The sequence below is a fragment of the Cryptomeria japonica genome, chromosome 3 (assembly GCF_030272615.1).
Source record: "Cryptomeria japonica chromosome 3, Sugi_1.0, whole genome shotgun sequence".
Lineage (NCBI taxonomy): Eukaryota > Viridiplantae > Streptophyta > Pinopsida > Cupressales > Cupressaceae > Cryptomeria > Cryptomeria japonica.
Window position 1 is genome coordinate 759989913 of NC_081407.1, and position 72089 is coordinate 760062001.

Consider the following 72089-nt stretch of genomic DNA (forward strand, 5'->3'; position numbering starts at 1 on the left):
AGTGTTTTATTGTCCCTCAATCTTTGTTGAAGATTTGTTGAGGGGTTGTTCTCTTCAGCCCAATCATGCTTTTGTTTGCAAATTCTATTGGTACACCCTCTCTGTGTAGCCTGGGTTTTTCTCTAGCTTTCCTTATTGAGGTGACCCTTCCTTATTCAGAGGTGAAGAAGGATGGTGTTGGAGAAAACTTCTCTCCTATAGAGGTTGAGTTGAGTGCCTCCATGGAGGTTGGGTGGTGCTAGCGAATGGCTGGTGTTGTCCTCTTTCTAGACTGCTGAGGTTCTAAAGGAGATCTTTCTTCTGGATCTTTCGGTTAAGGGGGCCTACCAAAACCCTTTGTTCCAGCTAAGCAAAATGGGTTTTTTCTTAAGTTTTTGGACTTTGTTCTTCAATTGGAAGTTGTTCTTCTTACTGGGTTCACGCTGGTGGTTATGAGTGCTACTGCTAAACGTATCTCTTCAGGTTGTGGGACCTTGCTTTTTCTTGAGGCAAACAATTTTCTAGTTGATGGATCCACGCTTTCAAGCTCTCTTTTGTCTTCTCCTATAGATGTGGAGTTTTCGGTGTTGCTTGTTTGATTGGATGTTGTTATTTTAAGGCCTCTATTTCGATCCAAGGTGGTTGAGGGAGCCACTTCAAAACCCTTTTTTATGTTTTTGGGAACCATTTTAAAACCCAAGTCTAAGGTTAAGGAAGCATTTGAAAATCTCCTTTTTTCTTTTCAACATGTTTTGTCTTTTATGTTTAATCTTGTTTGGCTAGAAGCTAATAGTTTTCAAGGGCCCGGTTTAGGCAGTGGTTGTTTTTGGTTATGGACTAGGCTGGTTTTTTTGTGTTTGGCGTCTTTATCTTAGGTTAAGGGAGCTGTGAATATCACTATTGTTTAGCTAAGGGTGCTTGTTAACCCTCATCACTATTTCTTAAGGTTAAGGTTGTAGCCTTTTCGGTGTGGCAATTTTTTTTTGTCTTGATCATATCTTAAGTGTCTAGCTAGCTCTTTCTGCCTATGGCAGTGCTGGTGTTGGACTGGCTTTTGTCAGCTCAACTGTGTTAGGGTTGATGGTTTTCATGGTTTGATTTCTGGGGAAGCGTTGTTTTGTGGGTTCCAGATCCTGGTAAAATCTGAGGGTTTCAGGTCCCTTCAAACCTTGTTGGAAGGGGTTTTGGTTCCCCTAAAAACCTGTTTTCGCATAATCATAAACATGGTATCAAAGCTTGGTGTCTAGTATAGTTCATTTTATTATATAACTTTTTGAGAGATTTTAGACTAATAGGTAGCTATTATTTTTACAAAATCTAGTATTCTCTTCTCCTATATCCATGAATGACTTAGAGAATCGGGACAATTTAAAGGAAAACTAAGCATCTATGTACTCTAGTTTGCATATTTATGTTCCTATGAGATTTGGTTGATTGTAGCATTTTGGTAATATTGGAGGTTTTTTCAGCATTTCCAAAGCATCCAAAAGGTCTGCGAAAGTCATAATTGACTTTTATTTCACCAAAATCAAAGATTAGGGGACAAAGTTACAAATCAAAGTTTAATATTTGAAATCTTTTATGGAACTATTTTTTAATTTTGTATTAGAAACTCATCTTCCTCTTAATGGAAAGAAAAAAAATATCTAGGTTTTATTCCTACACTAAAAAAAACCTATCTAGTATATTTGCATATATTTCACAAATTTTGTATAAATTACACCAAAAGTAGATATATTTGTCAGAAGAGTTGTTCTCGTATGACAAATTTGCCATTTTAAGAAAAATGCATAATTTTTTCCTTGAGTGTTAGAATTTGGCAAAATAATACTTGAAAGAAATTTGTAAACAATTGTCGTGCTTTGTGAAGTGTAGTTGTACCTGCAAACACAATGCACTCAATAAAACATTACAAGCATGGTTAGAAGATTTAAATCAAAGAAAGACAAAACCATAGCTAATCGACTTATTGCCTCCTAGTAAATGCGAGTATGAAAATGCTCTCAAATCTGATTATGCAAATTCCAGTGACTTGACTACACTTAGATGGAGGATTTGAATGCTGAAAATGCATGATCTAGCAAGAATAGCATGATTAAGCTACATGAATGATTGATCTAGCATGATTAAGCTAAGATTTAAGCTAAAATTGAGCATGATAACATTGCTAAAATGGATAAACTATAAGATAGATGCCTATAGTAACAATGCATAAGATGAGAATGAGATGGGATCAAATGATATGAAATTGGGACCATCTATATTGGGACCCTTTGAGCTCCAAAATGAGCTCTATTTATAGGATTTTCAAGGCTAGGGGTGATGTGGCAAGAAACAATGGTCAAGATTGATCTGAAGATATCAATGGTTAAATTGGAGGAGGATGGAAAAGGTAGTTGGATTAAAGGGAACATTTGTCATCTCTATGGTGACAAGTGCCAAGAGGCTTCTAGAAGGGTTGGATGAAAGGGAACACTTAGTGACAAGTGTCATAAAGTTCTAGAAGATCTTGGATGAAAAGGGACATGGTGGTAGGTAGAATGGGTTAGGTTTAGGAGTGGTAGAAGTTAGGAGAATTTGAATTTAAAAATTCAAATAATATGAAAAGGGATAATTAATCTCAACAGCTCATGGATTTGATTTGTTTTAATTAATTAGGATTTAGAAGAAATGAATTTGGATGGAGGGAATTAATTAATTTGAATTAATTAATTAAAGGGGTGAAATGAACCTATTTAATAAATCCTTATTTTTATTAATAAGTAGATGAAAGGGAAAATTTAATCAAATTACTTATTGAATTCAATTAAATTAGGAAGGAGGATTAATTAAATAATTGCTTATTTAATTAATTATCTTCAGACCATTTAGAGGTGTATACAACAATAAATTTCCATCCATATGATTATTGGCTCCTTGGTGATGGCTCTTTCCCTGAGCCTATGCTAGGCTCCTACTATGATGCTCCCTCCTCTAATCTTTGACTACATAGGGACTTTCTTTCTAGTCCTGTTGTGGCCAATGTCACTATGCGTGTGAGTGTCTTTGATGTCCTTCCTTCCAACTCTCCTCTAGATGTTGCGCTTGTCTTTAATGTCCCTCCAACCACCTCTCCTCTAGATGGTTTTATTCCCCCTACTTCCTCTCTCACTCTTTGTTGGTGGAGGACTTTAGGTGCCCTTCAACTATCCCCTTCTGATGCTACCATTGCTAAAGATTAAGTTTTTCTTCACGACTTTTGTCAAGTAGATCTTTAGAGGATGGCTCTCTCCACTAACTATACTCGATGTTTGAAGCCTCTTCCTCTGGTCCCACAATTCCTTTTCCCTTCTATCCGTAGTCAATGGGTGGATAAGGCTTTTTATAGGTTGTAGTTTACTCTCATTGGTAAGTTTTTGAGGCCAAGACCTAACATAGAGACTATATGTGAATGGGTTTCTATTCATTAGTCTATTGTTGTTCATGTGGTAGTGGGTCTTTCACATGGTTTTCTATTATTTTCATAAATTATTTGGAGGATACTAAGAGGGCTCTTCTAGGAGGTCATTGGTTCACTTACAAGGTGTTCCTAAATTTGAAAAAATGGGTTGTTGGGTTTGATCCTTCCATGTTCAATTCACTTCCTATTTGGATCAAGCTCCCAAAATTCCCTTTGGAGTACTGGGATCACTATATTTTTCATGGAAATACTAAAGCTTTTGGTTAGCTTAGTTTTATGGATGAGATCACTAAATCTAAATCAAGATATTGCTCTACTAGATTTTGTGTTTATGTGGAGGAGGGTTTTAGGTTGCCTAACTCCATAAAGTTGTCTTCTAGATTGAGAGTTTGAGATTAATATTTTCTTTTTAATCACTCTCATTTGTGTCATTTCCACTATATGGGATTTTTCTCTATGAATTTCATCAATTCTCATAAGATCAATCCCTATAATGCAGTTTAGAAGTTAGTGAATGTTCTTCCTCAACTAGCTAGTTTGGTGTAGGTTTCTTCATCTTTCTCGAAGGATCTTAATTATTTTTATTTCCCCTCTATGGTGCAAGGCCCTTTATTGTCTCCTACTATTGGGTTCTCTTTGATAGGCATCATTAGGAAAAAGATTGACATTTTTCCCTTTGTCTTGGGTTCATCTTGTAAGGGTAAGAGAAATCTTGTTGTGGATCATTGGAGACATTCTTTGCAAAATTCTATTCCTTCTACTCAACCTACTCCTCTCATGAGGTCGTGAAATGAGTTTGGATTCGAACGTCTAGGACTTTCCCATCTCCTTAAGGTTGCTTGTAGCCTTGTTCCCCTTATGTCCCTTCTTTGGCTTGCTAGTTTGCCTTTTATAGTTTTTAGCTTTTCTTTTTTGGGTAGCATATGTTGGATTTAGACCTTCTCAATTTGGTTGGTTTTCTCACTCATGAGATCCCTCTGTGTTGCTTGGTAGGTTGATATGTAAAGGTTCGGGCCCTCTCCTACTTTATCTAATCAAAACAATCAATGAGGAGTAGAGGATATAGTAAAATCGGAGAGAAAAAGTCTACATAATAATAGAAAAGGTGCAGGATTACAAATTAGATATGTGTAGTGTAAAATCAATCTACAATCACATAATAAACCTAAGATCAATTAAGATTTTGTATACAATTTTTGACATTGACTGTTTCCAAATTATGTATTTTTTGATATGAAAGTGAGTAGAATCTATAGTGCACCAATATTATCTTAATAATTAAGTATATTAATAAAATATCCATACCCTTATACATTTAATTTCCTAAAATAGCGTCAGTTTACACAATTTATTTTTTTCAACTACTAATTTAATTTATTTAATCTAAACTGATATATAATAAATTGTTTAAATTTATTTAATTAACCTAAATTGAAAGGCTATTCTACATTACAATGTCTCACATTCTTGTGAGTTCGTTATACTCTATTTTATATTAAATAAAAATCTTATAGGAGCAGTCAAACGTAAAAGGTTAATAATTCCCCATGCAAGTGAATATATTTAGTTGCGTCGTATGCAATTACACCGTATGTGTTCATAGTTTCAAGAAACGTTCACATAAATTAGTTTTTTGAATTACTAGTATGAACATAAATTAAACTATTTCCTATCTATATATTGCAGTTCTTGTGAGATTTACCTAAGAAATGCTTGTAAGTTACAATCGAGATAATATGAACAAACATTGGCCTGACATTCTACCACTACGCTTCAAATTTGAGAAAAATATTATTCGATATTTTCCATATATTCGTCTTTAGTGATAACTAAGAAGCCTCATTCCGTGTGCTCATGCTTGCAAAGAAACAGAATTGAAGGATTCCTAAGAATTTGTCTATAATGCACGCATTTGGTCTAATAGCTGGAACCTTTTTTGCAGGTGAGAACACCTGAACTTGCAGTGATAGAGCCCACAATAGACGAAGGTCTTGCCGCCATACTCGAAGCTTTGGCATAGCTTGAGGATGCTTTAGCCCCTGATGCTGTGAAGAATGCCCCATTTAACATAAGATCTCCCACTAATCTCCAGTTGCCTTCTATTGAATCTTGGTGCTTTGTAACCTGCACATTACCCATACTATAACTATACTACAACCGTTGAATACCAAAGATATAAGAGACATGAGTTGTATAGGTCTTCTACCTCCTTGTGGAATCGATAATCAGGAGCAAGGAATCTGTTGCCTTGGCTGTTAATGGTGGGGTTTGCACTTCCCCCGATTGCATACATTTCCCAGTGGGTGTAATCATTGTTCACCACATGAAAGTATCCATGTCGACATCTGCATCATAACGTTAATATCTTAAAGAATTGAGCAAATAAACTTCAGCAAGTTGTATATTCGTGGTCTTTGTGCAAGGAATACAGTTTGTAACAAAATTCTATTCACACCTGGGCATACGTTGAACAAGCCCTTCTCCAAAGTGGTTGAAAGCAACTGTTACTTGCATTTTGTCATTCTCGGTGTAGGCGTCGTTGTGTCCCAGGAGCATCACCTAGAAAAAGCCAATAAATATTGGACTTGAGAAATAGCGTTCTATCGACAATTTAATAAATACTCACATTTTTTTCGTTCAAGTCTAGTAATAGGCTTTTAATACCCTACGCTAAAATCCTCGGATAAAAAATACAATTGTGAAACCTAATTTCAAAGAAAAGTATATTTATGGTAGACCAAAAAAGTAGTTTTGAGCACCTTGTCATGGTGAGTGAAAAAGCTGTTTGAAATGGTTATAGCAGTGGAACCCATGATGGCGTCGATCAATCCATCTGCGCAACTTGACAATGAACAGTGGTCAACCCAAATTGTGCTTGATCCAAAGATGGAAATCCCATCTCCATCACTCTTGGTTCTAAACCCATAATGTGTCGGGGAGGTCCTAACATTTGTATTTCCCGCAGGTTTACAGTCGTGGATATGAACTCCATGAATGATAATATTGGTCACATACTGAATTGTAATGCAAGCTCCATTTGCTATATGAACATTGGCACCTCTACCATCAATAGTCTTATAACTGTTCATGATAAGCTCCTACTTGAGCTGAATAACAATATCTCTTTGGAAAATAATCCAGAGAGGTTCGGTTTGAATAACAGCGTGCCGCAGAGTGCCAGGTCGAGGATTGACCGGGTCATCGTCATTTGGATCTGTAACTATATAAAATCTGCCATTCTTACCTCCAATGGCGTTTTTGCCAAATCCGATGGCACAATCAGCCAGTCTCTTTTGGTTGTTAGCCCAGTTAGGATCACAACGCCAGCAGTCATCGATGGGGTTCCCCGTTTCGCACGAGCTCAGCTTTCTTTTCGAATTATTTAAACTCCTGCACAATAGTTCTTGAAGTAAATAATCTCAACTGTCTGTAATATATGCTAGCTATAAAAAAATGCTAGAACTTTGAAATTCTCTTAATTGAACTGACTTAAATATCTTTTCTGTAGTGAATTTTCTTTCATTGAATCTGTCTCAATGACGACAATTGTTAATTATCCAATGGTATGATGATATGGGTGATAGAAATTTGTTCTATAACTGCTGCATACCAGCTACAAGAATAGTATTATAGAAATTACAGTGAAGAAAACGTCGAGGAACAGCATAAGAATAAATAGAACATTTATAATAAACCTTATCATTTAGGATTTCATACTAATGTACTAAATTCAATAAGATATTGGATTTCATTTCTATACTACCATAAATAAATTCTCTAAAATGTCTAAATCATCTGAAAGGCGAGATGGTTACCTTTCTACCATTTGAAGTACAAGCTCCGGCTTCTCAACATGATATTTATCACTAACTTCAAGAAAAAGACAGCAAGAAGAAGAAGAAAACCTGCAATCATCATGTGCAAAATCTGTATGCACGTTATCTCAGTGCGATTATTACGGTGGTAAACAATAGTGAGTAATGATGTGATAGAGCATTCCTCCAACGTTTCTTAGAATGTTTACTCCGACGTTTGTCTGAATTGAGAGTTTTCTCCAAATCTATTTGAAAAACATAGATATAGAAACTTTCATGGATGTGGTGGACGCGGCATTTTATTCGTGTCTGCTTTCCATGGTGACTCCATTGAGTTATTCAGAAGTAACACTTCTTTGACTTTCCTTTTCCGTAATTTGCACTCACATGGTTCCCGCGTTCTTCATTTTTTTTATCGTGGAAAAAATTTCAATTCCAAAGGAATCTAACATATCGAAATTTAATAGATTATAAATATATATTTTTAGGATAAACTTCTTTATGTTAACGCAATAAAACATATATCATCATGCGACTAATGGTGGGATGATCTTATACAAACGTGATATATAGTTACGCGATGTCTAAGGAAATAGTAAGGGTTATGGTATATAAAATAAATACGAGGACAAAATTATTAAAATGAAAATTTATATGTAATGAAGAGTCATTAAAAATGAATGGATGATTACGTTAGAAAAAGATAGGTCGAAGTGAAAATAATTGGAGCTTTATTTGCTATGTGTGACGTCACGAGGATAATTAGGTATAATAGAGATATTTATATATTAATTTAAGGTTATTAAGTTTATAAAGATTGATTATTTATAATTCTACATCATATCAATTTAATAATATGAACTTTTAAATAATATGTTGAATCATTATATGTTTTTAGTTTGGATGGCTAGCTCAACCTGAAATATATATTTAATCAAACCAAATATTCAACTTTTAAAAATAATAAAGACATATGATACTATTGGAACATTTTTGTGCATTAATTAAACTTTTAATTCTATTCAATTGTATGACACACACATCTTAATAGTGAGAAGGCTTTGTAAGAAGTATGAATGGTGAACTAATTGTTATTTATTTTGATCTAATAAGATCATTCATTTCTATAACTTTTAATTGTGTAGATCTTACTTATAAAAAGGAGCTATGAATAATAGAAGGCTTTCTATTACTTATGCTTTTTTACTATAAGATGGAGTAATTAGTTATATGAGATTGATTTTTTTATCAAATAAAAATCATTTAAATAGCATCAGCAAAAGTCCAAATAGTTCTATGTAATTGGATTGGTAAACCATTTTTAGAAGTAGACATCTCACTTTCCATGCCTCTTATTATTAGAGTATTTTTACACTAGATGACTTGTTATTAAATTATAAATACAAAAATAATAAATTATAAAAATGCCTCTTATATGTACTCACATTCAAAATATATTAAATATTTGATAAATTTGTTTATGTTACATGAAACAAACCCAACTACAAGTGAAATTGCTTTAAATATATCAATGTGCATTCACATGAGTTAGTAATGTGTCAATTTTGGTATTTTTTAATGTTTTGAGACAATAATAATTTCAAACTATAAGGACCTCCATATTATTAAAATAATCATATAGCATAAAATACACATTATTCTAAAACATTTAAAATAACATGTTCAAATATATTAGAATGGAAACATGATGTCTAAGTACAAAAGCCATTGACAAGCCGTATCATAAGGAAACAATTTCCTTTACATAACATCAAAAGGTCAATTACAAAGAGTACAAAAATAAAGTTAACCCTAACAGGAACTCTCGACACACTACCTCCAATAAGAACACATTGGGTGAGAGCATCATCGAAGAACTTATCTACCCAACCACAAATCTTTACGCTCCCCTCAAACTCTTCTTGGCATGAAGAATACATGGCCCAACACAAAGATGTTGAGAATTCTTAAACAAGTAGGAGTGATGGAATCTATGTAGCATGACTCTCTCTCTCTCTCTCTCTCTCTCTCTCTCTCTCTCTCTCTCTCTCTCTCTCTCTCTCTCTCTCTCTCTCTCTCTCTCTCTCTCTCTCTATGTTTGTGTGTGTGTGTGTGCACACATGCGTGCACACTTATATAACAATATTATGATATGGCAAAGATGTTGAGTTCAGAATGATCAAAAGTAGTAGCATGGTCTAATATTAAAATTTGATAAAAGCATGTTTTTCCCAATGCATCTTTTTAAGTCCTTTGTTGATAGATATATAGAGGGTGATACTCAATCCTTCTATGGTTCTCCATGTTTAGCACCATCCATTTACACAAACAATAATTGAATGCACAAGTATACAAAGTAGTCATATGAAAATAGAAGCATCTAACAAGTATTATCTTCTTGATAATAAAATTCAGCATAAAAACTGATTTCAAACACATTAGTACATAAGAATACCAATAACATGATTTCTCTGAACATGATCTTGAGAGTATAAAACTCATACAGACAGATGTATAAGAGTACAAAAGAAAAGGTAACTATCAATCTATCGAATTAACCTGATATCATGCAAGACATATTAAATGCTAATTCATTCCTAAATCTTCTAAATGATATACTTAACAACTAATTCATGAGTTATTATATGATGCATAAATTCACTAACATTATATCATTAAGATGTTATAAATTGATAAGAAATGATTATCATAAATAACTTAGTTCCATTCATTAAATCTAATTGGATCAAATATTTTGATAATAGAAGATATTTTCTATCTTAGAATAAACTTTCTACCTTAGATTTGATTATAATATTCAATATCATATTCATGTAATCACTCCTTTGATTAAAAGGTGTTGTCATGATCAAACAATCACAATATAAGATCAAATCCATTTAATATTTATATATATAGTCATAAAATTTAGAGATGGTTAACCACTTAATGGTAAGGAACTATCATCTGGTCAAGAAACTATACAAACATGTCAACATGGCATTAATATGAAATTCCACTCTTATCCTTTACATTTTAAAAAACAAACTATGATATTATCATTAAAGTTTTCACTAAGTTAGAGTTCAATATTCAACAATCACAAAATAAAAACAAAATTTATTATTTCTATATGGTAAGGGATAAGGGCTTACATCTTACCCTTGACCCAAGAGTCCATTTCTCTTGTAGTACCCCTACTCGTTTGAACTCATTGGACTTATATTTTATTATTGGTTTTTTTCAGTGGATACATTACCATGATTGGTTTTCAGACTTATATGACATTATTTCTTGCTTTATCTAGATTTGAGATGCATAATTTATTTCCAGTATTTCAGTAGTTTTGATTTATGGCATTTTGTGGATTATTGCTATGTACTGACACTTTACTTTATCTATGCAATGTGGAATTATATGTTGTGTGTCTACGAGTGTATTGGATTCAAGGGGACAATTTTCCTTCGCTCATTTCGGTGAGACAAGGAACGTCACGATTCTCTTTCATCGGTGTGTATGTCATGTTTTCTATATTGTATATATGCATGTGTGGTTAAGTGATGCAGGATATTGCAAGTACAAGTACCAGGTAGGCATGGGGTATCATCTCCACCTGCCTTCACAGGTTTGAGCATGCTTTATATTTTCTGATGGAAGTGGAGGAGATAGTAGTTGACCCTATTTTATTCAGTTACACTCGTGTGAGTGTTGTCAGTTGGTCATCCTGTCACTTTGTTCGGCCTTTGTATTTTGTTGTTTGATTTTTTGTGAGTATTTACTTGAGGTTTGCTCAGGTTGTGTGTTTAGTGATTTTAATTATTGCATGTTACATTTTATTTCTCTTTGAAGGGTGAAAAATTGTTAATAATGTGAATTAAATAGTGACTCTATGATTTAACATTCTACGTGTAGAAGTAGGTAAATTATTGAAACTATATTTAATGTTTGGTTTTCAAAATTATACTATAGTTGTACGTATTTTAAATAATAGGAATCGATCATAAACTTATATATATTCAAAGGTGAATATAGTTTATGACTAATTATATTGATTATTTTAATGTGATTTATTATAAGTTGAAAATTTGAATTTTACGACCTAACGTACCATATATAGAAAGATTTATTGTCTTTTGAATAAGAAAATGTATCTTTATTAATGACCATTTTTATATTGATGCGAGTTAAATATATTTGGTAGTTAATAACTTTGATTTTATCAAACACACATATTTTCGCATATATATTTTAAGGTGATTTTGTAAATATTACGATTATTGTCTTATGCTATAAAAATATTCATAAAACATGTTTATGTATATGCTCATGGTTATGAATATGAGCATATACGTAAATTATGATTATATATTATAACTTTAAAATGTCTAAGTTTAAAGGTTACATTGTAAATTATAGATAGTCGCATGTTATAGAAAAGGTGGCGGGTTTTATTAGATAAGCGACATGTTACATGACCATTAGGGTGGCCAAACTAAACAAAAACTATCGATTAACTTTGAGCTAAGGACAACGAGTACTAGGAGTCGATATGTAGGCAAAACTAGTAGTTGAATGCAGAATTAGCTAGGTATCGACATTGGTGAAGCAATGGAGTTTAATGCTAAGTAAACCACGTTGCAAGACACGTAAACCACGTGCAGCCACTCAAACTTTATGGCAGTTGGAAAGTTAATGTGGAAAGTATAGAAATGGAGGGAGTCGACACCACCGATTACCCCCCCTCCCCTCAAACCACGGTAAATTGACAGAGAAGTTGATTAAACCAGTAGACTAGCAAACCACGACTGGTAGTAAATGACAGAGGAACCATAGCAAGTGGTTGTCCTGGCACCCCATGACCCACGTTAAATCTATAGATTTGGGTTGGTTGACCTAGGCACCATGACTCACGGTGAAACATGGTCGATGGTCGATGGATAGGGAGACTTGGCAGTGATACCGACAAACCTGCACTTGACAAACACTAAAGTGTTTGAAAGCAAACCAAACTCTGCGTGGCAATGACGGTAATGTAACTTCTCCATCCAAACAGATCGCGAGGTATGTGGATCTGCGTTCGATATCTAGCACTTATTGTTAAGCCAACCATAATTGAGTCATAGAAGATAGGTAGACATGGAGTAGAAGTGAGCAGTTCTATTAATTGTTTAAAATAATCGATGCATAGCTTAGTCGACATGCATGCAATCCCTTAGAGTTGTAAATCAATTCAAACTAAAAGAGAGATTTATAATTATTAGTGATGTCGTTGTTATGGCCAAGATTATAGCAACCAATTTAGAATGAGAACGGTATAAATAATAGTGAAAGCTCGCTGAAAAAGGGAGAAAATAGCCGAGGAGCATTTTAGAGCAGAGATAGAAGGATAATAGAAGATTTGTGAGAGAACTCTTGAGCCATCAAGGAAGAAGAAGGTCAAATTAGAGGAGGCACGAAGGAGTTCATTCCAAGCCAATTTCAAGCATAAAGAGGTAGGTTCTTTATTTAATTTTGGTTATTATTTAATGAAGTGTGAAATTGGGAGTTTTAAATATAGGTTACGATTATTTATGTGATTTTTCTTATATCGTTGTTTATTGAAAATGTATTATTAATCGTTTGAAATAGATGAATGGATAATCTATAATTATGGACTTAACAACTATGGTGGTTGGTGTCACGAAGTAGGTAATGCATAACTTTGTATGGTGAACACATAAGAATTCAAAATCATTTAGGACTATTATGTTGCAATAAAATCATGAGTGGTGTCATTTAGAATCAATCCACCACTAGGAGAGATAGCCTGAAAAATAAGAAAGAAGCTAGATGACAACCCTATATATATAGACCATTGAGTTGGAAGAGAAGAGGGGGTGAGATGCAACGAAGGATTAGAGAATGGAATGAAGAAGAGAAGGTAGGAAAAGATATAGAGGATGATAGCAAATAGCAAGTTGGAGCAAAGAGAAATAAAGAAAAAGATAGGAAGTTAGAGGGGAGCAAGATAGAGGATAATGGAGATTTTGATGTGTTTATGACCGAGTCGTAAAAGATTGACGATGGACATTTCTTATTTAGTGTTGAACTTAGAGGTTAGTCTCTTGGATGAGTGTTAGTTGCTTTATTATTATTAGAGAAATTCTTAGAATATAGAAAGGATAAGGACTAGGAATAGAGAGTTCGTGAGATAGGAGAGTGCCGAGAAGGAAAGCAACATAATCTAGACATATTGCAGACAATTTGAAGTTATCAAGGATCGTAATAACCATGGATCACATTTCTTGAGGTAGGCTCAAATCTAGTATGTTTTGTTGGAAGGATTTAAGAGATTAAGAATGATCTAGATTTATATTTATGAAATAGTTAGAGTCACAATATCAATCAATAAATTAGGATCATGCAAGTTTAGATGCTTTAATGATATATTTCATGAAAGTTGGTTGATTAAACTTAGCAAAACTCTTAGAAAATTAGATCACCCAATCCTCTAGAAGCAGAGTCAGAGGATAGAGAGAGAAACTTTGAAGTTGAACTACGAAAAAGATGAAACATTAGGTTTATGACTTATTAAATAGTGTATTAATATAGTTGTAATTCTTATTTTTTGGAAGTCTTAAGTTGAAATCTATTTATGCATTTTTTTGTTTTAAGAAAAGATTGCCTGTATTAGGATCTTGTGTAAATGGTGTTTCCAGTCAAGTTTATAATTTGTCACAATTCTGGTTGAGTTGTCATTGTGTCCTATGTTATTATATTTCCTTGGTCGGGTGTTGATGTATAACCTTATTGATGTGAGCCATTGTGTGTTTTGTCCAAATGGTCAATCTTTGGTTAGTGATTATGTATCCTTCACCTGTGGTTTGTCATGATTAGGTATGGCTGTCTGTTTCACCACAGAGTTCTCGTAGAGAGAACTTTCCTGTAGTGTCCTATGAGAGAGAGTGGGTTTCGAGTGGGGGCCATGCCCGAAGTGGATGACAGGATAACCCGTCGGAAGTCAATTAAGAAGTGATAACCTAATAATTGATTAGGGGGTGGGTAGAATAAATATTAATTAAGATAATATACCTCGTGCATAGGTGTAGTGCTTGTACAGGGCTCATAATGTAATGAGAAGGCCTAGAATGATAAACTTACCACCTTGTCTTCATGAAAGGATTGGTAGGGTCCACATGAGACTTAGTTGGAGCTAGAAGCCAGGAGAGGTTACCAGGACAGAGAACCAGGACTTAGGAGGTTGTACGATGGTATCCATCTTAAGCTATGCAGTGACACTCTCTCCTTAGAGTCACTAGTGTTGTGAGTTGAGTCACATGGATGTTTGTAGAGTCTTGCAGTTCTTTCGTACTTGTCTTAATTTGCTTGCTTGAGGGTTTTCTACTATCTCCTAGCACGATGGGGTGGTTCCATTTTGGGATCACATGGTCGGCTGGTAGTGCCACTCCCCATCGGATGTTCTGGAATGTATCTTCAAGCGAGGAAGGGCTTCGCTGGTGTTTCTTGGTTCGTGGTTGATGTACCAGCTCATGTTTGTGATTATTGTTTAGTTGAGACCTTGTGGTCATTGTATCAAACTTTTATGGAACCCTGATATTGTAACTTTGTAATTCATGGTATTTTTTGTAACCATCTATTTATGGATATTGTAAAAGGGAGTCATTGGAATGTATGTTAATTCAGTTGCTTTAATCTTTTGTATATATGAACTATGAGAAATGAATGCATTGGAGTACTTTGAATTCTTTCATTATGGAATTTAGATATATGTGTAGATTTTATCTTAAGCATTTAATTTTCCTAATTAGCTGAACAATAGGATTTACCGTGGTGTTAATATAATCTACGGAGTAATCTTTGTTGGTAACCCTTAGGGAATCATGTGTTAGTCTTCTGATGTGTTATTAGACGTGCAATGGTTATAATTAGTGAACTTGTTCTTTTAAAAATATATATATATTTCACCCTTTAGTTGCCTAGTTGTGTTGTTTTTCTTTAGGGTTTCTAGTGGGGCATTACATCTCTCATTACTATCCTTATTACCCTATTTTATATATTAGTCTTGTGATTTTAAAAATTCTTTCTATTTTTTAATCTAAACAAAGTATTGTAGAGGCATTCAAATAATAACTTATTCATCTTAAGATATACAGAAAGAATATATTCAAGTTTAATATTGTTGACTAATGAATTTATTTCTATACGTTTAATGTTATAAATTAATAAAGTTTAAGCTTTAATAACATCTCTACACCTCTTACTTAAATTCTCTTTATAACTACTTGCATTTTTATATTGATATATGCTACTCTATGCATTTATTGATATATAAATAAATATCTATTGTATTGATCTACTACTAATCTAATTATAAATAAATGGTAATACTCAATGGATGGATTTAGTCAAGCTAAGGATTACTGGCTATATTCTTGGGTTGACCTAAGCAAATCCATGAGTAATAATATGCTAATGATTATAATTAAAGTGTGAGTTAATGTATTCAATTACAATTCACTAATAGCTAACTTTTAGTACAAAAATATCATTCTAATTTACTTACAAAGAATTATTACAAAGGAAAAGTATTTATGAAATTCAAACCTTATAAATCCAAATTTTTAAACTATCCAAAATAACCAATAAACTTTTACATTGTTAGACAATATAGGATAATTTGTTACTGCTACAAGGACTTGATTTTTGTCTTGAACAAAGATACATTATGAATAAAGGAATATTGCACAAAGTGACATAAATAGAAGGTTGTATCCAAGGAAATCTAGATAGTTCGTTTGAATGAAAATAAAATAAATAGTGGTTATTGTTATTAATAGAATGCATATATTATGTGTGTTAATCACACATAGACACTAAGAGAATCATAATCAGTAGACACCAAATCCAAATTAATTACCCTTGATAAATTCTCCAAACATCATAGAAACTGATACAATAAGACAAGATAAGAGGACATCAACACAAAATAATACTAGATTTATGTAGAAACTTAAGGCAAAAACCATGGCGAGAAAAGTTGCTTGGATCTGATATCTAAATCTAGCCTCATAAACTAAATAATAAACTTACAATATTTTGTATGCATCAACCCATAGGAGACACCAATCCCCGAGTCTAAGAAGAGAACACCAACTATGATGATGAGGTGCCAACCTTAAATACAATAATAGTACATGAAATATATGCTATGCAGACCTTCAAGGATGAACCTTTAGTGTCACCTTGATCTAATCAACTTTTGACAACCCTCTCAAAGTGCATGAGACCTTCAATTTATTTTGCCCACTTAACCTAAAATTTAGTAGACAACTTACATAGCTTTTGCCATGGTTATTAGTACTACTAGCAAGAATTACTCTTGAAATGAATCCAATTACACTTATGCATCCCTACATTATATATAATCACAACTCATCTTATAACTTATTTACAGCATTCACACATTTGCCACATGCATACTTTAGACCAAATATTTAATAGGCTTAAACAAAGATCCAACATGCTATTCCAAGAGTTGGATGATGCTATGCTTTACTTTACAAAACAAAAGGCAATAGAAATCTTAAACAAGTAGGAGTGATGGAATCAATGTAGCATGATAATCTCTCTCTCTCTCTCTCTCTCTCTCTCTCTCTATGTTTGTGTGTGTGTGTGTGTGTGCACACATGTGCACGCTAATATAACAATATTATGACATGGCCAAGAGTATGAGTTCTGAATAATCAAAAGTAGTAGCATGGTCTAATATTAAAATTTGATAAAACATGTTTTTCCCAATGCATCTTTTTAATTCATTTATTGATAGATAAATAGAGGGTGATACTCAATCCTTCTATGGTTCTCCATGTTTAGCACCATCCATTTACACAAACAAGAATTGAATGCATAAGTATACAAAGTAGCCATAGGAAAATAGAAGCATCTCACAAGTATTATCTTCTTGATAATAAAATTCAGCATAAAAACTAATTTCAAACACATTAGTATATAAGAATACCAATAACAAGATTTCTCTAAACATGATCTTGAGAGTATAAAACTCATACAGACAGATGTATAAGAGTACAAAAGAAAAGGTAACTATCAATCTATCTAGTTAACCTGATATCATGCAAGACATATTAAATGCTAATTCATTCTTAAATCTTCTAAATGATATACTTAGAAACTTATTCATGAGTTATTATATGATGCATAAATTCGCTAACATTATATCAATAACATGTTATAAATTGATAGGAAATGATTATCATAAATAACTTAGTTCCATTCATTAAATCTAATTGGTTCAAATATTTTGATAATAGAAGATATTTTCTATCTTAGAATAAACTTTCTACCTTCAATTTGATTATAATATTCAATATCATATTCATCTAATCACTCCTTTGATTAAAAGGTGTTACCATGATCAAACAATCACAATATAAGATCAAATCCATTTAATATTTATATATATAGTCATAAACTTCAGAGATGGTTAACCATTTAATGGTAAGGAACTATCATCTAGTCAAGAAACTATATGAACATGTCAACATGAGATTAATATGAAATTCCACCCTTATCCTTTACATTCAAAAAAAAACTATGATATTATCATTAGAGTTTTCACTAACTCAAAGTTCAATATTCAACAATCATAAAATAAAAACATAATTTATTATTTCTATATGGTAAGGGATAAGGGCTTACATCTTACCCTTGATACAAGAGTCCATTTCTCTCATTACTATCCTTATTATCATATTTTATATATTAGTCTTGTGATTTTTAAAAATCTTTCTATTTCTTTAATTTAAACAAAGTATTGTAGAGGCATTCAAATAATAACTTATTCATCTTAACATATACAGAAATAATATATTTAAGTTTAATAGTGTTGACTAATGAATTTATTTCTTTATGTTTAATATTATAACTTAATAAAGTTTAAGCTTTAATAACATCTCTACACCTCTTACTTAAATTCTCTTAATAACTACTTGCATTCTTATATTGATATATGCTACTCTATGTATTTATTAATATATAAATAAATATCTATTTTATTGATCTACTACTAATCTAATTATAAATAAATGGTAATAATCAATGGATGGATTTAGTCAAGCTAAGGATTATTCAGTATACTCTTGGGTTGACCTAAGCAAATCCATGAGTAATAATATGCTAATGATTATTACTAAATTGTGAGTTAATATATTCAATTACAATTCATTAATAGCTGAATTTTAATACAAAAATATCATTATAAATTACTGACAAAGAATTATTACAAAGGAAAAGTATTTATGAAATTCAAACCTTATAAATCCAAATTTTTAATCTCTCCAAAATAACCAATAAACTTTTCCATTGTTAGATAATATAGGATAACTTGTTACTACTACAAGGACTTGACTTTTGTCTTGAACAAAGATACATTATGAATAAAGGAATATTGCACAAAGTGACATAAATAGAAGGTCGTATCCAAGGAAATCTAGATAGTTCGTTTGAATGAAAATAAAAGAAATAGTGGTTATTGTTCTTAATAGAATGCATATATTATGTGTGTTAATCACACATAGACACTAAGAGAATGGTAATCAGTAGACACCAAATCCAAATTAATTACCCTTGATAACTTCTCCAAACATCATAGAAACTGATACAATAAGACAAGATAAGAGGACATCAACACAAAATAATACTAGATTTATGTAGAAACATAAGAGGAAAACCATGGTGAGAAAAGATGCTTGGATCTAATATCCAAATCTACCCTCATAAACTAAATAATAAACTTACAATATTTTGTATGCATCAACCCATAGGAGACACCATTCCCCGAGTCTAAGAAGTGAACACCAACTATGATGATGAGGAGCCAACCTTAAATACAATAATAGTACATGAGAGATATGCTATGCAGACATTCAAGGATGAACCTTTAGCATCACCTTGATCTAATCAATTTTTGACAACCCTCTCAAAGTCCATGAGACCTTCAAGTTATTTTGCCCACTTAACCTAGACTTTAGTAGACAACTTACATAAATTTTTCCATGGTTATTACTTCTACTAACAATAATTACTCTTGAAATGAATCCAATCACACTTATGCATCCCTACGTTATATATGACCACAACTCATCTTATAACTTATTTACAACATCCACATGTTTGCCACATGTATACTTTAGACCAAACATGTAATATGCTTAAACCAAGATCCAGAATGCTACTCCAAGAGTTGGATGATTCTATGCTTTACTAAAAAACATTAGTTGGTCCTAGTTCACTTTCACATGCTTCCTATAGTTGGTTCATAGTGCAATAATTTGACCCATTCATAAAAAAAGTAATAATATATTGTGAAGTGATCTCTATGAGCATAATGTTGACCCTAACTTTTCATGTTATTGAAGTCCACCTTTGAAACTTGAATAGATTTTTCTTTGTGTGTAGCCTTATTTACCTTCCAAACTACAAGCCTCAAAATACAACTATGGTAGAATGTGGTATAAAATATTGTGCTAGTGGATATAGTTTTTGAGGAATGGACTTCATATACACATCACAAATACTTCCAAATCCTTCAATAATAAAAAAATTGATTAAGATGATACTAGTGACATACTATATTTAATGATGTATTTAACATAACTTGACTCTATTTATCTAGATCAATAATTATTTGATATGACATAATATTAATTAAAATTATTATAATTTTTGGAAACTAGATATTGAGGGTAACATAATGATAATTTATATACATCCTTAACTACCTCCTTTGACATTAATGACAATATAAATTTCAACAATCTCCCCCTTTGCCATTGGTTCCAAACACAAAAAATGTTACAAATAAAATGCTCCTCGTAATGGAAATCAGGGGCTCCCCTTGTGTAGAAAATTTGCTTCCATTGTAATTGGACTTTCATTCTGCTCAAGTTTGGCTTTGTGCTCTTGATAATTTTGACTTCCTTTCTTTGGAAACTCTCTCTCTCTCTCTCTCTCTCTCTCTCTCTCTAGGCTCCTACTATGATGCTCCCTCCTCTAATCTTTGACTACTTAGGGACTTTGTTTCTAGTCCGGTTGTGGCTAATGTCACTACGCGTGTGAGTGTCTTTGATGTCGTTCCTTCCCACTCTCCTCTAGATATTCTACGTGTCTTTAATGTCCCTCCAACCACCTCTCCTCTAGATGGTGTTATTCCCCCTACTTCCTCTCTCTCTCTATTTTGGTGGAGGACTTTAGGTGCCCTTCAACTATCCCCTTACTGATGCTATCATTCCTAATGATTAAGTTTTTATGCATGACTTTTGTCAGGTATATCTTTAGAGGATGGCTCTCTCCACTAACTATACTCGATGTTTGAAGCCTCTTCCTCTAGTCTCACAATACCTTGTTCCTTCTATCCCTAGTCAATGGGTGGATAAGGATTCTTATAGGTTGCAAGTTACTATCATTAGTAAGTTCTTGAGGCCAAGACCTAACATAGAGACTATATGTGAATGGGTTTCTATTCATTGGGATATTGTTGCTCATGTGGTAATGGGTATTTCACATGGTTGTCTATTATTTCTATAAATTATTTGGAGGATAGTAAGAAGGTTCTTCTAGGAGGTCCTTGGTTCTCTAACAATGTGGTCCTAAATTTTTAAAGATGGGTTGTTGGGTTTGATCCTTCTATGTTCAATTCACTTCCTATTTGGATCAACTTCCCAGAATTCCCTTTGGAGTACGAGGATGACTATAATTTTTGTGGATGAGATCACCTAATCTATATCAAGATATTGCTCTTCTAGATTTTGTGTTTGTGTGGAGGAGGGTTTTAGGTAGCCTAACTCCATAAAGCTATCTTCTAGATTGATAGTTTGAGATTAATATTTTCTTTTTTATCACTCTCATTTGTGTCATTTCCACTATATGGGAATTTTCTCTATGAATTTCATAAATTCTCATAAGATCAATCCCTATAATGCAGTTTAGAAGTTAGTGAATGTTCTTCCTCAACTAGCTAGTTTGGTGTAGGTTTCTTCTTCTTCCTCCGAGGATCTTAAATATTTTTATTTCCCCTCTATAGTGCAAGGCCCTTTGTTGTCTCCTACTATTGGGTTCTCTTTGATAGGAATTATTCGAAAAAAGATTGACATTTTTCCCTTTGGCTTGGGTTAATCTTGTAAGGGCAAGAGAAATCTTATTGTGGATCATGGGAGACATTCTTTGCAAAATTATATTCCTTCTTCTCAACCTACTCCTCTCATGAGGTCATGAATTGAGTTTGGATTCAAACATCTAGGACTTTCCCATCTCCTTAAGGCTCCTTGTAGCCTTGTTCCCCTTATGTCCCTTCTTTGCCTTGCTAGTTTGCCTTTTTATAGTTTTTAGCTTTTCTTTTTTGGGTAGCATGTGTTGGATTTAGACCTTCTCAATTTTGTTGGTTTTCTTACTCCTTACAAGATCCCTCTATGTTGCTTGGTAGGTTGATATGTAAAGGTTTGGGCCCTCTCCTAACTTATCTAATCAAAACAATCAATGAGTAGAGAATATAGTAAAATCGGAGAGAAAAAGTCTAGATAATAGTAGTAAAGGTGCAAGATTACAAATTAGATATGTGTAGTCTAAAATCAATCTATAGACACCTAAAAATGTCACATTGATAATGTACTAATTATTCCTCTAATTGATTAAATAATTCTTTAATTATTTAATTAAGTTAATTAATCTTATTCTTCTAATTTCATATTTCCTTGTCATCTTACTAATTATTATATTTTCCTATTCTTTCATCATTTAATCATTTTAATCATTTCCTAAATATTAATTAAATTATTATTATTTAATTAATTTTGATTAATTCTCCAATTTAAATAATCTTTATTATTTAAATAAATTACTAATTATTCAATTTCTATCTCTAGTCATCATTCAATCATTAACCCTCTTCTAAATATTAATTAAATATTTATTATTTAATTAATTATTATTTAATCCTTCAAAAAAAAAATCTCTATTATTTAATTAAATTCTATTTCTAAAATAATTGAATGGTTTTTTAAATTATTTAATTAATTAACTAATTAATTCTTCCATTTCCAAATCTTCAAATTCTAATTTCATTTAATTTCATATTCTTCTAAATTCTTCCAAATTCAAATACATGTGCATGATTTCAAAAACCAAATTGAAAATCAAAGTTAAGTTCTAAATATATTCAAATGCTAAATTGAATTAATAAATTCAATTATTTGAATAAATATCATGCAAAGATTAAATTGATAATCTAAATCTAAATGCAAGCACATGCTAAATTAATTAATTAAATCAATTAATTAATTAAATCATGTATCTCTCCAATCTCTATTTCCATCTTTCAATTAGCTTTTACTAATTTTTTTTTTTTTTGATTGGTAATTGGCCGAAGCCTGAATAGCTTTTGACTAGAGCTATGAACCAGTGGGGACACAGTAGGGGGCCCCATCCCCATTACATATCTTTGAATTATTATTATTATTATGCTTGATTAGATTGACCTCAAGACCTTCCCATCCTATGGAAGGCCAAGAGTCACAGCTTAGAGTTCCATTAGATTGACCCCAAGACCTTCCCCATCCTATGGAAAGCCAAGAGTCACAACTTAGATTTCCACTTCAGATGTCCCTATTGGGAGTTGAACTTGGGTCTCCACTGTGAGAACCCAGTGTTTTAGCTAGTTAAGCTCAACCCCTTGGACAATTAGCTTTTACTAAATTAAGCTTTCTTTGTCATCCTCTTTATTTCCTCCAATCATTCTTTTTCTTCCCTCAGTCAGCTTTTTCTCAATCAATTGACTCAATTAATCTATTCAATCTATTGAGTTTCACTCCTATAGTCGGCAGTTCAACTATCAATCAACATTCGAGCTCACCTAAGTTCCACCTCTTGATCAATTTGTTCCACCTTTCAATCAATCTTCTCCAAAAATCTATAAATTGAGCATTCAATCTCCATTTTCAACAATCACGAACTTTGAATCTTTGTGTCACTTGCAGGTTACCAGCACAATATCTGAGAGCCATTATACCACAGAGAGGAGAACAACAATGGAAGCAATACGCGATCTTAGGATAGGGAGTTTTGATTTGATTTGATTATTTTAATTCCTATTTGCTTGATTGTGTTATTCCATTGTTTTAATTGTTAAATTCTTTGGTTAGATAGGGATTCATGATTTCCCTTTTGCTTCTAATTGATTCCTTGTTTTTAAGATGAATTTTACACACACACATTTTGGTGAACCCGAAGTGAAATCCCTTGGTGATAAGATCCTCGGATCTTTGGGGTAAGAGAGACTCGCATGCCCGAGAAGTGTGTGCCATGGAGTGGAGCCAGTGCTGCCAGACTCTCTATTTGTCCATCTTGTTTTGGTATTTTGCTACGGGGGCCTCATTGAATGGTGTCCACTATCCAGCCTAAGATTGTATTCCATTCTTTTTTATGTATCATTGTGCTAGACCAGTATTGAGTCAGTCCCTTGGGCTATTTCAGGCCCTATCCCATGTTTCTCTAAATTTTCTGAGATTGCATGAAAATTGAGTTAGTTAGCTATACATACCTACCGGCAATTGTTCTTAGATTTGGAAAACTACAAAACATTGTCCTACACATGAAGTTACAGAAAACAAAGTCCATTTTGAAACCAAAACTCAAAAGTCCTTACGTACTTGTGACCCTAGGTAGTCTTTTACATAGTCTTTTGCATAGTCCTAATCATGTCCTCATTATCATCCTATGTCCTTTGCATAGTCCCACTTACATCCTCATTATTGTCCTACGTCTTTTGCATAGTCCCACTTACGTCCTCATTATCGTCCTACATCTTTTGCATAGTCCCACTTACGTCCTCATTATCGTCCTACATCTTTTGCATAGTCCCAATCACTTCCTCATTATCATCCTAAGTCTTTTGCATTATCATCCATATTAGTTACATAGTCCTACATTATCATATACATCTTCATCTAGACCTCATATACATTTGATTCCAATGTCAATTATAGGTTCATAGCATGTGCCTTCATGGGTCTCCTAGGTGATGGTTTTCTCCCCTTCGAGCATCCTAATTTAGTTCCAAATGATAGTTAACGCGAAATCATTGATGGTCTAGTAACTTAGCTTAGGATTTAAGAAGAAGCACACCTCAATATATAGGAGTCATACACGAGATAAACATTGATTCTATGATTTCCCGTATAATTGATAGAGAGATTGAGGCTGAACAACTTCGTCAACAAATGGAAAGACTTGCATTAGAGAAATCTAGGAATGCTCAAAAGGTCTCACGTCAAAATCCTCAATAGAGAGTCTAGTATAGCCTTGCATTTATGTCTACAGTCTAGGGTTAAGTCATCATCTTTCATAGAACCACCCTCATATAAGTAATTTTAGATGCCCGTCAGAAGGTTGCAGAAAGCGAAAGGAATAATGGACCCGAATAGCACACAGTCTGTAAACCCTACTTGGAATTTAGACATGACAATAGGTCAACACTCAGGTACACAGAAAATGTCCACCCTAAATGAATTACAATAGCATTTGACAAAGGAAAAAATTGAATCTACACAATAAGACCCACATGTCCCCATGATCCTAGATGCACTTATACATAGCGATAGGGACAAGTATCTTTCACTATTAATACAAAATGGGGCAAAACTACCTGAGGATTTTGATGTCACAAAGATTTTACCACCAGTAAAAACTTTAGGTCAAGATAATAGTCAAACTCCACCCTTGACACATACAAGCAACGAACTCCAGTTTTCTTCAAAACGTACCTATCCAAACAAATGTCAAGACAAATGCAAACTTTCAAACAAGTGTGTCATCTTTGGCGATCAATGCTAGTATACCATCACAAAGCATACTGATAATATCAAGTGTCTTAGCACCTATTCAAACACAAGAAACAAGTGCAACCCAACCTCCAGTTTCCTATTCCATGGGATCGACATATAGTTATCAAAATGCAAATCTAGGTCTTGCCAATACAACAAGTACAACTCAACCAAACATGGGTTCACATATTAGCTATTTTAGAGTACCTAGTGGTTAGCACAACACACAAGGTTATAATCTTGGTACCTTCCAACAACCTCCTAGTTATGCAACCACGACTCCTTTTGTGGGACATACACAAACACAAGGTATACCTTTGACATAAACAAATATTCTGACATAACAAATACATAATTTACAACAACAAATGATGACCATGCAAATTGGTAATGACAAAAAGATCTACACAATGCAGGACTTACGTCCTTATCCATTCAATCACACATTATACATTCCGCCTTTCCCACAACATTTTGAAACACTCGAATTTGATAGATATCGAGACAAGGGTGATCCTAGAGATCATATCAGAGAATTTTTTACGGCATCTATAGAGGTTGCCTCAGAATATACTTATCTAATGAGATTTTTTCCTAAAAGTCTGGGAGGTCTGGCTTTAGAGTGGTTTTCACATTTACCACCAACCATCACATCATGGGGAGAATTAGCTAACAATTTATTGCAAACTTCTCGCACAACATTGACACCCTATTACTTTGATGGACTTGTGTGCTGCTAAACAATATGAGAATGAAACATTTGCATCCTTCATATAATGATGGATGGCTCTCTATAGGAGGTGCAAGACAATTATCCTAGAAACAGAGCAAGTGGATATGTTCATAAAAAATTTGATTCCTAAGATTAAGTATCTGATACAAATGCAATGTTTAACCACATTCAAACAAATCACAGAAAATGATCTCAAATGTGAGAAGGGACTAGTAGAACAAGGTCTTATTAAGTATGGCAATAACAACAACAATGAGAAATCTAAGTTTTGGTCAAAAACAAAAATGTGACCAATGATGGTATTGTAGATGCCAAAACAATAAACAGAACTCATCCTATTTTATCTTTGGGAAGAAGTCATTCATCTAATCCACATAGAGGGAATAACGCAACCTCATCAAATGTAAACGCTACACAAGATACCCTAGGGTAAATGCTCCAAGAAGAAATTACACACCTCTAGGAGAACCTATTGAGTCAGTGCTCAAAAAGTTAATACAGACAAACATGATTACTTTACCTGAAGTAAGAGTGTATGAAACATGTCCTTTCAAACCCACATGGTGGAATGATAATTATTTATGCGATTATCATCGGACTAAAGGTTACAAAATAGCAAGTTGCTACAAATTGAAAAACTTGGTCCAAGATATGATAGACCAAGGGGACAACACAATTGATACCGATAAAACTGCAGAAAACACAAATCACATGATTTTTAAGGATCCTTTTTTTAAGCATGACAATGGGAAAGCAACCACATCAGGTACCCAAGACAATATAGCTAACTACACAAAGGTCTCATATGACTACACTATTCATGCCATTAGCTCAGGAGATATAGAAAATAATGATTCACAAGAAACACTTGACCAAGATGAGGAATATCAAAACACTCACACAGATGATAACCAAATTTGCATGATATTAGAGGCATTGAAGTATGATGATGATAGAAATCTTTGTCTCAGAGACTAGGGGCATGATCAACCATCTCACTCAGGTTGGTTTGAAGATGAACTCATAGAACATATAATGGATGTCAAACATACCCATAAAGACTATGAAGAAGGATTTAACATAAATCTTGATAAAACAACCTATGATACAAATGATACAATCACTACAATCACCATAATTCCCAAAGATAGAGACTATGCAGTAGTTACTTGCAGATCATATATAACTTTACAAGGAATAACACAAAATCAACCACCGACAGTAGGAACTTACAATGTTGTTGAGAAACTTAAGAAAACTCCTGCACAGATATCATTATTCAAACTATTGCGAATTTCTCCCACTCATAGAGCTATATTGGACAAAGCACTTCAAGATTCGATAGTGAACAGAGATATAGATGAAAATGCCTTCCAGTCCATGGTGGGAAATCTGACACAAGGCACACGTATTGCATTCATAGAACAAGATATTCCTAGTGATAGACTGCTTCATAACGACCCTCTACATCTAGAAGCTTACATTCATAAGAGAAGAATTAGAAGAGTACTCATAGATGGGGAAGTTGATCTCAACATTTGTACTTTAAATTTGGTCAAAGCACTAGGATATTCTGAACTTCATATTGATTCTTCCAAGAGGATAAATATCAAGGCTTATGATGATGAAGAACCTCCATCTAAAGGCATTGTAACATTACCTGTACAAGTAGGACCAATAACAACAGAGTTCGCTTTTCAAGTATTGGACAGAGAGCTGGGATATAACATGTTATTGGGTGGCCCATGGATCCACACCATACAAGTAGTACCATCCACGTTCCATCAATGTGTCAAATTCCCATACAATGGTATTGAAATCACCATAAAGGGTGATCCAAATCCATTCCAACATTGCAATTATCTGAAAGACAGTGTGGATAATCAGGTACCTATCAATTAGGCTGCACCTCTCACTACACAATTGGAAACATTAAAGATCACAGAAACAAAAAAGGATATGCCTTCCACATCCTCCTTACAAATAAAAGATATGGGTTGTGGAGAGTACTCTATTGCAAATACTTTAAGTGGGAAACAGTTGTCTCTTTCTCCTAAGTCCTTTGGGAAAGCTCAAAACATAGTAAAAAAATAGGAAAAAGGAAAAGAAATTGTTAGATATATAGACTCGTGCTCTTTCATTAGATGGGATGACTTACAAGAAGAATCCTTGAATGAAGATGTTAACCATTGGATATATAGAGAAGAAGATCATATGATAATACCCAGAATACACATGGATCAGTATGGCAATGGATTCAAAATACTCCAAAGACATGGATATGATGGTACCACAGGCCTTGGGTTATAGAAACAAGGAAGGCTACAACCTATTTGTTGGTGTAAATAATTATTCATCATGGATATTATTACACTTACTTAAGTTTACTTAGGATAATGCATTTCATAGTAGTTTGGATATGAGACACTTGGGTGTTTGTGTCACATTGGGATAGTGTGTGTAGGAGAAATTCCACCTCTTATGGTGTTGATCTTGTTATTACACTATCATATCCACTTATTGTGGAGTGATAATTCCACCTTCGGTGGGTGATCCACCTCATGTGGAATATTATATTATTTCTCCTACCTACCCACACCTATTTCCTACCTACCCTTGTTTCTTATTGAGCCACATGTCATATTTGTGTGCTCATACATATCCCTAGCCTTGCCTATATAAGCAAGCTCATCTACATTGTATGTAACAACAATTATTGATCATTTTCTATTGATGAGAATACAGTTTATTCTTGTCCCATATTATGTCTCTATCTTGTACATTTCATTGACCTCTTGATCTTGGCAAAATCCAACATGGTATCAAAGCTATTGGAGTCTCATTGATTCGTCTTGAAGAGGCATTATTGTGACGTCAAGAGGCAGATCTAAGGAGCATCATCATTTGGAGGCGTCCTAGACCAGATCCGACCTCTCCATTGCGTCCGGAAGGCCATTTCCATGAATTTTGGTTATAAAGTTGGCTTATTTTGGTGAGAAAATTTTTTTTCTCCATTTTACCCTATTCGTACGGATTTTCGAATTTTTCATATATTTTTCAAAAAAAAAAAAAAATTCTTTCTAAAAATTTGTTTTCAAAAAATTCAAAAATAAAAAAAAAATCAAAAAATTGCAAAGTTGAAAAAAAATTCGATCAAAAAAAAATTTTGAAAAGAAATAAAAAAAAAAAAGATTTTTTTGGGGGGTCCGCAGACCCCCCCCTGTGCTCGCCGTACCATCGCGGTACCTATTTGCAGGTCTGCAGGCTTCTCCAACTTGCGCAGCCCGTACCCTGTCCTCCGTGCCGAGTTCGTCCGTCCGTGCACGCAGTCCAACCTGCACCACCTTCGGCGCCCGCCATCCGTTGGCCGCTCGTCCGCCACCGACGGTTCCTCGCGCACAGCATCCCCTGCTCCTCCTGGCCAGCGCCGCTTCCCGGCGCCACCTCCACCGCCGCGCCCAAGCTCCCGGCCGCCTCTTCCCGTGAGCGGCCCCTGCAGCGCCGTGTTGCCGCCGGCGCCCTCCGCCTTCAGCACCGCCCGTCCGAGCAGTGCCAGCTCGTCCGCCATGCGGACAGTCCAGTCAACAAACGCAGCTAATCCGTATGCCACATCAGCCTGCCACGTTAGTGATTCCGTACAGTACGACTTGCACAGTCAGCACGCCACGCAGATCCTCCGTACAGTGACACGCAGCATTCCGTACGCACAATCACTCGGACACGTCATCTGTCCGTACGGTACGGACGCTCAGTCATCCAGAGAGGCGAAGTTTTTGCGACGGTCATACGGCCGTCAAATTTAATCATGTGACTTTCTAACGTCAGCGCCACATCAGCAGGGTTTGAAAATTTTTGGACCCCCTCTCATTTGCATTTTTGATTTTTCAGTTCAACTTCAAATGGCCATAACTTGCTCATTTTTGCTCCTTTTTGGGTGTAATTTTTTTTGAAATGGGCTAGAATTTTGTGCTCTCCGTAGTGGTGAAAGAATTTTTTGATTTTGATACACGGAGTTTTCAGAAAATGCAGTTTTTGGTGACTGTCCCTGAGTAATCCCAGTTTTTGCAACTTCAGAGGCTTCGTTTGGGGTCATCCGACCTCCTTTTGAGGTGCCATTTTTTTTGAAAGTGCGTATTTTTTTGTCTACTTTCACATGATGCTATCAGATTGATGTCATTGTAAAAAGAAATCATACTTTGAGATCTTGGCCATTTTTGGCTCTCTTGGTACTTGTATATTTGGTTGAATCTCAGTTAGATTCATTGCACTATTGATTGAAGTCTCTTGTATCTCATTTGAGAAGTTGTAAAATTTGCATCATAAGTCCACTTTGCCTTGTTTTGCAAGTGGCTCATTGTAATCGCACTAAGTATAAAGTGCCAAAATCATCACTTTTGGGGGGGTACTTTGATTGATTGAATTTGGGGGGTGTCTCTTGTGATTTTGTGCTCTTGTGTTCTTTCCTTTTTTCTGCTATGGGTTCTTCTAAGTTTCCTCTCTTAACTCCACATAATTATGCTACTTGGAAAATTGATGCATGGAGTAAACTTATGGAAAAAGGACTCACTCATTACATTGATGGAACTATTGTTGCTCCAGCTGATCCTAAGGCTGATCCAGTTGGTCACTTAGATTGGCTTACTAAAAATATCATGGCAATTGGTACCTTAAGAAAGTATGTATCAAAGGATCTCATTTTTCATATTGAGAAATGCACTCTAATCAAGGATGCTTGGCAAAAGTTTCAAGACTTGTATGGTCAAGTTGATGAGATTAGGGGATATCAAATTGATAGTGATCTCACCATGTTAGATCCCAAGAACTTTGATACTATACAAGATTATGTCACTAAGGCAAATGAGTTGAGGGCACAACTCAAAGATTGTGGCATTGATAAAAAGGATACTTAATTGATATTCAACTTGATAGGAAAGCTTCCACAAGAATATGCAGCATTTGTTTCTAGTTTCCAAACTCATAGGATGACAATGGGTTCAAGCTACAAAATGCCTACATTTGATGCTTTCAATGAAATGTTGATGATGGAACAAACTAAGTTGATAAGAATGGGCATTCTTAAGGCTTCTTCTAAGTCTCAAGCATTAGTGGCAAATCAAGGAAACAAAGGAAATCAAGGAAAGGACAACTCAAACAAGAAGAAATGGCAATCAAAGCCTAAAGACAAAGCATCATCTTCTCCACAACAAGGAGATTCATCCTCTTCCAAGAGAGATAATTCACCAAAGAGAGAGAGACCTACTTGTGCTTATTGTAAAAAGATTGGTCATGAGGAACATCGTTGCCATACTAAGAAGATTGATGAACTCACACATATCATCAAAAAGCATAACATTGATTTGCCTAAAGTCTACAAGAAGGATGATTCATCAACTTCCACTTCCTCACATTCAAAAGGAAAAGGGCAAGCATTCATGGCTTCTACAAGTGGAAAAACTCACTCTTTTGGAACAAGAAAAGGAAAAGCTCTATGTGCTACAACAAATCCTACTTCAGAGAGATGGCTTCTAGATTCAGGGGCTTCTCATCATATGGCATCTTCACAATCTATGTTCTCTACATTTGAGCCTTGCACCATGCCACAGATTTTGATGGGCAATCATACATACATGGATGTGATTGGGAAAGGATCTATTGACATTGGGGATAACTCCTTCAATGATGTGTTGTGTGTACCCCACTTGACAAACAATCTCCTTTCTATCTATCAAATCACACATGGCACAACTAAGAGAGTTGTGGAGTTCACACCTGACTCAGTTTTCATTAGAGACATGGAGACTAGAGCTATCATTGCAACTGGGGTGGTTGATCATGCATCTCGGTTATACTCCTTTTCAGATTTTGTTGATGATGATGATTTCACATTTGATGATTCTACACATGATGATCACACTTATTGTGATAATTCAGATTTTGAGGAGAACTTTGGACACTTGAACATGGGGATTCTCACATGTAACCCCATTCTTGAGTCTTGTATTTGATCTTCTCATATTGATATCACATCACCTCTTGTACCTGATGATGCAGATAGTGCGATAGTTTTGCCTTCATGTGATTCAGTGCAGCAGGATATACATTGTCTTCCAGCTTCAGATTCATGGGATGATTACATGACAGATATTCCAGGTTTGTTTATGGAATCCTACATTGCAGATTTGGGAGACATCATTGATGACATACATCTTCTCTTTGATGAAGATGATCCTTCTTCGATTGTTGCGAGGGCACACTCTAACCCTCTTGTTCATTCTCTACATGATCATTCTTTCGAGGTTGACATGATTGTGGATACTTATGTACAGCAGTTGGAGGAGGTCTCTTTATGCTTTGAGGAGACACATGAGTCTTTGGATATTGTTCTACATTCATCTTCACTAGATGTTGGAGTTCCTTTTTCAGCAGTGTGGCATAGTTTACCACCTTTGGAAGGGGTATCTTTTAGCATCGACATGGGGACACTTGAGCAGTTTTCAGAGATTCCTTTCATCATGAGTTTTCTTCATACATCTTCCCTTCATGATTGGGGAGACTTCATGGATACACCTTTGGTTTTGTTTCTTCCTAAGGGGAGGAATGTTGTTCGACGTTCGTGGAGCAGTTTCTTCATACATCGAGCTTCTATCATTGGTGCAGATTCTTCATTAAGGGAGGATCACAGTTTGACTTCTCTTCTTCTCTCATATGGGGGGGACTTTTTCCTCACATGGGGTTTTTTTCCTCACATACTTCTTTGAGAGTTCTCTTGTATAGCTTTCATCTCTTTTTTGGGGGAGGGTTTTTTCCCATTGGGTTTTTCTCTCTTTCCCCACTTTGTAAGAGATTTCATTGCATTGGTTTGCATGCATTTGCATTTGTTCATGGGTACCTAACATGGCCTCGTAGCCGGGACCCATCTTGCATTGCTTAGTTGCATTGTAGACTTAGGTGCATTCCCCTAAGTTGCACTTAAGGGGGGGTGTTGGTGTAAATAATTATTCATCATGGATATTATTACACTTACTTAAGTTTACTTAGGATAATGCATTTCATAGTAGTTTGGATATGAGACACTTGGGTGTTTGTGTCACATTGGGATAGTGTGTGTAGGAGAAATTCCACCTCTTATGGTGTTGATCTTGTTATTACACTATCATATCCACTTATTGTGGAGTGATAATTCCACCTTCGGTGGGTGATCCACCTCATGTGGAATATTATATTATTTCTCCTACCTACCCACACCTATTTCCTACCTACCCTTGTTTCTTATTGAGCCACATGTCATATTTGTGTGCTCATACATATCCCTAGCCTTGCCTATATAAGCAGGCTCATCTACATTGTATGTAACAACAATTATTGATCATTTTCTATTGATGAGAATACAGTTTATTCTTGTCCCATATTATGTCTCTATCTTGTACATTTCATTGACGTCTTGATCTTGGCAAAATCCAACACTATTGTTGCTAATGATAATCCAGGGAATCAAGGATTGGGATATAAGCATATACAACTTATCACAGAAGAAAGACAACGTACTCTTGATATACTAAATGAACCAAGAGAACTGTTAGACTACATATCACAAAGGAATTTGTCCACAAAGGCACTCCCATCTTCATCTCAAACAAGTAATCAGGTACCTACATCACCTAGTGCAGAATTAGATGGAGAAGACATGAGACAACTCTTGCAAGAACCTACCACTAAGTTACAAAATGATGCAGTTATTGACACAATAATATAGGGTAATGTGGCAATAGATGTAGGTTTACCACCACCACCCGAATCCCAGCTATGGTTATCATCACTAATTCTACCATGAGAAGCCACTCAGGCTCAACCTAATGAAACAGATGAAGAAAGATTGCAAAGGCTTATACCACGCTTAAGAAGGGTAACTAATGTCTAAAGAAGACTAGTCAATCTAGAACAAAATCAGGGATAGGAACAAGAAGAAATAAGTGATGATATCTCATATGATGAAACATATCTTTAAAGTGAGATAGACTCTCATGACTACGAATTCTTATCACTCCATGATTATAGCCCACTAGAAGTGTAATTTTAAGGAATCAAATAAAGCTTATACAGGATGAAGATACAAAAAGTTAGTCAAACAATCAAGTTTTCATGTTATCAGAGTCTACTAAAGAAGGGAGTAATGATTTACCCCTAGTGAAATCACAATTGATTGATTGGGGGCAAGAAGGAAAACCAATGCTGGATTGGTTTGAAAATGACGAAGCAATTTTAGAATTTCTTGGAGTCAGAGAGGGATTTCCACAAGGTGATCATAAAGAAGGGTTTGTTACAAACCTGAATAGAATGACATACTTTGGAGAAGAAAGTGCTTCCACAAAAAAAGATAAGGATCAAACTACCCATAATGGCAAGAGTGACTTGGGTAATCTTCCTATGGAAAGAGAAATTTCAGCATTACTTATAGAAGAAACAAAAGAAGTAAACATAGCAGAAGGGGAGGTTGTACATAAAATCCATCTGGCAAAGTCACTAAGCAAAGAAGAAAAAGATAGATTCATCCATTTTTTCAAACAAAGACCTATCAACTTTGCTTGGTCCTATTGAGACATGCTAGGCTTAGACTCTAAATTAGTGTTGCATCACTTACCTTTGATACCAGGAGTTAAACCTTACAAGAAAAAATTGAGAAAAATGCATCCAAGTATCACATTACTAGTTAAAATAGAACTACAAAAGTTGCTGGATGTAGGTTTTATTAGACCTACTGACTATGCAGAATGGATATCCAACCTGGTACCTATGACTAATCCCATAGGAGGCATAAGAATCTGTATTGATTTTCAGGATCCAAATAAAGCTTGTCCTAAGGATGACTTTCCACTACCCAATATCGACATGATAGTTGACCTAACAACTAGAAATGAGATGCTATCCTTAATGGATAGTTTTTTAGGATACAACCAGATTAAAATTGCACCAGAAGATCAACATAAAACGACCTTTACATACCCATGGGGAACATACTGCTGGAGTGTGATGCGATTTGGTCTCAAAAACACTGGAGCAACATACCAAAGAGCCACGACAACATTATTTCATGACATCATCCTGAACATAATGGAAGATTACGTGGATGACATACTGGCTAAATCACAAACAAGAGAAAGTCACCTTGCAGTTCTTACGCAAATATATGATCGGTTGGAACAATATAATGTCAAATTAAACTTGAAGAAGTGTGAGGTTGGCATAACAATAGGTAAACTGTTAGGGTTTATAGTGTCAAACAAAGGAATTGAAATAGACCCTACCAAGGTCAAGGCAATCATTGATATGTAACCTCCATCAATACTTAAACAACTCAAAGGGTTACAAGGAAGACTACAATCCATAAGGAGATTCATAGCACAGTTGGCAGAAAAGTGTCACCCATTCCAACATTTACTCAAGAAAGGAGTTACTTTTAAATGGACAAAACAATCCTTGGAATCTTTCCAAGCTCTGAAAGACTATATTTTGAACACACCAGTATTAATATCTCCTACTCGAGGACAACCTCTATTGTTACACATATCAGCAACAAACTCAGCTCTAGGAGCTTTATTGGCACAACATGACAAAAATGGAAAAGAAAGAGCCATTTATTATATAAGTAGGAATCTGATTGGCTATGAGCTTAATTATACCCCTATAGAGCGAGCATGGTTAGCAGCAATCTTTGCATCCCAAAAGCTTAGACATTACATGTTGAGTCATAAGGTACAACTCATTGCACTCTTTGACCCACTCAAGTACCTATTGAGCAGAGCAACATTGACCGAGCGATTGGCTAAGTGGGTTATGATCCTTAGCGAGTTTGATATAGAATACGTAGATAGAAAATCCATCAAAGGACAAATTATAGCAGATCAATTAGGAGAGGCTCCTATACAAGATGGTCATCCATTCTCGATAGAATTTCCAGATGAATATGTGTTTATATTAACTGCCTTAGTAATGTGGAAGTTATACTTTGATGGGTCATATACAAATCATGAATCTGGAGCAAGGAATCTCTTCATTACTCCTGAAGTGGACATTATACCTAAGTCATTTAGGATCAATTTCCAATGTACCAACAATATGGCTAAATATGAAGCTCTCCTCATAGGGCTTCGTACAACTACACAATGGAAAATACAAGAGTTACAAGTCCATGGTGATTCACAGTTGATTGTGAACTAGGTCAATGATGATTACGACATGAAGGATGACAAACTCATGCCTTATAAGAAATTGGTTGAAGATTACAAGGAGCACTTCAGCAAAATTACCTTCAAACAAATCCCAATAATAAAAAACAAGGCAACAGATGCAATGGCAACCATAGGATCTCTTCCGAATATGTCTGCTAATAAAACTCAATTTGAGTTCATCATAGAACAGTTGATGCTACTTGCATATGAGACTCCCCTATCAGAATATGTATGTGCAATCATGGGTCTGGAATCACCTTGGTACAATAAAATATATACATATTTACATACTCCATACATGTCACTGGATTTGTCTAGGAATCAAAAGAAGACATTTATTCGTTAGGCATCTAGGTACACCATTATAGCTGATACTTTGTATAGAAAGGGTTTTGATGGAACTCTGCTCCGATGTCTACATGAGAATGAGACACACCTTGCTTTAAAAGAATTCCATGATGGAATCTATGGGGCTCACCAAAGCGGTCCACCATTGTCAAAGAAATTATTGAGAACAGGTTATTACGGGCCAACTATGGAAAAGGACGCTTACAAGTATGTACAAAAGTGTAAACAATGCCAAATGCATGGAGACCTTATTCATGCACCAACATAAGATCTTCAACCCATCACATCACCATGGCCATTTTCACAATGGGGATTAGATCTAGTGGGTAAAATCAACTCTACTTCTTCCAATGGGCACAAGTTCATCTTGACAACCACTGAATACTTTACCAAATGGGTTGAGGCAATTACTATAACATACACCACTGGAAAGCAGATATCAAACTTCATGCTCAACTACATTATATGTAGATACGGAGTTCCAATGTGCTTTGTTATAGATAACGGGCGTCAATTTGAAAACCAGGAAGTGAAAGAGTTGTGTGACAAATTTCATATACAATAGAGATTTACCACACCTTATTATCCACAAAGTAATGGGCAAGCAGAGGCTACAAATAAAACAATATTTAAATTCTTAAGAAAGTAGTCACTAACACAGGACACGACTAGAATCTCTAGTTAAATCCCAGTCTATGGGCTTATAGAAAAGGAGTATGCATGCCTATAGGAGCAACACCATATTCATTGGTCTATGGGACAAAAGTGATACTCCCCATTGAAATAGAAATACCATCTCTAAGAGTCTCCTTATAGAAAATCATATTAGAGGAAGACTACAGGGTAGCAAGGTTACAAGAAGTCGAAACCCTTGATGAAAAAAGACAAACATCGTTTAACCATCTACAAGGATATCAAAACAGACTGAGATAGTGTTATAATCAATGGGTCCACCCATGAAATTTTCAAGTGGGAGATCTAGTACTTAAAGAGAATCAAAGGAGCCTAGTGGAATGAGAAAGGCCAAGGAAATTAGAACCTAACTAGCTAGGTCCTTTCATTATAACAAGGATCATAGGAAATGGAGCATATAATTTGGCTACCATGGAGGGAGATCCACTCTCTGACCCTATGAAGAACATGCACCTTAAGCGATATTATACCTAAGGGTTGTATAGTTTAGGTTTTATTTTCTGCATTGCATATCATATCATTTAAAATACTACATTACATATAGTTTCTTTTATAAATGCATCACATTCTCAAAAGTTTATGTATTTACATATAGCAGCATCAATAAAACAAGGCAACTGTTTAAGTTATCATTTGTTTGCATCTAAGGAAAACAAGGGTCATTTCCTTTCTTAGATATTCGGACATGAAGTCTTTGAGGTCCTAAGGTCATTCATTTTCAACATTACTCTGTGGCGATGCTTTACTTATGGTTGGGTAGTAATTTCACTATTTGAGACTTGTTAATCCACAATCTATCAATTGCTATATCTCACACATTAAGAAGATCTCTAATTCATTCTAAACACCTAATTGATCATATGACTAGTGAAAAATCTAAAATTTTGCTTCAGCGTCGCTGTAATTATCACACCCAAGTAGGTTTCATTACTTACAAGTCAAGGCAAGAAATGAAAGAATAAAAAAAGAAAAAAAAATCTATGCCAAATATCCATCTCAAGGAAAAAGAGCAATGATATATAACTAAAATATCATGAATACAAATGCGATAAAAAATCTTGACTATGGAAACATGCAAGTAACTCCATCAAGGCTATGAATGCCTACTGGTAATGGAGCAATATTTGAGAAATTACAGTTTATAACCTCGTCGGAGCTCTCAAGGCCTACTAGCAGCGAGGCTCTATTCAGGATGCTTTTGAAGTTAGAATAAACCATGTAGCTAGTCATATAGGATGCTAAGGATCTTTAGTGAACACAAGAGCAGGAATTAACTCATCTGCACACATGGGAAAACAAAGATCTAAGTTTCAAGAACCAATGGGGAATTTTTTCGCCTCTCCATTTCTAAATTCTAGTCACTAAGTGTGTTGAGATGAATGTTCCTAGGGACTTAGAGATCGATTGACTGCTTATCTATGAAATGTTTTGCACCTCCATTTCAATTGGTGTATTACAAATGCAAAAACAAACACAGTCAACCTTGTTCGAATAGGAAATACATCTTCATTCTGCATATTGTATTCACATAGGCCATGTCAAAAATTCAGTTGTCTCCACATACATTCTGCAGATCATCATGTCATACAAGTCTGCACACTAGGGGCATAATTGAAAAGATACAAAAAAATCATATAAAGTCCTGAAAAAATCCAAAAAATCATATAAAGTCCTGAAAAAATCCAAAAAATCATATAAAGTCATGAAACAATCAAAAAAATCATATAAAGTCCTGAAAAAATAAAAAAATAAAAATCATATAAAGTCCTAAAAAAATCCAAAAAATCATATAAATTCATGAAACAATCCGAAAAATCAGATAACGTCCTTCTAAAAATAAAAAAAACAATGAAAAACACAAAAATTCAAAAACAGTGAAAAACTCAAAGATCCAAAAACATTGAAAAACTCAAAATCCAAAAAACATTGAAATATTCAAAAACATTAAAAATCATAAAATACCAAAAACATCCATATAAAGTCCTAAAAAAATCATCCAAAAACATTCAAATATGGAAAACATAACAACCAAAAATATCTACAAAACAATCCTACATAACAACCAAAAAACATTCAAATACGAGCCTGAAAAAATCAACCAAAAACATTCAAATATCGATCTACAAAATCCAAAAACATCGAAAAAGCTCTTGGAAAAGAACTAAAAAATAAAAAATCAATCAATCAGAAAAACTTACAATAAAATGTCTTGTGAGAAATAAATACCCTAGCAGAATTCCAGCAAACACTTCGAACGAAGTTAACAAAGGATACGACTATCCAGTCAATCCTCTGCAATCAACTGATCAAACTGTCTTATCAATTGTATCTGTAGACACCCAAAATTGTCATGTCTAATTAAATAAATATTTTATTTATTTAATTATCTAAGCCTAATTCTTCTATTAATTAAATAAATCCTTATTTATTTAATTAATTCATTTATCCTCTTCTAGCCTTATTTCTCATTTAAATAAATACATTTATTTATTTAAATTATCGTTTTCCTAAATTAAATAAATATCTTATTTATTTAATTGATCCCACTTCTTCTATTAATTAAATAAATCTTTATTTATTTAATTAATTCATTATCCTTTTCTACGCATGACACATGTCATTCATCTCTTAATTCATACACTACCTACCCCTTTCATTATTTTATTATTTCTTCTACCTACCCTCTAATCATAGCCGACCTCCTTTTACACCTCTCAATCTTATCCCTCCATTTCATATTGTGTCTTCTATTTAAGGAGATGCTTCCTTCATTATCAAACCCTAATCGACAATTTGGAGGACTTGACTACACTACGATCCTACTTGCAACCACATTCCGTTCTTTGTTGAGCTCTTGTGCACATAAAATCTGAGAGCAAATATATCAAGCAAGATCAATGGAGATAGGAAGAATGGAGATCCAAACCCTATTGGACATGTGATGGTATAATCTTTGTGATTTCATGTGATTTGCATTGTCTTAGGTCATCTTCATATGTTATGGTGGATCTTTGTTGATTGTTAGGCTAGGGTTTTGTGGTTGAATCTATTTGGCCTTTCAATATTGTTCTTATTGTTATCCATTTTCACCATACACAGTATCATATCCATATCAACATGATCATTATCTTGTCTTAAACAGAAGAGGATACACTCAAAATCAGACACGTCAATCTTAAATGGGGTCCGCAACTTTCTGAGATCAGACATTATCAACCATCACATCAAACAATTGAGAACGAAGGTACAAGGTCAGTATAGCTGCTGAATTTTTTCTAGGTCAGTCTTTATCTTTTTATCATTTGGTGACAAATATTGTCCCCATGCTAATCAAGGACGTCTACAAGTGACTAGAGGAGCTATGATGGGCATTATATTTTTCTTTTTTTGCTATTTATGGTATGAACCAATGAAATTTTAGGGAAATTGCTCTAGTGGGTGTCTGTGATAAGAGCCTTCACATCAAGGTGTAATTTTCATACATACCTCGACCCCTAGCGTAATTCCCAGAATGGAGGGTTCACTCCTTGTTTGCTATGTGTTTGTTTCTACAATGAGATATCTTTGCATCTTGGTTCCTTATACCCTGATGTGCTAAGCTTCATTGTTCAATAATAAGGCTCAGTGATGAATATATATTGACGCAATAAAATATGTGACACAGGTTTCTGATTCCTTCAATTTCATTCTCATCTCATCTATTTCTTGATAGTTTTCTAATTTCTCATCTTTTGTCTAAATCACATTCTTTCTAAACATTCCTTCTACCATCAATTTTTCTTTCTATTATCTAATTAACATTTCTTCAAGGTGTATTTGAGTTAAAATTGGTTCAACCATTATCATACAAAAAACCATTCATTATAGATTCATTTGCATTCATTGTAGATTCATTTGCATTCATTGTAGATTCATTGTATATTCATTTGCATTCATTGTAGATTCATTTGCATTCATCATAGCATTTTATATAGATCCATTGCATTCATTTTAAAATCCATTACCATCATTATACATACATGTATTACCATTGCATTTAGAATCATATAGAATCAAATAGATAAGCATCATAAAACTCATAGCATCATATAAGCATACATGAGAAGCAAAACATACATAGATCACTATCAAAACCGACATGTCATATATAGATAACTCAAAAATGATAATGTGTGTGAATACAATAAATAAGCCCCAAGGCTTAGATAACATGATCAACCAACACTGCCTCTATCAGCAGGTGGATCCTGTCTACTAGATCATGCCCCAGGATGTTGAGGTGGTCCCATAATGCCACCACTGCTAGTCCATCGTGAAGTAGATCTACTCGATATCCTCCCCATAAACGCACTGAAGCTAGGCTCTCTCTGACCCTCCGGGATGGCTCTCTCATATGCCTGTCGATAATAAATAGACTCCTGTGCAACAATGAAATACCTATCTGCCTAGTCACGCGCATTTGTACCTGCTCTAAAAATCTGATCAAAGGCATCCATGGTAATCTAACATCTCCACACTGCCTCATCTCTCTCCCTTTGGAGATGATCTCTCTCAGCATCAAGGGCACCATAATCTACACGATAAGTCTCTCGCTCAATATCTTATCTAGCGACCTCATCCTCCAAACTCTGGACCCACGCTCTAAGAGTCTGTAGCTCATCCTCCTCACCAACATGTCCTATCCCACCCTCTACACAAGGCACATCCTCTATCTCTGACATATCCTCATCATCACCTCCACCCTCTCTACTCGATGACTCAGAAGAATCATCGCTATCCTCACTGCTAATAGACTCAGTGTCTCCACCAATATCTACATCCTCATCTTCCTTATATCCCTCACCTCCTCCCTCATCATCCTAACCTCCTCTCTCAGCTCCACCATCTCCTCTGGCCCTCTCCCCTACTTGTATCCTCAACTGTTGTCTAGGATGGTGAATCTATTGTGTTGTAATCAGAACAGCAGGATCAGTCAAAGGCACTGGCCTATGCCTAGCAAACCAAGCATCATACTCCGTCATCGTCCCTAGATCTGCTGCACCTCTACCCCAACACCAGAGTAATGGCTGTAGAGAATCAAACTCAGTAGAAGCAACATGTGGTTGTATGCAAACACCCAAATTAGATACCTCTCACGATACACAAGCAAAATACGCAGTAACCATAGGTGTCACCTGTACCTCTCCGAACTGTCTCAGAACCCACCTTGGAAGATACATCTTGATAATCCACTGGGTCTCAAAGGTCCTACCAATAAGATATCTATATTGTCAGTAGAAAGGGAAGTGCACTACATCATCCTCCCAACCTGGGCAATCTAAATATGGTCTCCAAATAAAATGCTGCAATATGTCAAACTAGTCTCTAGTACAAGGTGTTCCCCGAACCCTTGTGTCTAATACCTGTTGTATATCTAAAAGCATAACGCTCACCAGGCTACAATTCTTTATGAATGATAGGCCTAGAAATAGAAATGTGCTCCCATGCCCATGTTTGTAGAAGAGTAACACCACAACTGATAGAACGGTATCCAAGATACACAATACCATGCAACTAATAATACAACATGGCTAGTAGGCAAGGACACCAAGCATATAGTCGATGATGAACAATCATATCATGGAGCACTCTACCCCATCCAACTGGAAACCCATGACCTCATCTGTCAGGTATCAGTAAACCACTGACAACACCGCATAATACAATAGTCAGCTCATCATAGTCTAAATGGGCCCAAGGGATGCCATAACAACCACTATTCTGCAAGTCTTGAATCTCACACTCGAAAAGTGCACATTGTCTAGCAATGCCATCATCATGGTCATATACAACTCTCTCACCATGAATGGGAATTCGCAGTATATGCCATACATCCTCTAAAGTAATTGACACCTCTTCAGTTGGAAAATGAAAAGAACAGGTCTCAGAATGCCACCGCTCTATCAAAGCTGTAATCATGGCCCTATTGGCCATAGCCTCTGGCAAATGTAAAACATGATATAGACCAAGCTGTCGGATATGCTCGATCTCCTCATCTGATAAGTTAGCTAGAAGATCAAGTCCACTAGGTCTGCTCTGTCGGCAGTATAACACTCCAATGTTCTCCTACAATGAGAAAATGTTCAAAATATCAAATATCGGATCCCAAGAAACAAAAAAATATTTTCAAACGCACGACAAAAATTACACATACAATGAATTCATGATAGTTATGACTAATGCGGTATAATTATGACTCTTGCATGATGTTTAAAGCTAATGTGTAATGAAATGAGCTCTTGTGTGAGAATAAATACTTATGCATATATAAATGAGCGAATGCAACATGTTTAATACTAATGCATAACACTTACGACAAATGTGTAGCATTTAGAACATTTGTAGTATAGTTAACACTAATGCGTAATAATTGATAAGCGATTGCATGACACAATGCAAAAATTGATCAAGAATTTTTTTTTTGGAAATAAGCATAATATAGGCATAAATCAGGATAAAAATTGGAAAAATACCATGCTGCCAATCCCAAGAGATCTCTGATATGAACGTACTCAGTTAGACAGGCAAAATCGAGCTCTATAACTAGCCATGATGATCAAATACTTAGAAAAAAGCACACAAATTGCAGAGAAAACCAAGGAATTACCAAATTACAAATGAGCAAATGAAAACCTAAAAATCTCTATTTATAGCTCAAAATTAGGGTTTTTTGACACCTCGATGCCCGTGGTCCTCGCCAGCTTCAAACACCTTGTAGCCTACTCAAATGATCTTGAAATCGCATGAAATTTCACACACTTGCTCGTTAAACTGATATTGAATACATGGTCTCAATTTTGGAATTTTCTGACCACCTTTTCCGACGAGGCATATTTACACTATACAGTAGTACCAAGGCATACTGGGGCAGAATTTTTCATTTTCTTTTAAACAATGTCGTTCCGACTTTGTCTCAAAGAGGGGAAAATGTAGACACCTAAAAATGTCTCATTGATCATGTACTAATTATTCCTCTAATTGATTAAATAATTCTTTAATTATTTAATTAAGTTAATTAATCTTATTCTTCTACTTTCATATTTCCTCATCATCTTACTAATTATTCTATTTTCCTATTTTTTCATCATTTAATCATTTTAATATCCTAACCAATTTCCTAGCAATGAAACTAATAGTAGCATGAAATCTAAAGGAGATAGGCTACAGTTTTTTTCTCAAAGGGTTTAGATTACAATTGTAATCTAATAACCCCAAACTTAGTTCTATAGAAGTAATTTTGAAATTTATTTTGGATCTATTTTAGGTACTTAAATAGAAAGAAAACATAATACACAATATTGGGCTTGATAACCACGTATCCGATATTTATATGTCAATGCATTAATTGCAGTCCATTATAACTCCTTATACTTTGTATCTTCCATTTATCCTTCCCATAACTCTTCTCTCCTTATAGCATGTATTAGGTTATGAATATTTATCTTGTAGCTAATTTAGTTCTTCAAAATTATATAATAATTATTATAATCATATATATCTATTTAGATTGTCGTATGGGTTATAAGTACAAATCAAAACTTAGCTCAGATGTCATCCAAGACATAAGTAAGGTGCATATAGGAGGTCTAGGTTAGTTATTATCATCATGTGAAGTAGTATGTTCTTGTTAAAGCCTGTTGGAGCTATCCAACTCAAAGTGTGTTAGGTGGTTGTCCCCTTATAAAGGAATATTGTTATAAAATATTTTCACCATAATCAATATTTTATTTTTTTATATTTTAATTTCTTTACTCTCTTTATACTAGCATCCTCATAAATTACATCCAAATCTTTTATTTCATCTTCAAGATTAATTATCTTGGCCTTTGGTTATCATTGCATTGTAGAATTAATACTCCCATCTAGTTTCTCAACTATAGAAGAATACCCAATATTTCTCAAGATCATATTCTAGCTATATAATAAATTTCACATTATCTCAATCATAACTTGTATTATTTTATCTTTATCATAACTAAAATATATACACTTTACTACTTTATATTACAATTTTGACCTCTTCTTTATGAGCACACAAGTACATATGCATCACAACCAAATACTAAAGGATATTTAATTGTGCTCTTTCTTCTTATCCAAACCACAATCTTGGATTCATCGATATTTGCTAATGAAAGGGACCGGCCGATTAAGTAACATGTAGTACTAATCACCTCTCCCTATTCCAAACTAGCCCCCACTAAACATACTGGTCATCCTTTCCCTTAGCAAATTACCTATGTCCTCTATAGCTCTATTTTTTTAGAAGTCTATGGAGTTGTAATATTACATTTCATATCATTCCTTTTTATTAAATCTATCAAATTTTACTTATAAATAAATTATTTACCGTTGTTTATTTTCAACAGTTTCATCATTTTACTTGCCTAATTTTCTAAAAGATCCTCACACTCTTCAAATTTAAGGAAGACCTTGGATTGATTCTTCATAAAATAGACCCACATCTTGATTGAGATATCATCAATTAAAGTAAAATAATACATGGTCTTTTCCAATCAAGCATGTTTACAAGACTTGACATATCACTATGAATAACATCAAAAATCACACTAGACTTATGTAACTTGAATAAAGTTGAACATTATTTTTTTTCAATAAATTTGATATTCACAATAGTTTGAATCAAGAAAATAATTAGTTAACTCTTATACAAGATTTGTGTTTTAATTACTAAGACCCTTTACACCAATGTGGCCCATGTGGCCATGCCACAACATATTCCTCTTAGCTAGTAGCTTGGTTTCTAAAGTGAGAACATGTGAACCCCTACAACATTCAACCTTACCATGGGTCTTTGACATGTGTGCCTTTACTGCAATTCCTAAATTCCCTTTTCTACAATTATTGATCTTGTAAGCATATATTAAGAGTTATCACTAAACTAATATGGGTGCTAACATAAAGGTGGAAAATAGTTCTAAACCAAAGTCCCTTTGCCAACATCACTCAATGAACACTATTTACACACTCACATCATTTATATTACTACTAGCTAATAGGTCTTGTGCCAAACTTGGAATATGCAAAGCTCCCAAAATAAATTTTATCCTCCCATCAAAAGATCTAATATTAACTCAACTATCCACAACAATACTTAGAAACGATTTGACACTGAGAAAGATCTTTCTACCATCAAATTTCTCATAGTTAGAAAATCACTCGTTGGGAGAAGTCATGTAGAAGGAAGCACAGAAAAAAAATCTTCCATTCATCCTAACATGCATGTGTAAGAAAATCTATAACACATTTTTAATTCAGCCTAAAAGTATTTTAAATATAATTCCCCATTTAATTCATTCTTTCATTTCTAGTTCTACTTGCATTCCTTCTTGATGCCACCTTTCTTACAACATCTCCAACATATTTCCTTTGATTTTCTAGGAGACTCGGATCTCCCTTGAGACTTAGATCTAGTCTTGTTTTCTTATCCTTCTTTTATTTTCCTTAGACCATCTGATTTAGAATCTTTCCAACTTACATCATTTGGGACAAGAGAGTCCACTACCTTGTCATGCAACCAAAAGAAAAAAGATTGAATTAGTGCATCAAATGGCCATTGCTAGATTGTCTCATAAGTCTACCAATAAAAACCATAACAAGACCATGCATATATCTTCTTCCTCCATCTTTACATGAAAAATTATAGTTAGTATACAATAGTATTAAATGCATTGTTCAATAATTGAATCCCTATCACCTACCCTCAAAAAATACTACTTCCATAGAAGATGCTTGTTCACCAATGATTTGGTCTGGTACAACTTTCCAATCATTTCTCAAAAGGCTAGTAGAAGATTCATCTACAACATTCAAGAGAACTAAATTTCCCAAGCAAAACCAAACAAGGCTACTAAATCTCTAACCAACTGTGCCAAACTGCACAGAGGTTCCATTCCCATAACTAGTCCAGAAATAACTGAAAAGCCGGTAACATTTGCAAAGCCAAATGAAAGAGAATCTCCCTCTCTTAAGTACCCCAAGAACTGCATGGATATCATGCCTCTCAAATAGATAAGCAGTCTCATTACTACCACTAGGCTCGAGATTTTGCCAAGCATCACTAGCTCAACTACATCTTGCATGAACTATAACGCGTCAACTAAATTAAATCCAAGTCTAATCTATATTCTATTGATTTGTATAAACTACAAGGAAATTCAATACCGAACTCCCTACGTGGTGGCCAACAATCCAAGTCGTCGTAATGCAAATTGGCTTTTTCAAAGATGTCTCCTTGTGGTCATTTTTCCTATATTTTCCGACGATACAAGATCAAAATGAAATCCATATAGCACATGGGGTAGCTAGTAGATTTTGACAAGAACACACCCGCGAGCTTCGATGTCTATGTAGTGTAGCTTTTGACTTCTTTCAGAAGTCATGCCTCATTGTTAGACGTTGGATCCACTTTTCCTTATAGCTGGTAGTCTCCTGATCCATTCCCAATAAACTAAAATTATTTTTTATATCTCAAATCTAAATATAGGCTTTAATAAAAACCAGCAAAAGGTTTTGCAGCCAAACGAATATACACAGGGCCATTACATCATTTGTAAGATGAAAGGCTACTATGACATCATTTTCAAAATAAGATAAAATCCTGACCAAAGTATGCAAGAAGAAAGGAGTAAAAATAATAGTCAAATGCATAACGAGTATCAAAAAATATAGCCCGTGATATCTCATGAGTAAATTCATGCACGTCCTCCAATTTGCGTATAGTTGTTAGTTCTTTTGTGGGGATGGAAGGTGACCATGTATAATAAAATAATCAAGATGCCAAAGTTTGTCAAATTTTGATTGTTAGTACTCCCTTATTTGGTAAAAGTCCAAAATTAGGGACCAGTCTGAAATCGACTGTGCAAAGTGACTGGCATGATTTGCGTTCCTGATTTGACAACTAGAATAGAAATTCAATAATGCAAATGGATATAAATTCCTCGCGAACATTTGAAAAAGCAACTCTTAGTTTTGAAGATATACATCTGGTTTTAAATATGATACGCCCATCGATAGTCAAAGAGAAAAAAGTAATGTTCCTCTGGCACTTGCTATAGAATCGTTGGGATCCTCCATATACATTCTTTCTATTCATCTAGTTAGGCTTACCTTCGGAAGGAATGAAATTTAGATGCAAATGTTACAATAGCTAACAATATTTTCAAGTGTTTAAAAGTTTAGCATACAGAGTTAGTTTAGAGAAGTAGTCTATATTTAGTAATCATTTTTTATATTTATTTATTTACTAAGATTAATTATGTCAAATTATTTCATTTATTTATTAAGATTAAGAGGGAATGGATTAAAAAGGTATCTAAAGATAACACATACCAAAGGGTTGTAGTTGAATTAAATGAGAAAAAATTGGTGAGCATGATGACACATTCTTAAAGTTAAAACTTAACTAATGGTACTACTTCATTAAGATTATTTACCAATGAATCAAGGTTACCTAGTTGTCTACAATTTAGAATTTTCATTGGGATGATTTAATTTAGCTGATTTTCTCATAGATATAGAACTTTAAGGTGAGATCATGTCCAATTCTAGGCGGATAGCACCTGTCTAAAAGGAAGAAGATAGTATAAACATGCCCTACACTAACCAGTGATGAGAGAAATAGATGTGAAGATTAATCATTGAATAATTACACATGAACATTACAAAAAAAATTTAAGAGAATAGTTTTCCAATGTTCTCGCACTTTTTCAAACACCTTCCAAAATGATCAATCTAACTATTAAGGACTATGAGCCCATTATATTTACTACACCATCTAAAGTTATTTATGCTCACATGCTTCATCAAATCATCTAAAAAATTCACCAAAGAGTTAGTGTTTTCAATCATCATCCAATATCCTCCACCATGTCATGAGAATAATGATATTGTGCATCTATATGCACCACCTACATATGAAAAGTTGTGTTTTTTGAAAATAATTACACTTTGAATCTCACATCCAACCTAAACTACTCCTCGAGTTAGCCTAATAATTGAAAAAAAAAATCTAAACAAAATTGTCTCCTTGTAATTTTTAATAATTGTCACGTGTTTTGCCTCTATAATAGATAAATGACTACAACCTATCACTTGCTCATTCAACTAATAACAACATTAAATAGTTTAAAGAAATAGCCACCAGTAGATATTTTTCGATTGAGATCTCCTATCCAATCTAAGTTGACAAAACCTTGGATCTCAAAGGTTTGTGAGTAATCCCAAAAGTAGAAAATATAATAGTTTGTAGTGTTTCACATTCACATAAAGTCTTTATTTAGTGTTGCGCATTTCTTTATGCCAATGTTAGTCATATAATAAATTTGGGCTCCTACTATATTAGCAATGTCTAGCTTTATGTAAAACATAGCATACATTAGACTGCGAACTAAACTTGTGTAAGCAACATGAATTCTATACTCCATCATTATAGCTGAAGACAAATACATTGTTTAACTAATAACATAGTCCCCACCAAAATAGGAATATTTACTAGTATATATTTTTTCATACTTAACTATTCTAACATGAATTCACATTCTTAGCCTATCTAAACCAAAGCTTTCTATTTGCTCTCCTTTTTCAATACCTAAGATGCACTTAGCAACCCCAAAGTTTTTGTGTGGAATTTTAGTGAACATTGATATATTATATTTCTAGTCATCCATTTATTGTCACCAAATATCATTATATAATTTATACATCCAACCTAAACTACTCCTTGAGTTAGCCTAATAATTGAATGATGTGATAGAGCATTCCTCCAACGTTTCTTAGAATGTTTACTCTGACGTTTTTGTAAATTGAGAGTTTTCTCCAAATCTATTTGAAAAACATAGATATAGAAACTTTCATGGATGTGGTGGACGCGGCATTTTATTCGTATCTTCTTTCCATGGTGACTCCATTGAGTTATTCAGAAGTAACACTTCTTTGGGTTTCACATTAACACATGAGAAACATTGGAAAAGGTGATATGGCCCACAAGTATATTTGTCTTTGGTTATAAATGACTTTCCTCTTCTGCAGTTTGCACTCACATGGTTATAAATTGATAAAAAGAGATTGATTACCATCATAAAGTTTTATTTTTAATAATTAAATAGTTGCTAAGGGGCCCAACACCCAATACAATAGAAAGTGAAGTCTATAAACAACATAACACAAAATATAGGGGAAAGAAGAGACAATTATCGGCACCCCGATGACTACCTTCTAGTACATAAAACCAACCCCACAAAAACCAAAGTCCAATATCTGACCAACTATATAGGCAACCAACACAATTAGGAAATACACTAGTTTATAATACAAAGCATATGAATTAAACTTTTGAAACCATAATTTTGGAGATCATTGGACACCATATAAGTATTGCTTCAATTTATATGCTAATAAAACCTTGCCTTTTACCACATAGTAGTTGTTAGGGGTTATTCTTTTCCCTACAAATATTATTTAAGATTTCTTAGGTTTATTAGGAGTGGTTAATGTGATGAAACATGGAAAAATACATAATCTACATGTACCACTTTCTAACACATGAGTAATTGAGTCACACACCCTCTTTAGGCTTTTTGTGCCTCCTTCCATAACCACTAGTTTGTTCTTACCTTTAGTAGGTTATAGGGTAATTGATTTTCTCACCCTGTTTTGGCTTTTATGCCACTAATTATAACTTCTTTTCTATCTTCACTTAAGGAGGCTATGCTACATATTTTGACATTTATCAAGTGGGTAAAACTTTCCATATTTTATGGGTCGTAAGAGTTAATGCACCTATTGGTAGCTTGGTGAGCATATCAAGAGTATTCTCAAGTTCTCTTGCATTGTCTATATTGTTCTTTCATTTCAGATTTTGCCTCTACTATTTGATATTCGATTATCTATTAATTGTAGTTGCACATGATCTAGGTCAGACATGATATTCTAGCCTGATTATCACTTCCCAAAGAATCTAACATGGTATTGGAACTTGTTGTCTAGTACATTTAATTTTAATATCTGGTTTTTATAGATTTGAGACTAACTGATAACTATAATATTAAAAAACCAAGTATTCTCTTCTCCTACATCCTTGCATATCCCTAATAATAAGTACAACTTAACAAAAGAATAAGCATCCCTATAATCTACGTTGCATAGTTATATTCTTGGGAGGTTTGCATGATTGTAGAATTTAGGTAATTTTGGTAGAATTTTCAACATTTCCAAAGCATCCAAAAGGTTTGATAAAGTCACAATTGACTTTTTTTTCAAAAACATCAAAGCTACAAATCAAATGTTAAAATTTAAAAACTTTTACAAGAGTCAGTTTAAATTTTGCATTAGAAACTCATTTTTCATTCACTAGAAAGAAAAAAAAATTTGGCATGCAAAAACCATTTTTAATAAGTTTGGCACCTTCCCTAATTTCAATGTATGTTCTCCTACTCCTATTTCCATACATCAATATATATATCCATTCTTATCTATATCCTATCTATATTTATATTCATGCATTCCTATTATTTTTTGTCCTATATTTGCATACATTTACCCATGATCATTGTATTATATATCATTTTACAATGGACCATTTTTGTAGCATTGAGTGTAGGATTTGAGAAATACAAATCCACAGAACCCAAAAGAAACCTGCATGCAAGAAACCTATCACAGAGAAAGAGAGAGAAGGAATACAAGGGTTTTGGCTCTGACAAAGAGAAAAGATGTATTATCAGAGAAAAATGAATCAAGAATATGAATAATACAAGAGATCAATCCTTATAAAGGAGATCAACACCAAAAGGAAAACCTAACCCTAAGGTGTGTGCATTTAATAATTAAATATTAATTATTAAATGACTAATATGTGCATAAAGGGAAATCTTAAGAGGAGAGAAAAGTTAATTAATTACTTTACTCTAACACCCCCCCTTAAGATGAGCTACAATGCAGCTACAAACAATGCAGAAAAAAGCAAAGGAACTACAATGCAAAAGAGGGTCCCGGCAACAAGGCCTGATGAGGTACCCGAATACAAGAAAATCTCTATAAAGCGGAGTAAAGGAGAAAACCCAGTGGGAAAAAACTCCTCTCCAAAAAGAGATAAAGAATCATGCTGAAAAGAAAACATGAAGGAAGGAAGGCCTCACTGAGACCCCCCAAGGACAACTTCCTTCACCCCAAGCATTGAGCGCAACTGAAGATAGCGTGAAGATGCCAAAGGTTTAGTGAAGATGTCTGCAACCTGCTCCTCTGTAGGAATATACTCCAAGATGAGAGAACCATCCTGAATCAACTGCCTGATGAAGTGCATGTGGATTTCAATATGCTTTGTCCGCTGATGCTCCACTGGATTGCGAGAAATGTGAATGGCACTCTGGTTATCACACCAAAGAATAGTGGGACAATCTGGAGGAAACCCAAACTCTGTCATCGACTGCCGAAGCCATAAAACCTCCTGACTGGCTAACACTGCTGCTCGGTACTCAGCCTCTGTAGATGATAATGCAATAGCGGACTGCTTCTTGCAAGACCATGTAATAGGACCAGAACCAAGGCAAAAAATGAAGCCAGAAGTAGACTTCCGATCATTGACATCACCAGCCCAATTGGAGTCAGTGAAGCCAATGATATGAGGGGATCCTGAAGAGTAGTGAATGCCATAATGTGTGGTGCCCCGAATATATCTCAAAATATGTTTGGCTACTTGCCAGTGGCTCTCATGAGGATCATGGCAGAACCGAGAGACAAGGCCAACCGCAAAGGAAAGATCAGGATGAGAATGGGTCAGGTACAACAGACTGCCAACCAACTGCCTGTATAAAGTGGGGTCTACTGAAGGAGTAGAGCAAGTGGAAGACAAAACAACACCTGACTGAAATGGAGTGGGGGCAGACTTGCAATCAAGCATGCCAAATCGCTGAAGCATATCAAGAGCATACCTCTCCTGAAAAATGGAAATCCCAACCAAAGACTGAATAACCTGTAGACCCAGAAAGAAGTGCAAGAGACCAAGATCTGTCATCTCAAACTGCTCCATCAAAGCTCTCTGAACACTCTGAATCATGGAGGATGAGCTACCTGTAATGATGAGATCATCTACATATAGCACTAGAATCAAAAGATCACCCTCCTGACGCTGAATATAGACTGTGTGATCGGAATGACAGCGTGTGAAGTGCGAGGAAAGCAAGAAGGAGTCCATCTTCTCATACCAAGCCCTGGGGGCTTGTTTGAGACCATACAATGAACGTCGAAGTCTGCAAACCAAAGAAGTGTCCTGCACAAAACCCTGAGGCTGCTCCATATAGATCTCCTCATGTAGGTCTCCATGCAAGAAGGCACTCTTCACATCCATCTGAAACACTGTCCATCCCTGTGAAGCTGCAAGTGAAAGTACCAGGTGTATAGAATTCATCTTGGCGATAGGAGGAAAGGTCTCAGAGTAGTCAATACCCTCTACCTGAGAAAACCCCTTCGCAACAAGATGGGCCTTATACTTATCAATAGAACTATCTGCAGCATACTTGGTACGATACACCCACTTGCACCGAACCAACTTTCTTCCCTTAGGAAGAGGACAAAGATCCCAAGTATGATTCTTCATCAAAGAAGAATACTCCTCATCCATGGCCCTATCCCACTCTGGGTGTCCTGTCGCCTCTGAAAACTTTTGAGGATCATCTGAAAGGGTATGACTCAAAAGACTAGAACCAGATGTCTGAGCACGAGTGCGACGAGTATCTGAAGGATCACCTGCCAAAGAACCAGCTGCATCAACAGTATCACGGGCCCACTTCGGCAAAGACGGAGCAACTGGTGGTGGTGGAGATGGTGGATCATGATCTACATCATCCTCAAGAGATAAGTAATCCTCAAGAGATGAAGAGAAAGGAGTAGGCAATGAGGGAGAAGCTGGTGATGGAGAATCCATCTGAGGATAGCACTCATCAAACTGGACATCCCGCCGAAACAAGACCTCTCTGGAATCAGGATCAAACAACCTGTATGCCTTAACATCCTCACAGTAGCCAACAAATATAAGTGGTCGGCTCTTCCTCTCCATGGCTATCCGCTGAGCATCAGGAATAAATGCCCAAGCCTCACTACCAAAAACTCGGAATGTAGAAACATCAGGCTTGACATGGGTCCAAGCCTCCTCAGGAGTTATATGTCGTAATGCCTTATGGGGCATCTGGTTTTGAATATAATTGGCACAATTGACTGCCTCAGCCCAAAATGAAGAACTCATAGCTCGAGACTGTATCATACAATTTGCCATCTCCCGTAAGGTTCTATTCTTTCTCTCCGCAACACCATTCTGTTGAGGGGTATAAGGAACTGTAAACTGATGCTGTAAACCATGCTCAGTGCAAAAATCTCTAAAAGCCTGATTTACATACTCCCCCCCATTATCTGTGCGTATCCTCCTGATAGAAAGTCCAGATTGCTTCTCCACAAATGTCTTAAACTTCCTGAAAGAGTCAAAGACATCAGACTTGTACTTAAGAAAGTATACCCATGTACGTCTGGAGAAGTCATCAATAAAAGTGAGTACATAACGGGCCCCTGAAAAAGAAGGAGTCGGAAAGGACATAAGATCATTGTGTACCAACTCTAGGGCTGCCCTAGCACGAGAGGCTCGAACCTTAGGAAAAGGATCTCGATGATGTTTGCCAAGGACACAACCACGACATACACCATCTGTACAAGAAATCTGTGGAAGCCCAATCACAAGTGCCTGTGTACTCATCTGCTGTAGATATCTGTAATTGACATGACCAAAACGCTCATGCCAAAGCCTGCTCACTGAATCTGCATGTGCCATAAGGCTCTGATACCATGTAGGATTTGAGAAATACAAATCCACAGAACCCAAAAGAAACCTGCATGTAAGAAACCTGTCACAGAGAAAGAGAGAGAACGAATACAAGGGTTTTGGCTCTGACAAAGAGAAAAGATGTATTATCAGAGAAAAATGAATCAAGAATATGAATAATACAAGAGATCAATCCTTATAAAGGAGATCAACACCAAAAGGAAAACCTAACCCTAAGGTGTGTGCATTTACTAATTAAATATTAATTATTAAATGACTAATATGTGCATAAAGGGAAATCTTAAGAGGAGAGAAAAGTTAATTAATTACTTTACTCTAACATTGAGGATTGATCTTTCTTAGCTTGAATGTTAAGGAAAAATAAATTTGTTTCAAATTTTAAAATTCTCCTCTTTCCTCATAGCCATTGGGAGTTGAGTCTGCAAAACATGGAATTATCTAGTATGGCTTCAATTTAAAGACATTAATTGACCATTAAGCAATCATTGACTATTCGTTTGTATCTAGAATGAACTTATGAACATTTTCATTTGGAACTTTAAATGGAATAAAAATATTGTATCAAAATCAACATCTAAGTATCTATATCATAATCAAAAAACTATTCTAATTAAGGGAGTAGGAGAACATAACCATTGTTTATTTCACTATCTTTATGATGTAGCTATAAACATACCAAGTCCTTAACAATCAATGAGGAGTATAGCATCTAGCAATCAAAGAGAAAAAGTATATATTGTGATAGATAAGGTCTAGAGTTACAAATTAGACATGTATAATATAAAATTAATCTACAATCGCATAATTAACTTAAGTTCAATTAAAATTTTGTATACAATCTTTGACAATGAAAATTTTCAAATCATCTATTTTTGATATAGAAGTGAGTGTACTATACACTACATCAATATTATCTTCAACATTAGTGTAATAAGTAAATATTCAAACCCTTAGGTTACTTTAAAAAAATCAATTTACACCATTTATTTTTGTCAACTTTCAATATGTTTAATCTAAATTAATATATTAAAAATTAATTATATTTACTTTTTAATTAACCTAAATGGAAAGGCAACTCTACTCTAAAATATCTCTTTCTATGACTTAATTATACTCTATTTTATATTAAATAAAATAGTAATATAGAAATGAAACTAGAAAGGTCAATACAAGTCCCGTTAGAGAAAATTTATTTAGCTGTGTTGTGTGCAATTATACAAGGTGTGTCAATAGTTAAAAAATAAACTCACAAAAATTAGTTTTCTGAAATACTGGTATGGACATAAATTCAACTATTCATGTCTATATACCACAGTCGTTGTGAAGCATAGCTTAAAAATTCTCTTTAGTGGCAATCAAAATAATAAAAACCATATTGACTTAATGTTTGACCACTATGCTTCAAATTTCAAAATAAGATTACCGATATATTCCCCTTTACTAATTAGTGACCAGAGTGCAGCTGAAAACACCCGAATTTGCAGTTATAGAGCCCACAATAGAGGAAGGTTTTTTTGCCATACTTGAAGCTTTGGCATAGTTTGAGGATGCTCCAACCCTTGATGTTGTGAATAATGCCCCATTTAACATCAGATCTCCCACTGATCTCCAATTACCTTCTATTGAATCTTCGGGCTTTGTCACCTGCACATTACCCATACCATAACTATTCTACATCCCTTGAATACCAAATATATAAGAGACATGAATTGTAAGGATCTTTTACCTCCTTCTGGAATCGATTATCAGGAGCAAGGAATCTATTGCCTTCGCTGTGAATGGTGGGGTTTGCACTTCCCCCAATTGAATACGTTTCCCTGTGGGTGTAATCATTATTCACCACATGGAAGTATCCATATTGGCATCTGCATCTGCATCATAACATTCATTTCTTAAACTTAAACAAATAAACTTCAGCAAGTTGTATCGTAGTCTTCGTAAAAGGAATACACAGTAGTTATAAAATTTTATTCAAACCTGGGCATTCGTTGAACAAGAAGCATCACCTGCAAAAAGAATATATATATCTGACTTGAGAAATAATGCTCTATCAACAAGTTTATTAATCCTAACATTTGTTTATGTTTCTGTCTAATAATTGCCTTTTAGTACCCCACTCTAAGATCCATGTGATAAAAGTATAATAGTGAAACCTTTTATAAATAAAGTAAATTTATGGCAAACCAAACAAGTACTTTAAAGCACCTTGTCAAGGTGAGTGAAAAAGTTGTTTGAAATGGTTATAGCAGTGGATCCCATTATGGTGTCGATCAGCCCATCTGCGCAACTTGACAATGATGGCTTGTCTTATCTTTTAACTATTCATGATAAGCTCCCCCTTGAGCTAAATAACCATATCTCTTTGGAAAATAATCCAGCGAGGCTCGGGTTGAATAACAGTGTGCTGCAGAGTGCCAGGTTGAGGATTGACCGAGTCATCGTCATTTGAATCCGTAACTATATAAAATCCCCCATTCTTACCTTTGATGGAGTTTTTGTCAAATCCAATAGCACAGTTAGCTAGTCTCTTTCTGTTATTAACCTAGTAGGGATAACAATGCCAACAATTTGTAAATAATCTCAAGTGTCTGGAACATATGCCAGCTATAAAAAAATTGCTAGAACTTTGAAGTTTTATTAATTGAATTGACTTAAATATCTTTTCTCCGGTGAATTTATCTTATATTGAATCTATCTCAACAACATCAATTATTAACTATATTGAATCTTCTTTATTGGTAATGGTTATAATTTTAAAAATTTATTCCTAGAAGAAATCCGAACACAACCTAACCAATTTCCTAGCAATGAAACTAATAGTAGTAAGAAATATAAAGGAGATAGGATAGAGTTTTTTTCTCAAATGGTTTATACTACAATTGTAGTCTAATAACCCCAAACATAGTTCTATAGAAGTAATTTTGAAATTTATTTTGGATCTATTTTAAGTACTTAAATAGAAAGAAAACATAATACACAATATTGGGCTTGATAACCAAGTATCCTGTATTTATATCTCAAGGCATTAATTGCAGTCCATTATAACTCATTATACTTTGTATCTTCTATTTATCCTTCCCATAACTCTTCTCTCCTTATAGCATGTATTAGGTTATGAATATTTACCTTGTAGCTACTTTAGCTCTTCAAAATTATATAATCATTATTATAATCATATATAGCTATTTAGATTATCCTATGGGTTATAAGTACATATCAAAGTTAGCTCAGATGTCATCCAAGACATAAGTAAGGAGCATATAGGAGGTCTAGAATAGTTATTATCATCATGTGAAGTAGTATGTTCTTGTTAAAGCATATTGGAGCTATCCAACTCAAAGTGTGTTAGGTGGTTGTCCCCTTATAAAGAAATATTGTTATAAAATATTTTCACCATATTTAATATTTTATTTTTTATATTTAAATTTCTTTAATCTCTTTATACTAGCATCCTCATAAATTACATCCAAACCTTTTGTTTCACCTTCAATCATAATTATCTTGGCCTTTGGTTATCATTGCATTGTAGAATTAACACTCCCATCTAGTTGCTCAAAAATAGAAGAATACCCAATCTCTCTCAAGATCATATTCTAGCTATATAATAAATTTCACATTATGTCAATCATAACTTGTATTATTTTATCTTTACCATAACTTAAAAATACACACTTTACTACTTTATATTACAATTTTGACCTCTTCTTTATGAGAACACAAGTACATATGCATCGCAACCAAATACTAAAGCATATTTAATTGTGCGCTTTCTTCTTATCCAAACCACAATGTTGGTTTCATCAATAATTGCTAATGAATGGGACCCACTGATTAACTAACATGTAGTACTAATCACCTCTCCCTATTCCAAACGAGCCAACACTAAACATATTTATCATCCTTTCCCTTAGCAAATTACTCATGTCCTCTAGAACTCTATTTTTTTAGAAGTCTATGGATTCTTAACATTACATTTTATATCATTGCTTTATATTGAATTTATCAAATTTTACTTATAAGTAAATTAGTTACCATTATTTATTTTCAACGGTTTGATCATTTTACTTGCCTAATTTTCTAAAAGATCCTTACACTCTTCAAATTTAATGAAGACCTTGGGTTTATTCTTTATAAAATAGACCCACATCTTGATTGAGATATCATCAATTAAAGTAAAATAATACATTGTCTTTTCCAATCAATCATGTCTACAAGACTTGACACATCACTGTGAATAACATCAAAAATCACACTAGGCTTATGTAACTTGAATAAAGTTGAACATTAGTTTTTTCAATAAATTTGATATTCAAAATAGTTTGAATCAAGAAAATAATTAGTTAACTCTTATACAAGATTTGTGTTTTAATTCCTAAGACCCTTTACACCAATGTGGCCCATGTGGCCATGCCACAACATATTCCTCTTAGCTAGTAGCTTGGTTTCTAAAGTGAGAACATGTGAAACCATGCAACATTCAACCTTACCATAGGTCTTTGACATGTGTGCCTTTACTACAATTCCTAAATTCCCTTTTCTACAATTATTGATCTTGTAAGAATATAATAAGAGGTATCACTAAACTAATATGGGTGCTAACATAAAGGTGGAAAAGAGTTCTAAACCAAAGTCCCTTTGCCAACAACATCACTCAATGAACACTATTTACACACTCACATCATTTATATTACTACTAGCTAATAGGTCTTGTGCCAAACTTGGAATGTGTAAAGCTCCCAAAATAAATTGTATCCTCCCATCAAAAGATCTAATATTGTCTCAACTATGCACAACAATACTTAGAAACAATTTGACATTGAGAAAGATCATTCTACCATCAAATTTCTCATAGTTAGAAAATCACTCGTTGGGAGAAGTCATGTAGAAAGAAGCACACAAAAAAATCTTCCATTCATCCTCACATGAATGTGTAAGAAAATCTATAACACATTTTTAATTCAACCTAAAAGGATTAAAATTATAACTCCCTGTTTAATTCATTCTTTCATTTCTAGTTCTACTTGCATTACTTCTTGATGCCACCTTTCTTACAATATCTCCAACATATTTCCTTTGATTTTCTAGGAGACTCGCATCTCCCTTGAGACTTAGATCTAGTCTTGTTTTCTTATGCTTCTTTTATTTTCCTTAGACCATCCGATTTAGAATCTTTCCAACTTACATCATTTGGGACAAGAGAATCCACTACCTTATCATGCAACCAAAAGAAAAAAAATGAATTAGTGCATCAAATGGCCATTGCTAGATTGTCTCATAAGTCTACAAATAAAAACCGTAACAGGACCATGCATATATCTTCTTCCTCCATCTTTACATGAAAAATTATAGTTAGTATACAATAGTGTTAAATGCATTGTTCAATAACCGAATCCCTGTAAACCTACCCTCAAAAGGTACTACTTCCATAGAAGATGCTTGTTCACCAATGATTTGGTCTGGTACAACTTTGCAATCATTTCTCAAAAGGCTGGCAGAAGATTCATCTACAACATTCAGGAGTACTAAATTTCCCAAGCAAAACCAAAAAGACTACTAAATTTCCTATCTAACACAACCCAATATTTGTCCTACATACGTAATGTTTTACTTTTAAGGAATGCTTTCCATAAATCTCTAACCAACTGTGCGAAACTGCACAGAGGTTCCATTCCCATAACCAGTCTGGAAATAACTGAAAAGCCAGTTACGTTTGAAAAGCCAATTGAAAGAGAATCTCCCTCTCCTAGGTACCCCAAGAACTACATGGATATCATGCCTCTCAAATAGATAAGCAGTCCCATTACTACCACTGGGCTCGAGATTCTGCCAAGCATCACTAGCTCAACTACAACCTGTGTGAACTATAACACGTCAACTAAATTAAATCCAAGTCTAATATATATTCTATTGAATTGGATAAACTACAAGGAAATTTAATATCGAACTCCCTATGTGGTGGCCAACAATCCAAGTCATCGTAATTAGGATGGGTATGAGACACCATTCATCTATGTCAATCTTAAACTGAAGTTGATTCTTGACTATGTGTGAGCACCTGAAGATTACATGCATGATTTTCATAAATACGCAACAAATTTTTCTCTCGTGTATAAAAAATGCAAATTGGCTTTTCCAACGATCTCTCCTCGTGGTCGTTTTTCCTATATTTTCCAACGATATAAGATCAGAATGAAATCCATATAGCACATGGGGTAGCCAGTAGATTTTGACAAGAACCCACCCGCCAGCTTCGATGTCTATGTAGCATTTCTTTTGACTTCTTTCAGAAGTCATGGCTCATTGTGGGATGTTGGATCCACTTTTCCTTATAGCTGGTGGTCTCCTAATCCATTCCTAATAAACTAAAATTATTGTTTATATCTCAAATCAAAATATAGGTTTTAAATAAAAACTAGCAAAAGGTTTTGTAGCCAAACGAATATACATAGGGCCATTAAATCATTTGTAAGATAAATCGCTACTACGACATTGTTTTCAAAATAAGATAAAATCCTGACCAAAGTATGCGAGAATAAAGGAGTAAAAATAATAGTCAAATGCACGTCGAGTATCGAAAAATGTAGCTCGTGATATCTCATGAGTAAATTCATGGACGCCCTCCAATCTGCGTATAGTTGTTAGTTCTTTTCTGGGGATGGAAGGTGGTCGTGCACAATGAAATAATCAAGATGCCCAAGTTTGTCAAATTTTGATTGTTGGTACTCCCTTATTTGGTAAAAGTTTGAAATTAGGGACTAGTCTGAAGGCCATTGAAGTTAATATACCCTCTATGGAAAGTGACTGGCATAATTTGCATTCATGATTTGACAACTAGAATAGAAATTCAATAATGCAAATGGATATAAATTCCTCGCGAACATGTGCAAAAGCAACTCTTAGTTTTGAAGATATACATCTGGTTTTAGATATGATACATGTAATGCCCCGCCAAAAACCCTAAAGGGTGAAATAAATTTTTTTCCTAAAGATTAAGTGCATAATCATATAACTTACACGTTTAATAACACAACGGAAGTCTAACACTTTATTCCCTAAAGGTTACCAATGAAGATTACTTTGTAGATTATAATAACACCATGGAAAATCCTTTTGTTCAGCTATTTAGGAAAATTAAATGTTTAAGATAAAATCTACACATACATCTAAATTCCATAATGAAAGAATCAAAGTATTCCAATGCATTCATTTCTCATAGATCATATATACAAAAGATTAAGGCAACTGAAATTAAAAAAATTCCAATGATTCCCTTTTACAATATCCATAAATACATGGTTACCACAAATACCATGGATTACAAAGTTACAATATCAAGGTTACACAAAAGTTTGATACAATGACGACAAAGTCTCAATTGAACAATGATCACGAACATGAGCAGGTATATGAACCACAAATCAAGAACACCAGCAAAGCCCTTCCTTGCCTGAAGATACATTCCAGAACATCTAATAGGAAGTGGCACTACGACCTGACCATGTGATCCCGAAATGCAACCACCCCACCGTGCTAGGAGATAGTAGAAAACCCTCAAGCAAGTAAAGTAAGACAAGTATGAAAGGACTACAAGACTCTACAAACATCCATGTGACTCAACTCACAAACACTAGTGACTCTAAGGAGAGAGTGTCATCGCATAGCTTAAGATGGATACCATGGTACAGCCTCCTAGGTCCCGTCTCTCTGTCCTGGTAACCTCTCCTGGCTTCTAGTTCCAACTAAGTCTCATGCAGACCCTACCAATCCTTTCATGAAGACAAGGTGGTAAGTTTGCCATTCTAGGCCTTCTTGTAACATTATGAGCCCTGTACAAGCACTACACCTATGCATGAGGCACATTATCTTAATTAATGTTTATTCTAACCACCCCCTAATCAATTATTAGGTCATAACTTTTTATCTGACTTCCGACAGGTTATCTTGTCATCCACTTCGAGCACAGCCCCCGCTCGAAAGCCACTCTCTCTCAGAGGACACTACAGGAAAGGTCTCTCTACGAGAACTCTATGGTGAAACAGATAGCCATACCTAATCCTGACAAACTACATGTGAAGGATACACAATCACTAAACCAAGCTTGACCATTTGGACAAAACACACAATGGCTCACATCAATAAGGTTATACATCAACACCTGACCAAGGAAATATAATAACATAGGACACAATGACAACTCAACCAGAATTGCAACAAAATTTAAACTTGACTCTAAACACCATTAAAACAAGATCCTAATACAGGCAATCTTTTCTTAACACAACAAAATGCATAAATAACTTGCAATTTAAGATTTCCAGAAAATAAGAATTACAACTATATTAATACAGATAATAAATGTTGTCATTTTATTGAGAAAAGAGATAAATGAATAAGGACACATGGGAATATAGAGAGCTTAGGTGATATAAACATAGAATTTTAATCCATAAGAAATGTCGATATTTCTTAGCGAAAAAGAAACATATTTGCAACATTACGTCTTTTGTAATCCTATCATGCTCCCTAACAGATAACCTTATAATGTAACTAAAAGATTAAATATCCCTATTCACCACTGTAGCAATTAAATTAGTTAACATTTATTTCACTATGACTTCCATTCCTCTATTTCAAAATGATTAATAATTACATTTTCAATTAACAATGATATAAGCAAAATCATATAAATAATCATAACCTATATCTAAAACTACAAATTTCACACTTCCTTAAATAATAACCAAAATCAAAAGAAACTCCGACCTCGTTGCAAGCTAAAACTGGTCTGTGAGACTTCTGACGCTCTTCTGCCAAATAGCACTATGCCTTGCTTGCCAATCTCAAACCAATCTATCCTCTAGCTTGCTATCTTCTAACTTGCTATCCTCTAACTTGCTATCATCCAACTTTCTATTCTCCAACTTGTTATCCTCCAACTTGCTATCCTCCTATTTCATTCTCTATTCCTTAGTTACATCTCACCTCCCTTCTCTTCCAACTCAATGGTTTATATATAGTGTAGTCGTCTACCCTGTTTCCTACTTTCAGGCTATTTCTACTAGAGGTGGATTGATTCTAAGTGACACCACTCATAATCTAATTGCATCATAATAGTCCTAATCATATTTGAATTCTTATGTGTTCACATGCAAAGTTATCCATTAACTTCTTATGTGACACAACACTGCACATGTCGTTATAGACACTAATAATGACTCCCTTGCAAACGGTTTTATAAGTTCTCATGATGCCAAGTTGACTTTCCTCCTTTTTCAAATACGACTTGAATTAAATACACCCAATCGTAGCAGTAGCAAACTCTTCTCATTCCAATTTAACAAGTTTGACATCTCTTCAAACACATCGTGGTTGCAAGGTCTGATCATCTTAAACTCTACGTGTTTGTTTGCATGTGAAGTTGATACCAATCCAAAGACTTCCTTCTCTTAACTCGCTGTTCACTGCAGTCGTGGGATGCCAATCTACTAATTTAATCACTTCTCTGCCATTTCACCGTGGTTTGGGGGGGTAATTGGTGGTGTCGACTCCCCCCATTACTATACTTTCCACATTAAGTTTAAGTGGCTGCACGTAGTTTATGTGTCTTGAAATGTGGCATACTTAGCATTAAACTCCATGATTTCTAAGTTGCAACGTGGTTGGTGTTTACGCTTTCCTAAATTCAAACAACTTACCTTTAAACTTGCCCACTACCGTATTGGATCTGCTACATGGTGATTGGGATAGCATTATCCACCAAAGTTTCTGCTTGCAACGTGGAGTATGTTTCAAAAAAAGGGAGGAGGGTAGGTCGGTGTTTAACTACCACCGCATTCGGCCTGCAACGTGGTGTATGAAATATTAAAAGAGAGGAGGGTAGTCGGTGGTAATACCGACCTCTCCCTTTTATTAAGGGGGGTGGTCGATATTGCTATCGACCACCCTCTTTATCTTTAAATTCTCTCAAAACTTAACTTCACCTGCCGGCTTTTGTTAAGTTATATTTTAACATGCGACTCTAACATCTTTTGCAAAGTAATATTAAACTTAGACATTTAAAGTTTATAATATATATTCATTAGTTACCATATGCTAATATTTATAAATATGTTTTATGAATAATTGTTTTTTATATCATATGACAATATTCATATTAATTAAATTTACGACTTCACCTATATATATATATACAAATAAGTGTAATCGACAAATTCAAGTTATCTATCATATGACTTACATCTATATAACAACGATTGATTATTTTATACTAGGTCGTAGAATTCAATTATTTGTTTTTTAATTAGTCATATAAAAATAATCAAAGAAATTTACATGAACTATATTCACTTTTGAATATACAAATTTTTAATCGATTCCTAATATTCAAAATACGTACAACTAAATTGTAATTCCAAAAACCAATTATAATCGATAATTTCCATACAAGGAATGTAAAAACATAGAATCACTATATAATTCAAATCATTAATCGATTTCTCATCCTATATAGACAAATAAAGCATATCATGCAATAATTAAAATCATTAAACACACAAACTGAGAAAAACTCAAGCAAATACTCATAAAAGATCAAAAAACAAAATACAAAGGCCGAACAAACTGACCGGACGACCAATTGATGACACTCACACGAGTTTAACTAAATAAAATAGGGTCATCTACTATCTCCTCCACTTCCATGGGAAAATATAAGGCACGCTTAGACCTGTGAAACCAGGTGGAGATGATACCTCGTACCTACCCGGTACTTGTACCTGCAATATCCTGCATCACCGAACCACACATACATATATACAATATAGAAAACATGAAAAACACACCAATGAAGGAGACTCACGACGTTCCCTGTCTCACCAAAATGAGTGAAGGAAAATCATCCCCTTGCATCAAATACACTCGCAGACACACAACATATAATTCCACATTGCATAGATAAAGTAAAGTGTCTCCACATAGCAATAATCCATAAAATGCCATAAATCACAAGTACTAGAATACTGCAAATAAATTATGCATCTCATATCCATATAAAGCAAGAAATAATGTCATATAAGTCTAAATAACAAAACATGGTAATGTAACCACTAAAAACAACAAGAATAAAATATGAGTCCAAACGAGTAGGGGTACTACAATACAACCATCGATAGTCAGAGAAAAAAGTAATGCTCCTCTGGCACTTGCTATAGAATAATTGGGCTCCTCCATATATATTCTTTCCATTCGTCCACTTAGGCTTACCTTCAGAAGGAACGAAATTTAGATGCAAATGTTACAATAGCTAACAATATTTTCAAGTGCTTAAAAGTTTAGCATACAGAGTCAGTTTAGAGAAGTAGTTTGTATTTAGTAATTATTTTTTATATTTATTTATTTATTAAGATTAATTATGTCAAATTATTTCATTTATTTATTAAGATTAAGAGGGAATGGATTAAAAAGGTAGCTAAAGAGAACACATAACAAAGGGTTGTAGTTGAATTAAATGAGAAAACATTGGTGAGCATGATTTCACATTCTTAAAGTTAAAACTTAACTAATGGTACTACTTCATTAAGATTATTTACCAATGAATCAAGGTTACCTACTTGTCTATAATTTAGAATTTTCATTGGGATGATTTAATTTAGCTGATTTTCTCATAGATATAGAACTTTAAGGTGAGATCATGTCCAATTCTAGGCGGATAGCACCTGTCTAAAAGGAAGAAGATAGTAGAAACATGCCCTACACTAACTAGTGATGAGAGAAATAGATATGAAGATTAACCATTGAATAATTACACATGAACATTACAAAAAAAAGTTTAAGAGAATAGTTTTCCAATGTTCTCGCACTTATTTCAAACGCCTTTGAAAATGATCAATCTAACTATTAAGGACTATGAGGCCACTATATTTACTACACCATCTAAATTTATTTATGCTCACATGTTTCATCAAATCATCTAAAAAACTCACCAAAGAGTTAGTGTTTTCAATCATTATCCACTCTCCTCCACCATGTGATGAGAATAATGATATTGTGCATCTATATACACCACCTACATATAAAAAGTTGTGTTTTTCGAAGATAATGACACTTTGACTCTCACATCCAATCTAAACTACTCCTTGAGTTAGCCTAATAATTGAAAAAACAATCTAAACAAAATTGTCTGGTTCTAATTTTTAGTAATTGTCATGTGCTTTGCCTCTAGAATGGATAAATGACTACAACCTATCACTTGCTCATTCAACTAATAACAACATTAAATAGTTTAAAGAAATAGCCACTAGAAGATATTTTTCGATTGAGATCTCTTATCCAATCTAAGTTGACAAAACCTTGGATCTCAAAGGTTTGTGAGTAATCCCAAAAGTAGAAAATATAATAGTTTGTAGTGTTTCACATTCACATAAACTCTTTATTCAGTGTTGCGCATTTATTTATGCCAATATTAGCCATATAACAAATTTGGGCTCCTACTATATTGGCAATGTCTAGCTTTATGTAAAACATAGCATACATTAGACTGTGAACTAAACTTGTGTAAGCAACATGAATTCTATACTCCATCATTATAGCTGAAGACAAATATATTATTTAACCAATAACATAGTCCCCACCAAAATAGGAATATTAACTAGTATATATTTTTTCATACTTAAATATTCTAACATAAATTCTCATTCTTAGCCTATCTGAACCAAAGCTTTCTATTTTCTCTCCTTTTTCAATACCTAAGATGCACTTAGCAAACCCAAAGTTTTTATGTGGAATTTTAGTGAACATTGATATATTATATTTGTAGTCATCCATTTATTGTCACCAAATATCAGCATATAATTTATACATAAATTAGTATCAAGAAAATGATTATCATAGAGTTAAAATATATAAAATGATATGGTTTGTAGCAAGTATAGATTTGGACTTCAAAAGGAATCAAACTTTTGACAGCACATTTTTTGAGATTGTTTGAGATCGTATAGAAATTTCTTTAATTTATACACCAATGAATCCTTACCTTTTACCACATAGCGCTTGTTATTGTGAGTTTTTCATTTCCTTATTTTAGGGGGTATTTATTTTTCTTACACATATTATTTAAGTTTGTTTAGGTTTATTAGGAGTGGTTAATATGAAGGCATATGGCAAAATATATAAGCTAGATGTGTCACTCTCTCCCACAAATGGGTAACTGAGTCACACCCTCTTTTTCCTTGATGTGCCGCCTCTTATAACCACTACTTTGTCCTTACTTGATTAGCTTATGGGGTAGTCGGGTTTCTCACCCTCTTTTAGCTTAATGTGCCACCTCTCATAACTTCTTCTCTATCCACACTTAAGGAATATATGCCACATATTTAAATGGCATTTATCAAGTAGCTAAAACTTTCCATCTTTTATGGTTCTTAGAAGTTAATGCAACTATTGGATATATATGCCATTATTTTTCTATGTATACAACACTCTTTTCTGACCTTCACTAATTGGTGATAGCTCAATGAGAGTATTAAGAGTATTGTAAAATTATATTGCATTATCTTATTGTTCTTTCATTTTATATTTTATATTTTATCTCTACTCTGAAATTTTGATCTATGACCATCTGTTGGATGGCTGGTGTTGTCCTCTTTCTAGACTGCTGAGGTTCTAAAGGAGATCTTTCTCCTTGATCTTTCAGTTATGGGGGCCTACCAAAACCCTTTGTTCCAGCTAAGAGAAATGGGTTTTTTCTTGAGTTTTTGGACTTTCTTCTTCAATTGCAAGTTGTTATTCTTGTGGAAATTTTGTTTTGTCTTAATCATATCTTAAGTGTCTGGTTAGCTCTTTCTGCCTATGGCAGTGCTAGTGTTCGGTTGGCTTTTGTCAGCTCAGTTGTGGTAGGGCTGTTGGTTTTCATGGTTTGATTTCTAGAGTAGCGTTGTTATGTGGGTTATAGATCATGGTAAAATCTGAGGGTTTTGGGTCCCTTCAAACCTTTTTGTAAGGGGTTTCGGGTCCCCTAAACACCTATTTTCCCATTATCAAAAACATGGTATCAAAGCTTGGTGTCTAGTATAGTTCATTTTATTATATGATTTTTTGAGAGATTTTAGACTAAAAGGTAGCTATATTTTTTACAAAATCTAGTATTCTCTTCTCCTACATCCATGGATGACTTAGAGAATGTGGATAATTTAAAGGAAAACTAAGAATCTATATACTCAAGTTTGCATATTTATGTTCCTATGAGATTTGGTTGATTGTAGAATTTTGGTAATATTGGAAGTTTTTTTAGCATTTCCAAAGCATCCAAAAGGTCTAAGAAAGTCATAATTGACTTTTATTTCACGAAAATCAAAGATTAGGGGACAAAGTTACAAATCAGAGTTTAAAATTTGAAATATTTTATGGAACTATTTTTTAATTTTGTATTAGAAACTCATCTTCCTCTCAATGGAAATAAACAAAAATATCTAGGTTTAATTCCCACACTAAAAAAAATCTATCTAGTATATTTGCATATATTTCACAAATTTTGTATAAATTACATAAAAAGTAGATATATTTCTCAGGAGAGTTCTTCTTGTGTGACAAATTTACCATTTTAAGAAAAATGCATAATTTTTTCCTTGAGTGTTAGAATTTGGCAAAATAATACTTGAAAAAAAGTTGTAAACAATAACTTTCCATCCATATGAATATTCGCTCCTTGGTGTTGGCTCTTTCCTTGAGCCTATGCTAGGCTCCTACTGTGATGCTCCCTCCTCTAATCTTTGAAGATGTAGGGACTTTCCTTCTAGTCCTGTTGTGGCTAATGTCACTATGCGTGTGAATGTCTTTGATGTCCTTCCTTCCAACTCTCCTCTAGATGTTGTGCGTGTCTTTAATGTCCCTCCAACCACCTCTCCTTTAGATGGTGTTATTCCCCCTACTTCCTCTCTCTCTTTGTTGGTGGAGGACTTTAGGTGCCCTTCAACTATCCCCTTCTGATGCTATCATTGCTAAAGATTAAGTTTTTCTCCATGAATTTTGTCAGGAATATCTTTAGAGGATGGCTCTCTCCACTAACTATACTCGGTGTTTGAAGTCTCTTCCTCTATTCCTGCAATGCCTTGTTCCTTCTATCCCTAGTCAATGGGTGGATAAGGCTTCTTATAGGTTGCAAGTTACTCTCATTGGTAAGTTCTTGACGCCAAGACCTAACATAGAGACTATATGTGAATGGATTTATATTCATTGGTCTATTGTTGTTCATGTTGTAATGGGTCTTTCACATGGTTTACTATTATTTCTATAAATTATTTGGAGGATAGTAAAAGGGTTCTTCTAGGAGGTCCTTGGTTCTCTCACAAGGTGTTCCTAAATTTGAAAATATGGGTTGTTGGGTTTGATCCTTCTATGTTCAATTCACTTCCTATTTGGATCAAGCTCCTAGAATTCCCTTTGGAGTACTGGGATGACTATATTCTTCATGGCAATACTAAATCTTTTGGTTAGCTCAGTTTTGTGGATGAGATCACTAAATCTATATCAAGATATTGCTCTACTAGATTTTGTGTTTGTGTGGAGGAGGGTTTTAGGTTGCCTAACTCCATCAAGCTATCTTCTAGATTGAGAGTTTGAGATTAATATTTTCTTTTTGATCACTCTGATTTGTGTCATTTCCACTATATGGGAATTTTCTCTATGAATTTCATCAATTCTCATAAGATCAATCCGTATAATGCAGTTTAGAAGTTAGTGAATGTTCTTCCTCAACTAGCTAGTTTAGTGTAGGTTTCTTCTTCTTCTTCCAAGGATCTTAAATATTTTTATTGCCCCTCTATGGTGCAAGGCCCTTTGTTGTATCCTACTATTGGGTTCTCTTTGATAGGCATCATTAGGAAAAAGATTGACATTTTTCCCTTTGTCTTGGGTTCATCTTGTAAGGGTAAGAGAAATCTTGTTGTGGATCATGGGAGACATTCTTTACAAAATTCTATTCCTTCTTCTCAATCTACTCCTCTCATGAGGTCATGAATTGAGTTTGGATTCAAACGTCTAGGACTTTCCCATCTCCTTAAGGCTGCTTGTAGCCTTGTTCCCCTTATGTCCCTGCTTTGCCTTGCTAGTTTGCCTTTTTATAGTTTTTAGCTTTTCCTTTTTTGGGCAGCATGTGTTGGATTTAGACCTTCTCAATTTTGTTGGTTTTCTCACTCCTTATGAGATCCCTCTATGTTGCTTGGTAGGTTTATATGTAAAGGTTTGGGCCCTCTCCTACTTTATCTAATCAAAACAATCAATGAGTAATAGAGAATATATTAAAATCAGAGTGAAAAAGTCTACATAATAATAGAAAAGGTGCAGGATTACAAATTAGATATGTGTAGTGTAAAATCAATCTACAATCGCATAATAAACCTAAGATCAATTAAGATTTTGTATACAATTTTTGACATTGATTGTTTCCAAATTATGTATTTTTTGATATGAAAGTGAGCAGAATCTACAATGCACCAATATTATCTTAATCATTAAGTATATTAATAAAATATCCATACCCTTATACATTTAATTTCCTAAAATAACGTCAATTTACACAATTTATTTTTGACATTGACTGTTGCGTCGTATGCAATTACACCGGGTGTGTTCATAGTTTCAAGAAACATTCGCATAAATTAGTTTTTTGAGTTACTGGTATGAACATAAATTCAACTATTTCCTATCTATATATTGCAGTTCTTGTGAGATTTACCTAAGAAATGCTTTTAAGTGATAATCGAGATAATATAAACAAACATTGGCTTGACGTTCTACCACTACGCTTCAAATTTGAGAAAAATATTTTTCGATATTTTCCATATATTCATCTTTAGTGAAAGTTGACAGGAGAGTCTCGGCAAACAAAACTAAAATAACTAAGAAGCCTCATTTCGTGTGCTCATGCTTGCAAAGTAATAGAATTGAGGGATTCCTAAGAATTTGTCTATAATGCACGCATTTGGTCTAACAACTGGAACCTTTTCTGCAGGTGAGAACACCCGAACTTGCAGTGATAGAGCCCACAATAGAGGAAGGACTTGCCGCCATACTTGAAGCTTTGG

General features: G+C 34.4%; 2 pseudogenes; both read right to left on the minus strand.

The window, feature by feature from the left end:
* Positions 1 to 5335: 5335 nt before the first annotated feature.
* Positions 5336 to 29425, minus strand: LOC131068874 (probable pectate lyase 18; annotated as a pseudogene).
* A 42566-nt stretch (positions 29426 to 71991) lies between these two features.
* The window catches only part of LOC131068873 (probable pectate lyase 18), a 2069-nt pseudogene continuing 1971 nt past the window's right edge, over positions 71992 to 72089 (minus strand).